General features: G+C 42.3%; 2 protein-coding genes across 2 annotated transcripts; both read left to right on the top strand.

The window, feature by feature from the left end:
- The first annotated feature begins 25,917 nt into the window (after nt 1–25,917).
- Nucleotides 25,918–34,978, top strand: LOC143410091 (uncharacterized). Its single transcript, XM_076870773.2, has 4 exons — nt 25,918–26,044; nt 31,541–31,667; nt 31,873–31,930; nt 32,637–34,978. The coding sequence occupies exons 1-4, from the start codon at nt 26,042–26,044 to the stop codon at nt 34,537–34,539; spliced, it is 2,091 nt and encodes a 696-aa protein (XP_076726888.2). The 5' UTR covers nt 25,918–26,041; the 3' UTR covers nt 34,540–34,978.
- Nucleotides 34,979–54,785: 19,807 nt separating this feature from the next.
- Nucleotides 54,786–63,225, top strand: LOC143399888 (uncharacterized). The gene is given in 8 exon segments (XM_077110227.1): nt 54,786–54,806; nt 58,830–58,956; nt 59,165–59,222; nt 59,920–60,370; nt 60,455–61,097; nt 61,266–61,495; nt 61,570–62,189; nt 62,440–63,225. Coding segments are annotated over 8 exon segments (2,385 nt in total). The 3' UTR covers nt 62,675–63,225.
- Nucleotides 63,226–72,089: the final 8,864 nt, after the last annotated feature.

Genomic DNA, 72,089 nt, shown 5'->3' with positions numbered 1-72,089 from the left:
GGTGGCCAGTTATCTTCACCCCAAGATTGGTGACCTCCTAAATCAAGTTTCTTTCCAATAGACCTCTTTTTCCTTTCCAAACAGTCATCCATCTATAGCATTCCTCTGGTGGGACAGGTCCTAAATATATGTTTTACCACCTCTTGGTTGTAGTGGATTGTCTTGACACATGGTTTACATGATCTCCATGGTTGGAATAGGAGAAGGGTAGAATCCCTTATGGTTATCAAAGGAAACCAAACTAAATAATAGACTAACATTTTGGTTAGCATAGGTTAAACAGCATGAATTAATAAAGCCAACTAATAACACCAAACAAATCCTAGAAAGCTTATATAAGCAAGATAAAAAAAATATAAGTGAAATTTTGTTACCCAGAATCCAGTCAGTAGGAGTTACTGTTATCAAACCAGTAGCACAAACCAAACAGAGAACTGTGTATATATCTAGAAGCAAGGGGTGGCAATGTATTACAGTATAAGGACTATCTCAGAGGTTGAAAGAGTCCATTAGTCCTGGTGGGAAGTTTATCTTTCATCGGACATTGATCAGCCAGTCCCTCTTGTGTGGCTGAAACAGGGCCGTAGTCTCCTCAAGCTTCAGCCATGTGTAGACCAGTCAGCTTCCGGAGTGACTGGAGCAGGGCTGTAGTCCTTCTGATCCTCAAGCTTCTCCGGTGCTCCTTTTTCTTCAGGATGGTCAGCTTCAAGGGTGTAGCAGCATCTGGAGAGCATTCCCAGTCTGCAGCTGCAGGCCTGAGTCTGGGTAGTGAATCCAGGGACTTATCTCTGCAAACTTTACTACAGTTGGAGAGGATAAAATAACATTGAAAGGGCCCCTCCAAAGAAGTTTAGGGGCTGAATATTTTATTCTTTGACTCAGACTCAATCTCCAGGCTTGAAGGAGTGTGCACCTGGGTCAAATTTACTGACAATCTTTCTCTAACTCATTGGTTGAGAACCTGTAAAGTTTTCCCTAAGACCTGAAGCTGTCCTCTCAGGGTTAATTTTCTTATCTCTCTTAAGTCTCCCTGTAGTCCCCTAAAAAGAGGGGGGGGCCTCCCATATATTATCTCAAAAGAAAAGAATCCAGTCCTCCTAGTGGGAGTGGATCTAATCCTCAGCAGTGTAATAGGGAGGAGTTCATCACAATGTAAGTGAGTCTCCTGACACAGCTTACCCAATTGAGCCTTGAAGTCCTGTTCATCCTTTGAACTTTACCAGAACTCTGCAGCCTATAGGCAGTAGATAACTTTCATCTGATATTTAAACCCTTGGTCAGTAATCCTATCACTTCTGCCCCAAAGCTGGCCCACTGTCTGAGCCAATAATTATTGGGACACCAATTCTGGGAATAATTTTACAGAGAAGCATTCTAGTATCTCTCTAGCCTTTTCAGTGTAGGTGGGAAAGGCTTCCACCCAGTCAGAGTGGGAACACACAAAAACCCAAAAGTTATTTATAGCCCCTTAAGCATGGTAGTTCAGTGAAGTTTACTTCCAAGTCTTCAAAAGGTGCTCCTCCTGTAGTTTGGATTCCTGGTGAAAGCTTTGGCCCCTGACAAGGATTGTTGTGAGCACAAACCTCACACTATTTGCAGATCATCCAGGTGTTGCTTGTGAGCTGGGGGTCATAGAAATGTTGACTCAGAACTGTCTCAAGTGCTGTATGTCCAACATATTTTCCTGCAAAACTGTCTGATAAAGGCTGGGGCTAGAATCTCCGGGATGGCTATTCCGGCCATCAGAAAATTTCCACCATTCACCTGGGACAAAATTCCCTTTTTCAGTCTTAAATCACTTACTTTCATGATGGGAGTATGTTGGCTCCCTTTCTGTTAGCTAGTCGGCCAGGCAGAAGGGCAGCATTTAAACCTGGGACTGGATTTTCTTCCCATTTCTTGCAGACAGCTAACCTGGCCTCTCTGTTAGCTCTCCAGTTGCCCTGAGAAACCACAGTGTTTCCCTTTGGATGACCTTGGCAATATATAATCACAACCTTCCTGGGAGCCCACAGTGCATCCAAAAGTTTAAGAATTTCTTGTCTATCCATCATGTCCCCCCCTTTTTTTTCTCCTGAGTTAATTAAGCATAAGGCCCTATGGACATGAAGGGTGGTGAACGCATATTCTGAGTCTATGTAAATATCCACACAGACTCCTGCTGTCAACTGAGGTGCTTGAGTCAAAGCAATAAGTCTTACTTTTTGTGCTGAAGTTCCCTGAGGCAGAGGTTCTGCCTCGACAGTAGAGTCCAGAGTGACCACTGCATATCCAGCAAAACATACCTCATCTTTTATAAAACTGCTTCCATCTGTGAAGTACTCTGCATCAGCGTCCCTGAGGGCTGGTCTGTTAGGTCTGGTCTGCTGGAGAACATTCCATCCATGACCTCAACACATTTGTGATCAGGATTTCCAGGTCCAATGGGCAGCAAAGTTGTTGGGTTTAGAGTTCTGACGAACTCAAGCGGATACGTGGGTTCTCGTATAACATGCTCTGATATTTGACCATTCTTTCATTAGTCAACCAATAGTGTCCTTTATATTTTAACAATGTCAAAATTGAGTGAGGAACTCCGACAACCAGTTCTTGTCCCCTGGCCAGTTTATCAGCTTCCAACACCAGAAGAGCTGTGGCTGCAAGGGCCCGTAAACAAGGTGGCTAGCCCTGGGCTACAGAGTCCAGCTGTTTGGACAAATAGGCCACTGGACAGTGCCATGTCCCCAGCATCTGAGTCAAAACTCCCATAGCCACTCCAGACCGATCGTGGACATACAGAAAGAAAGGCTTTGTGAGGTCAGGGAGCCCTAATCCAGGTGCACTGGTGAGTGCTTGTTTAATGTCCTCAAAGGCTCCCACATCAGAGGATCTCATTTCCCCCCTTTTGTGGCTTCATAGAGGGGTTTTTGTCATAACCGAAAGTTGGGGATCCATATATGGCTGAACCCAGTAGCTCCCAAGAATTCTCTAGTCTGATGGCAGGCCGAAGGGACTGGAATTGAGCAGATCTCCTGTTTCTTTTGAGGCTCAGTGGTTGTTCTGTTCTGTTGCTGAGTCAGATACCAACGTATTTGACCTTTTTCTTGATAGATATGGGCTTTTCAGTCAGAGTCCAGTGCTGTCCCAGGAATGGAGTCCCTGGGAGGAACTGTCATTTAGGGAAGGGAGGCGTCATAGAACCTCTGGTGCTTTAAGATGCAGGAATTTTTTGTTATATCTCCCAGTGCAGGATGTTGGCTGCTGGGATTTTCCAACTCTTAAATCTGACGTAAATCTTAGCAGAGACTGATGACCTGGGACATAATTTGTATAAAAGGCCCCTAGGTCAATCTCGCCGTGGGCTGTCTGCCAAGGTTGGAGGGCAGCAGTGTGGTTCTGTGCAGGTCCCAGTGTGGCAGCCACATGGTGCCCACCTAGGTGTTGCTCTTTGACTGTGTGGCTTTCTCCTCTTGCCAGGTGGGAGCTGCTCTAATTGTATATACGGCTGCCCCGCTTGTGTTTTGTTCAGTAAGCCTGGGTGCGTGGGGCTCTGTGGCCCTTCCTGCTGGTGGCTCACAGCGTGTGGCTTGGAGCCAGGGTGGCATGTCATTTTGGGGTGAGCACCCTATGGCCCACTATCAGCTGTTAACATGAATATATTCCTGGTTCATTTGGGGCTTGCAGCAGCTGAGCCCTCCTGAGGCGCTGGGTCCTGTGCATCAGATGCAGTTGTGTGTGTCTATGGGCCATATTTGTCAATCACAGACTTCCGAGCAAGTGGGAAGAAACTGAAAGGAGGGGCTGAGGCCAAAACATTCACTCCTCCTCTGTTCAAGTCTTAGCTTTTGAGCATGGCAGTGGGTACTTGTCTGCCAGGGCCATTGGTGGCTTCCCCTTTTGTCTGGCCACGCTTTTTTTTTCTTCCTTATAAACATTTGGACCATTGTCTTTGTACTAGTGAGCCCCCCTTTGTTTGAACTCTGGGTTTGTAGGAGATCCATCCTCCTCTTCATCTTTCTGGTCTGCCTGTCTTTGAGTCTCTGGCATACTTCTCAGTAAAGCCCTCTAGGATTGTAGTTTTTGGCAAATGGCTCTCTGAGCCTGTCCCACAAAGGCTGCATTGATCACCTGTTGTTTGAGCCTGTGCATTTCTTCACTGACAAACTTGCACTGCGGCTGCAATGTTTGTATGGTGCCCCTCCTCCCCCGAGCACCTTGGGGCAGGGAGAGGGGCAGCAGAGGCGGTGGCCTGGACATTTAGCTCTGAGTCAGTTGGGCACATCTCTTTTGATTATTGCTGCCAGTTTCATAGGGCAGAGGGGCCTTAGGCAGATGTGGGGCCAAGAGAAATATTCAGGCTATCCAGGGTGGGAGAGGGAGATGCTGGAGCAGCAGGAGGCCTATCTGGGCTCTGTTTGCAATGTGCTTGGCTTAGGCTGGGGCTCAGGGCTGGCTCTGATTCCTTCTAACTCTTGGGCACAGACAGAGTGTTTTGTTCTCTTTTTTCTATTCTTTAGACTTTCTCTGAGGGCTTCTTGACGTCTCTTTATCTTTAGACCTTCTTCTTTTTGGGGCCCCATCCTAGGTCTGGATAATGGGCTGCATCAGATCAGTCCTGGTCCCAGGTTTCTCCGTGTAGGAGGGAGGAGGATTTTTCCAGCTTATGAGCTCAGAGGTGGAGAAAGGCTGGCACACACAACTGCCTTGTCTCCCTCAGACATTTCCCTCTGGTCAACATGGGTATGTCCTTTAGTCCCTTGCAGGGCCATCTGGAGAGTTTGCATCTGTAGGTTGTGGCTCCGGTCTTGGGACAAATCTCCCACCTTCATCTTGGGAGGTGAAAGAGTCTTTGGTCCTAGGAAGCCTTTGGCTCTGAGGCCATCACAGAGGAATAGCCAGCATTGGGGGCCATCATTTGTTGCCTCTGAGGACAAGGGGGCTAGGGGACAGTCTGCTGTCCCAGTGTCTTGGCAAAGTTGGTCCTGGGTCCTCTTCTGGCTCATGGGGGGGAAAACTGTTTCCCTTCCTGTCTTTCCTAGTCAGGTTTTCTGTTTAGCTGCTTTCCGCTGGGTCTTAGAGACCCCTATGCTTCTGGCTAACCTCAGCTTGGACTGTCCATCTAGACAGGCTCTCAACTATCTCTTGCCAGCAATCAAGGTAAGAGAAATGGTTCAGGGGTTCCAACAACAATCAAAGGACCTCAGCAGTGACTCTGTCATGTAAAGATCCTTCTGGTGGCCAGCCCACATCTTGGGTGAGCCACTCTAATTCACAGAGCATGCCACCTTTGTGGAGTGAGTCTCACCCACAGTCACCAGGAAAACCTTCCTAAAGGTTTCTCACACACATTTCAGAAGGCTGGGTTTCCTTAGTGTGCCTCCCGTGTTCCACCCTGCATCGCTGTCGCACACTTAGAACAAAACACATTTAGTATAACACTTGCTTCTCCGGTCCATCTCCGGCCACTTCCCTCGCGGGGACTTAGGGCCCTCTTAGCCTTGAGCGTTGGTATCAACCCCCGACCTGGAGCTTTCACCTGGACGTTGGTTGGTGAAATTCCGCCATAGACTGTATGAGGGGCCACGGAACCGTGGATCAGGACTCTGCACTCGCTTCAGTCCTCGGTTGGGTCGGAACCCTTCCCTTTGTCCATCTCATTCACACACTTTCACACAGACATGGCCAGGACAGAATTTCTATACCGCCCAGATTCCAACAATTCCAAACCAAACCGAAAGGGAGTCACGGTTTGCCCTCTGCTCGTTGACCCCGAACAGAGACTACTCGGGCGACTCTCCGGGTCCGTTTCAGCTCCAACCACTTTGGAGGGTACTCGGGACCCAACAGAGGGTGACCAAGCCTCTCTTCCACCCCTTAGGCCTCAAAGGGGAAGTCAGGTGGCTGCAAAACCAAATGGACCCGGGTCCTACCTGTTCAGCTGGGCAGTGCTCCAAAACCCTAATTCTGGTTCCTGCTGCCTGTGGGTTCCTTTGTGCTCTGGGGTGGCAGCCCCAGAGCGCTGGGTGAGTGGATCCTCCTTCAGGCCAAGAGTGGCCTGGGTGCGCCAAAGGGACCGCTGTCCCTCATCGCCCCAGGGTGTAAGGGTCCAGCGAAACATCGGAGGGAGAGACCACAAGAGACCGGCTCCATGCAATTGGCAGAAGGGGTTTTATTGATTCAGCATGCTGAGGCTCCAGGCTCACTCAGGAAGATAGAGCAGCCCAGAGCCCCGAGCAGAGGTCAGGCAGAGCTTAAGTACACTTTTTGGAGAGGGCGGGGGGGGGGGGGTGGCTTTGCATACATCAGAACAAATCATCATGAGGCGCGGGAAAATTGAACAACAACTCTGAGACCTGGTTAGTACATTTACTGGCGGGAACAGATTGGATGGGGGTGATTGGTTACTTTTAAGCGGGGTGAACATTTAAACTGATTGGTTCTGGTTCCCTAGGTGCCTACGTGCCAGCTTCACAGAACCCCAAGTTATTAGACAACCAGAGGAGTCAGTGAGAATATTTACTGGGCAGCTCGGGTATTGTCGTAACAGCTACCCTTCCGGGGGTAGCAGAGGAATTGTAACAATACTTAATCTTTTACTCTTTAACCCAAGCCTTGCAGTTAGAAACTTCACAATGTCCAGTCTTTTACACTTTAACTCTGGCTCTGCAGCTTAGAATCAGCTTAGAAATTTTACCTTTACAAGGGAAGCCAGACCCTGGAGACAAGAGAGGCAGAATAGCCTTCCTTACCTCCTCTGTCCCATCTGGCTCACCAAAAATGTTGTAGGGACAAACAAGGCAAGGCACGGAAGACAGCGGAAACAGTTTTATTTGGCTGCAGCCAGGTTCAGAGGGCACAGCTTTTGCTGTAATCAATCAATCCCCTGAATCCGGAGTTCAGGGAGTTTCAGAGTTTTATACCCAGCACGTAAGGGGAGGGGCTCAGAAGTTCCCAGTCTGCAGAAGTTCACAGAAAAGCAGCTTTTTCTTTCACTTAACCCTTCAAGGACAACACCTGAGAGGGGAGAGCTTCTTTTCCCCTGTCTCCTCCCCCTGCCAGCTGTTACCATGGAGCCCATTTGTAACTTATCTTAAAAATGTAGACATCTCTGTGAAGCCCAGCTCAAGGCCAGAGGCCTTGTTTGCCCATTTCTACAAAGTACTATACTGGATACGTTTGTGGAAAACTAGTAAGGGGGTGTCCAGCACCTGGAGTGCTGGTATCTTCCCGGCCAGTGGCCAAGTGAAACAGGGCGACAGGAAAATAGGAAGTTTATCTACACTGGACTCTTTCACAGAGACTCTTTTGCTGAAAGTCCTAAAATCAGCCATGGTGAAGATTTCTGGAGAGGCCCAGTTAAGATTTTTCAGTTGAGAAAGGGGGTGCCACTTCAGTCTTGTTCCCGCGGTTTTGGGTGGGAGAGGCAGCCCGGCCGGTGGAATAATAAGCTTGCTTTAATTTGATTTTAATTGGAGTCAGTGGTCTTTTCTTGCGTCCTGGTCTAACAGTGCCACTGTTCCCAGGAGGTGGCTCAGGGGTTTCCCCACGCCCCTCAGCACCCAGGGCTGAAATCCAGCCTTCCTGGAGCTTGCCATTGAGGAAAGGCACATGAGTGGACATCTACACTGTCCGTTGGTGTTGCTGTTACAGTTTAGATGTGAGGTGACCCCAGAGCTCGTGTGTGAGATGATGCAAGGTTTAGAGGCACATGAGGGGTTGTGAGAGCCTCAACCCAACCTCCTGATAGGAATGAACCCAGGTACCTGTGGGCAGGTAGGGTGTGGCTGGAGGAAGTGGATCCTTGGGGACATGCCTTTGTCCTTGTTGAACAGGGCTCTCTCCAGGTACCATATTCCCAGCCGCTTTCTGCAGCCACAAACTTCCGCCACGAGGTTCTGCCTTGCCTTGTGCCCTAGGAGTGTCTCTGGACTGAGCTCTGAAACGTGAGCTGAAGTAAACTTCCCCTCCTCTAATATTGTTCCCGTAAGGTCTCTGGTCACAGGGATGAAAAAGCTGACTGCATCCTCGTCCTTCCTGCTCACTGAACAGAAGGAAGGAAAGGGGACTCCTGACAGGGACAGGGAAACATGGAAACATGGACATGAGCCTGTCTCCCTCCTGGAGCTGCCTGGTTACCTACCAGCCAGCAGCCATGCAGGTCGGGGACCCCAACACGGCGGTGCACCCAGAATGCAGGGGGGGGGCACTGGCAGATCCCAGGGCTTACAAATGGCCTAAGGCCCCTGGCCCCAATCTCAGGTGCTTCCCTCTCGTACTCAGAGATGGAGGAGGGATGGACAAACAGTGGGGACGCAAGCAGCCTAAGGTGACTGGGTGGGGGGGACACTAAAGAGAGGTCATAAAACATGACTGCCTCGGGCTGACCCGTGGGAAATTGCTAAATGAAACCCAGACTCGTGCCACTTAGGGAGGGAGGCCCTGATGACTTGGGTCACTCAGGCCTTTGTGGGGAAAGACTTCTTGCCATTCGGGAGGTCACAGGAGCTTGCCCACACCTGTGAAATATCCTGCAGGGTGGGGGGGTGCCAGCAAACAAACACCGCCCTTTGCCTAACCCTTTGCAGTAGTGGGGTGCATTCCCCAGGGAAGATTGGCAGCTAGACTCCCCCCAGATTTGCTTCCCCTTGGCAAGGATCCCCCTTCTGGGTTCTGCTGACACCTCTTCTGGGTAAACAGCAGCATACCCCACCTGAACCAGAAGGGCCCAACAGGTCACTAGAGCTCTATGAAAGGAAACCATCCCTCAGTTGGGATCCCTGGGTCACTCCAGAGTGATCCTGGGGCCCTGATCTCCAAGGGGACACAGGAGGCCTCATGGGCATGGGGCACCACTTACATCTTTACACCCTCTGGCTCCCTCAAATGTGAGGCAAAGTGGAAAGGGACAACCGACGGATTAAAAGCACCTTGGAAAAACTGTGCCAAGAAACCCCCAAACCCTGGTGACAGCTTTGGCCTACCGGCCTGTGAAGAATCAGAATTGCCCCTAAAACTTCTCTCAAACTGAGCCATTGTGCCATACTGTGTGGGAGGCCACTTGTGACCGCAGACCTCGTCACTGACCCTAAGAGACTAGCGGTGGTCAGATGTATAATGGATTTGGAACAGGTGCAAAAGGCCCTTGGAGTTCAGAAGTGGAGTCCTCCCAGCTCCTGGCTCCAGCCCTGCTGCTCCACAGGCGACCTTATTGTTTGTGCTTTTAATTTATTTTTAGGCACCGGGTTTTGAACCCAGGCGCATTTTAACCCTGAACTGCATCCTCAGTCCCTTTTAGTTCTCTTCAGTCAGGGTCTGGCTAAGTTGCGAGGCTGGCCTCAAACTTGTGATCCTCCTGCTTCTGCCTCCTGATTGGCTGGGATTACAGGTGAGTGCCACCACATCTGGCTGACTTCCTTCTGTAAAGACTTGGAAAAGCGACTCCCACACCAACCTGTTACTCCCTAAATGGGAGGACTCCTGCCAGGTCCTAAGCACCCGAGGGTTGTCAGATTCCAGGGCCAGACACGATGGGCCCACTTTCCAAGGATAAAACCTGCCCCTCCTGGGGTTTTGCAGCCCAGGACCACTTGCCACCAGGAAAAGAGAAAAAGGATGCGTGTTCTTGTGAGCTTCCTGGAGATTATGGGTCCTTTTCAGAAGAAGCAGGGTCCTGTTTAAGCTGCTCCTCTATGTGCCACTTACCAGGAATCTTGCTCCTTTCTGCTCTGGTGGGACTTGCCCTTTTGGCTGTGGGGATTACTCTGTTCCGTTAGGAACCCACCCCTGGCTGAGGGTTGGCTTTCTCTTGGCCTTTCCTGTCCTCCCCGTCCCCTCTGGCGGCCTGCTGGAGCTGCTGTAAAGCCACACATATACCAAGAGGAGCCACTAGAGGGCAGAACATACTCATAAATGCGCTCCTCTGTTCTACTTTCAAACTCCGGGCAGGAGAATTCTCTTCCCAGGTCGACTGGAGGGGTGATCAGAGGGAACAGTCTTACTTCCTAACATTGGGTTTGCCATCATTAGCTCACTCTGGGAGGATACACCAAGCCAAGACTATAGGGTATTAGGGAAAATGAGACTAACCTGAATCTAAAGCTACCTTTAATGGCTAATGACACCTATCCAAACCCAAGAATTAAAGCTCACCTCCTCACCGTACCACCCCCATGGACTTTCTAGCCTTTGGCTTTGACCTGGTGAACTAATAATGTAGCTGGGTGAAGTTTCAACCACTTTGAATACCCAGATGTGAACCTTCAAAATCTGCCTTCAGGGCTGGGGAATATAGCTCAGGTGGTAGGGTGCTTGCCTCCCATGCACAAGGCCCTGGGTTCAATCCCCAGCACCACCCTCTCCCCGCATCCCCCCAAAATCTGCTTTCATTCACATAGTGTTAAATACCATTGGTAGCTTCTTTCCCTGCAGGAAAGTTGTAGATTCCTGTTGTAACAATCAGTGTGCTTGTTCAAACTGAACCAACAGTCCTCTAAGCCATCATTATATAATGCTCGGCTCTGGGTTCTGTTCACCTTGCAATAAGGCAGTTCTTCTTTTGCTACAAGCTGACTTGTCCTTAAATTCTTTTTGGTGACATGGTCACAAACCTGGAAAGTTTTCGGTTGTAGGTCTCCACCGCTCTGCAGACCTCCCCAAACCCCTGAGGGGTGACAATGATGAGACCCCCTGAGGCAGAGGGGAAGGGGAGAGTTCACATGTGATTAATCATTTCCTGGATCAGATTGTTCACAGGAAAACAATAGTTTGCCGGTGGTTTTCCACCCTCAAAGGAATAGTGATTTGTCTATTTAAAAAAAATATTGTAGTTGTAGATGGACAGCAGGCCTTAATTTTATTTAGTTATTTTATGTGGTGCTGGGGATGAACCCAGTGCCTCACACATGCTAGGCAAGTGCTCTGCCACTGAGCCACCGCCCCAGGCCAATCATTTTTCAAATTTTAAATCCATAACAAGCATCTTAGAATTCTGCTTGTCCATACAGAGGGAAAGCAGGGAGTCTCTGGTTTGTTTGTTTCTGAAAACTTGGATTCAGCAAGCTGTCATTTTGGCCCTCAAACTTGGAAATACGTTTACTCTTCTAAGTTTTTCTTATGGCCTCATGTGGAGCAGGCTGGTGTCTGAGTTCAAATGTTTCCTTCTATTCCCTCTTGATTCCTTTGTAGAACGTTGCTTCCATATAAGTCCATTTCCCCCCTGAACTGAATAACTGTACTTCCCTGTAGGTATGTTTTATTTTCTTGGGTGAAAATGGGTAGATAGACAGCAAAGGCGTAAGAAGGCCTTGGCTGTGAAGCCAAATGTCTGACCTCTGACCACACAGGGCACTGCCTCACTCCCTTCTGTCCCATTATGTCCTGGCGATCTGAGTAGATGACCTTTTATTTTTTGGTGCCAGAAATTGAACCCTGGGGCGTTTAACAACTAAGCCACATTCCCAGCCCTTTTATTATATTGTTTTTTGAGACAGGGTCACACTGAGTTGTTGAGGCTGGCTTTGAACTTGCAATTCTCCTGCCTCAGAAGTCGAGCTTCTGGCGAGATGTCCTTTTCTGACGCGGGGCGTCATCTCCGTGAACAATACTTCTGGAACTGCCTGAGACACTGCCTGAGTTACCTCAGTCACTGGGGCAAGAAACAGGAAGAGTCCACTGGCTACAGGGAGAAGACAACACCCGTTCCAAAAGGCCAGGATTGAATTTTGCTTAACCCATTAAATCCAGAAATTTCAGACCCACGCTCTGTCCCCGTGGTGCCAAGTTTCTTGAGGCTTGAAGTGATGTCCACACACACAGGTGTTTCCCCGCAGCGCCACACGGATCGGAGGGAGATCCACAGGTACGTGTGGGTAGGACTGGAGGAGAAGGGGAAAGGTCTTGTCCTCTCTGAAATCATTGTCGTCCTTGGGCTGTTTGCAATAAAACTGGAGTGGGAGAGGCAAGCTGTGTCTCCTCTCTGAGAACATCGGCTCGCCCTTGAGGGTGACCTTCCCCCTTCCTAGCCGTGCTAATGTACTCCTGTCTGTGACTCTGAGCCACCTGTCTGAAATCTGTCTGACTGGATCACAAAAATCGGGGTTTGAGAAGGTGGTGATACAGACTACAACATCAGCTCCTGGATCTAGAACGTTTTACCCTGAGGTGAGCCTGTTCTTGGGGTGACAATAAAGGGAACTGGCGTGAGGGTGGGTGAAAGTACAGGGGCCTGGAGGAAGGAGAGAAATGTAAGGAAAGTTTAATCTCTCGAACTGATCATTTTTGAGATTAAAAAAAAAAAAAAGTGGAATTTAGGCTGGAGATGTTGGCCAGTAGTAGAACACTTGCCTTGGCATGCACAAACCTTGGGTTCTGACCCCAGCACCCCAGGGAGAAAAGAAAAGTAGGAATTTGGAAGTTGTGTGTTGGAAGCGGGCAGGGTGCCATGGCACTCACCTGTGATCCCAGCAGCTGGGGAGTGGAGGCAAGAGGATCACAAGTTCAAAGCCAGCCTCAGCAACTGAGCAAGACCCTGTCTCTAAATAAAATATATTTAAAAAGGGCGGTACGTGGCTCAGTGGTTGAGTGTCTCTGGGTTCAATCCTCAGTACGAAAAAAGTGGGGGAGAGGGGTACATCATCTTAGTAAAATGAGACTGTGTTTCTTTGTCCTGGGATGTATCTCCAGAATGTGTTGTGAGATGGGGATTTTTTTAAATCATCGCCATTTACAGAATTACAGTCTTTGGGTAAAATTCAACATCTTCAGCTATTTGCTTGAGCCTCCAGGAAATTGATCTAGTCAGAATGCAATTTTACCAACTGAAAAATTTTGTGAATGGCAGACTGAAGGAAAAAAACACCTTTGTTTATTTATCTTTATCCCAGATTCTGGCACAGATTTGGGGGGTAAAAGGAGTTTGGGGGATAAAAGGAGTTGTTGACTCTTGATCATGAGCCTATTTCAGATGACCTGTGAATTTATTGTGATGATATATGTAACTCAGAGTGTAGAGAGCCATGACTGAGATTGACGGTCTGTAATGACCTCGTGGCTGTTGTGTGCCTGGTGACTGGGAATGTTTCTGTGTTAAACAAAATTATGAAATGGAGTTAAAGATTTTGGAGGAGAGTAAGCAAGATGGAAGCGGTCACATAACTTCTGAAGTCTGCCATATGGCCCCTACGCGGGTATGAGAAGTAGGAACATCAACAACTGTAGAGGCTCTTGTGAATTAATTCCAGTAAGTTGTGCAGATTTGATGGCAGTTTCAACCTTCAATAATGAAGCCTTTGTTTCTGCAGTAAGCCGCTGAGGAGAGGCCAAGAGAGGGAATCTCCTATCATAGGTCAAATAAAGGGCTCAAGTCTGCAGTAGATAAATGTAAGCTAGGCCTTAACCAGTTAAAATCTCTCAGTAGCTTTTGGAAATCATTGAGAATATGTAAAACTCAGTTGTAATCTGTAAGTTTTGGGGACAAATTAAGTATCCTATAATTAATTTGCCCAAATATACAAAGTAAAGGCCTTTTATACTTCTGCAGGCACTAACAGACAACAGTTACACAATTTACAAGGAAAATATAAAATGAAATTTAATAAGAGTCAAAACATATTTAGAATGGTCAATCGCTATGAGCCAATAAACATGATTTTTTTATAATACCAAATATTTATTTAGCTATGTTTCCTGTTTAAGATTATAGCAATATTTATAACAAAAATTTATTTTTTTAACTTTTTTTTTGGGGGGGGGGCTTTGGGGCACTCAATTATGGAGCCACAACTTCAGCCCTATTTGTATTTTATTTACAGACAGGGTCTCACTGAGTTGCTTAGGGCCTCACCTGTTACTTTGACTCATCATCCTCCTCCCTCCAAGCTGCTAGGATTACAGATGTGTGCCACTGCGCCCAACAGGGTTGAATTTAACTTTAAATAAACTTTAGTGGTTATCTTAATGTGGAAAAAGGTGAGTCTTAACTAAGGTGAGGTAGCCTCTTGTCAAATCTTAGGTAAGATGTTTCCTTCCTTCCTTCCTTTCTTTTTTTCATTTTTAGTTGTAAACGTACACCTTTAATTAATTAATTAATTAATTTTTATGGAGGGCTGAGGATCAAACCCAGTGCCTTACATGTGTCAGGCAAGTGTTCTACCACTGAGCTAGAGCCCCAGACCAGGGTGTTTTATTTCTGAAACTAACTTAATTACTTTCTTAAATATTTTTTTAAAGAGAGAGTGAGAGAGAGAGAGAGAGAGAATTTTTTAATATTTATTTTTTAGTTATCGGCGGGCACAACATCTTTGTTTGTATGTGGTGCTGAGGATCGAACCCAGGCCACACGCATGCCAGGCGAGCGCGCTACCGCTTGAGCCACATCCCCAGCCCCTTTTATAAAGTTTTTCTATTTCATTTTTTGAGTCTGCGAATCAGTTAACACATGATATAATATTACATCTGAAATATGAATCAAACGAGTTAAGAGAGCCTGTGACTCTCCTTTGTGGGAAAGTGGCAAAGTATCTTTATATCCCACATTGTCCACCTTTAAATAAACCAGGCTCTCTTTATTATCTATTAAAAATATATTTATCACTCAGTGTCGAGAGTAACACAAAATTATATAATTTATGACAGTTTTTTTTATCTAATTACAAAATGTTAAATCACATAAATAAAATTTTAACTAAATTTGTTATTTTTATTATAAAAGACAGTTATAGAGAACACCAGCTTTATAAAATGTTCTCCTAAACCTTATATTTTAAAGACTTTATATGAATAGTTTTAGAATAAAAAGAAACCAGTTAACAGTATGACAATTACACTATGTTCTTATATTAACCAAGTTTCAACTTTTGAAAAAAAAATTAGAATCTGGAATGTCACATAATACTCTAAAATAATAGTTATTGTTTATCTAGAGTTGGACAAACAATTTCTTTAAGACTTTTTTTTTTAAACTTCACAGACATAAGAAATTATTTTGATCAGTGAGAGCAAATTAATGTTTTAGTAACTCCTATTCTTTTAACACAGAGAACTAGAATCTGGTTTACATCAATCCATTAATATTTTACTTGTGTCTGGGGAAAGGATCAGTTTTTCTGTTTTTTCTCAGCCTCTTTTTTTGGAAGCTTAATTAATTATGGGTCTCTATCTTTTGAACTGTAAACAACTGTCCTAGGATTTTGAAAGCTTCCTCTTGAAATGTAACAAATGTTTGTGAAAAGAGCAGTTTTTTCTTGTCTGCTTCCATAAGTATGTTTTATGCCGGAGACCCTGTTCAAAGCCTTCAGCCTCCTAGATTAGGAATTTGCTTTTTAAAAAAGGAAAAGGCCTTTAATAACTCTCACTGACTGTGTTAATTATATATAACCTCTTTGGTCACGCACAAACTTTTTGAAATTTGCCCTTAACAAACCTTTGGCAACTTAAAAGAAACTTTTTGTCACGTACTCAGACTTTATACCTCTTTCCCTTCACAACTTTTACTATATCTATTTCCCTTCACAAACCTTGTTATCTGTTTCCCTTCATAAAACTTAAATCTCTGAACTTGTGGACTCCTGCTAACTCTTGTGTCAGACGTGAATTGTAGGACACCCAGAGAATAGTTTGGTGTTCAACAAACACCACACGTTTGGTGTCAGAAAGATTCCATGGGTCCAAATCCACACCTGACTCCAGGTAAGTGAGTGGTCACCAGTTAGAATTGAGCCTATTGATCAATGAGCCTTTCCACATTGGAACAAGGGTAAAGTAGGATGCATGGAGGTCCCAGAATTCAGTATTCTGGCTTCTCACTCTCTCGCTCCTGGGAGTGAGCACCTGTGCTGCATGGGCCCTGGGAGAGTGGTCCCTAAGCTTAGGAGTGGGTTGAACATTCTGAGTGTGGATTCCCTTGTGAACTGTGGTGAAGAAGGCTGCTTCCCCGAGCTGCTTCCTTTTAAATTCCTTCATAGAATCTTGTTTATTTCAAATTCGAGTTTAGTGGAGCATTTAAGAATGTTCTTCCATGAACATAAAATTGGGCTTTTTTGGTTGAAACTCAGGAGATAGAATTATGGTATTAAGAAGAAAAAAGGACTCTTGAAATAAATTATTATTTTAAAATCAGTTTAAATAAGAATAGAAACATCCATGGACCTGGGCTGGGACTGTTGTTTTTTTCCTGGTTCTGAAAGTAGAACCCAGGGGTGCTCTACCAATGAACTACATCCCCAGCCTTTTAAAAATTTTTTTATTTTGAGATAGGGTCTTGCTAAATTGCTCAGGCCAGACTTGAACTTGCGATTCTCTTGCCTCACCCTCCTAAGTTGGGGAGGACAGGTATGTGCCACTGTGCCCAGCTTGTTTTGAATTTTTACTGTATAAGTCATATGTATTATCATATGCATACAGTCACATAGTCATATGTATTATTGTATATCATATATTATCATTTGTTTATGTTTCCTTGTGAACTCTTATATATTGTTTCTTTCTAGGAATTGGTAGAATTTTTTTTCTGAATTATTAAATTTATGGGCATAAAATAGTTTTTATTTTTCTTGGAAGTTCCTTTTAATGTCCATGGGATTAGCAGGGGATGGCATCTCTTTCATTATAGATGTTAGGAATTTGTGTATTCTCTTTTATTTTAGTTAGCTAAATAAGACTTATCAATTTTGATGATCTTATAAAAAAATTACTTGATTTTGCTGATTTTCTGTATTGGATTCCAGTTTGAAATTTCATTGATATCTTCTCTAGTTATTTTGCTCTGCTTTATTTAAGATTACCTTGCTCTTGTTTCTATGGTTATTTGATGTGGAAATTCAGACTGTTGAGTTGAGGTCTTTCTTCTTTTCTAATATGTACATTCATTGTTTTAGATTTCTCCTTATGCACTGCTTTTTCTTTATCCCAAAAGTGATATTAAGATGTTTGTTTGGGCTGGGGATATAGCTCAGTTGATAGAGTGCTTATCTCTCATGCACAGGTCGTGGGTTCAATCCCCAGCATCATAAAAAAAGAATGTTCCAGGCTGGGGATGTGGCTCAAGTGGTAGCGCGTTCGCCTGCCATGCGTGCGACACGGGTTCGATCCTCAGAACCACATACAAACAAAGATGTTGTGTCCACCGAAAACCAAAAATAAATATTAAAAAGAATTCTCTCTCTCTCTCTTTAAAAAAAATGTTCATTTTCACATATTGTGAATTACTTAAATTTCTTTGGAGTTGTTTCTTTTGGTGCATGTGTCATTCAAAAGTGTAGTGTGCAATTCCTTGGAGATTTTCTGGCTACATTTCTGCTATTGATTTCCTGTTTCATCCCAGTATGATCTGAGAGCAAATATGTATGATTTGTTTCTTAAAAAAATCATTTATTTTTTAGTTGAAGGTATTGTGTATATTTTATCTCTATGTGTTGCTGAGGATTGAACCCAGTGCCTCACACTAATAAGCAAGCGCTCTTCCTCTGAGCCACAACCCCAGCCCCCATTTTCCATTTCTTTAGACTTGTTAAAGTATGTCTTGTAGCTCAGAACATGGTCTGTGTTGGTGAATATTGTATGTGATCTTAGAGAAATGTGCACTGAGGCTTGGGCTATAGCTCAGTGGTAGAGAGACTTACCTAGTATTTGAAAAGCCTTGGATTCAATCTCCATCCCTACAAAAAAAAGAAAAGAAAGCAAACAATAGAATGTGTACTGTGTAATTGTTGTTCTACAGTGTCCAATGTCTCCATTTAATATAAGATGCTGTTGATTTCAGCTATATCATTACTAATATTCTTCTTCCTTGAGCTTTCATTTACTGTTGGAGGCATATTGAAATCTCAGTTTATAACTATGGATGTGTGATTTTCCTTTCACTTCTATGTTTCTGCTTAATGTGGTTTGATGCTTTGTCTCTAGGGGAGTGTATATTAAGGATTGCCTTGTCTTTTGAGAATCAACTGCTTCATTATTTAATCTCCTTATTTTATTTTATTTGAGAGAGAGAGAGAGAGAGAGAGAGAGAGAGAGAGAGAGAGAATTTTTTAAATATTTTTTTTTTAGTTTTCGGCGGACACAAAATCTTTGTATGTGGTGCTGAGGATTGAACCTGGGCCGCAGGCATGCCAGGCGAGCGAGCTACCGCTTGAGCCACATCCCCAGCCCTTAATCTCTTTATTGTTTATTATTTTGTTGGAGGTGTAGCTTGTTTATTCTCAGCATAGGATCTACAAGTGTTTTTGGATCAATGCTGGAATGATATCTGTCTCTGAATAACTATATTCATCTTTGTCTTCAAGTTGATCTTATTTTGAAAATATTTATACATTTTTAATTGACAAATTGAATGTATTTATAATTTCAAACATGATGCTTTCAGCATGCCTGTACTCTCATCTACCTGGGAGGCTTAGTCAGGAAGGTATCAAGTTCCTGTCTCAAAATCAAAATTTTAAAATGGCCTAGGGAGGGGCTGGGGATGTGGCTCAAGCGGTAGAGCGCTCGCCTGGCATGCGTGCGGCCCAGGTTGGATCCTCAGCACCACATACAAACAAAGATGTTGTGTCTGCTGAAAACTAAAAAATAAATATTTTTAAAAAATGGCCTAAGGACATGATGGGGTTGTAACTCAGAATGACTCAGACATAGAGCTCCTGGTTTCAATCTTCAGTGCCAACAAAAAAAATAACTGATTAGTTAATTAATTAATATATACATACATATGGCCTTTAAGCATGTGTATATTGTCAGATGGCTAAATTGAGCTAATTATCAGATACATTTCTTCACATACGTCTTTTCTATGGTAGGAACACTTTGAATATGATCCCACGGTTCTTTTCTTTCTTTCTTTTTTTTTTTTTTTTTTTTTGATGAGTTAACATCAGATTATTTATTTTGCTTACACAAAATAAGGACAAGGGAACTTCACTATTTCGCCAGTTGAGAATGGCTGTCTCCCTCCAATCCAGATTTCTCTTGGAGGACCAGATGTGTCAGCTTGGCTTGATTGATTCCATGTTGTTGTTTTTTTCCCCCTGGAATATTGTCTCTTTTGAAAAAGTGGCTTCACAAAGAAGGTGGCAGCAGGAAAATTTCAGAATCCAAAGCTTAAAAATAATTCTTGGGCAGTGTGGGGTTATTTTCTGTCTCTGGGGGGGATCATCCGTTGTCTGAGGCCTGAGGACAGAGGCAAAGTCCCCAGCTGCCCATCTGGGAGATGTCACTCTCAGGAGCCTCTGGTGTCCTGACCTGTGCTCGCCCAGGATGACAGTGGGTAAGGAGCAGCCGATCACAGGGGCCCCCTAACCCTCTGGGAGACAGAGCTCTCCCTGGGCAGACCCTGGGGCTGAGGGTCAGAGGCCAGGTAAGAATCAACGACTGTCCCCACCTGTGGTCCCTGAGGTGCTGGGGCAGGGATGCAGGAGGCAGCCAGTGTCACAAGACATCCTGTCCCCAGCCAGGCCGGGCACCTGGTTAAGCGAGGAGAAAGACGGTGTCCCTCCTCAGGGCCTGGCCCCTGCGCTGGTCTCACTTCCTCCTCGGCACCGCCTGGAAGGGGAAGAAGTGACACCCAGGGGAAGGCCGGGAAGTGAGGCCACCGTCACATTCAAGTTCAGGGTGCGACAGCTCAGTCTGCCCCCAACAGGCCCCATACTCAGCTCCCCTTCATGGGCCACGTCCCTTCTGAGAGTCACGCCCTGCCCTTTAAAGGCACAAGGACCCAGAAGTTCCAGGGACAGGTCCATGTTTAGGCCCTCGGATCCGGAAGTTCCTCAGGCGCACGTCCATGTTTAAGCCCCAGGATCCGGAAGTTCGATGGGTGCACGTCCATGTTTAGGCCCCCAGATCCGGAAGTTCCTCCGGGGCGCGTCCATGTTTAGGCCTTAGCATCCAGAAGTGCCTCAGGTACACGTCCATGTTTAGGCTCTAGGAACCAGAAGTTCCTCAGGCTTCCATATTTAAGCCCATGGATCCGGAGGTTCCTCGGGTGCACGTCCATGTTTAAGCCCCCAGGTCCGGAAGTTCCTCAGGCATCCATGTTTAGGCTCTGGGATCCAGAAATGCCTCAGGCATACATGTTAAGGCCCCGGATCCGGAAGTTCCTCAGGTGCACATCTATCTCTGGGCTCTCGGATCCGGAAGTTCCTCAGTCCTCCATGTTTAGGCCCCCAGATCCGGAAGTTCCTCAGTTGCACGTCCATGTTTAGGCTCTAGGATCCGCAAGTTCCTTTGGTGCACGTCCATATTGAGACTCTAGGATTCAGAAGTTCCTCAGGCGTCCATGTGTAGGCCCCCGGATCCAGAAGTTCATCAGGTACACGTCCATCTTTGGGCTCTCAGATCCGGAAGTGCCTCAGGAGTCCATGTTTAGACCGTAGCATCCGGAAGTTCCTCAGGCGCATGTCCATGTTTAAGCCCCTGGATCTGGAAGTGCTTCAGGCGTCCATGTTTAGGCCCCCGGATCCGGAAGCTCCTCAGGCACACGTCCATGTTTAGGCTCTAGGATCCAGAAGTATCTCAGTCCTCCATGTTTAGGCCATAGCATCCGGAAGTTCCTCAGGCGCACGTCCATGTTTAAGCCCCCCCTGGTTATTTTCTAGGCTATGATACAATGGTCTTAACTATAGTCACCATGTTATATAATGGGTTCCCTGAACTCCTTTCTTCTATCCAGCTGAACTTTTGACTCTCCGTGTCTTTACAGCTAAAATGTTTTGTTTTGTTTTGTTTTTAATACAGAACCGAAGGTTAGGTTGTTTTCTAATCTACTTTGCCAATCTATCCTTTAAGTGATATATACAGATCACTCATTTCAAAGTGGCTATTTGGATTAAAAGTACCATATTTGGGGCTGGGGTTATAGGTCAGTGGTAGAGTGCTTACCGAGCAAGTGTGAGGCACTGTGTTCCATCCTCAGCAACACATAAAAATAAATAAGTACAAGGTATTTCAGACCTTAAACTACTACAGAGCAATAGTATCAAAAATGGCATGGTATTGGTACCAAAATAGACATGAAGACCAAAACAGAAGACAAAAAGACAAACCCACATAATACGGTTATCTCATACGAGACAAAGGTGTCAAAAACATACACTGGAAAAAAGAGAGTCTATTCAACAAATGGTGCTGGGAAAACTGGAGATCCATGGGGCTGGGGATATGGCTCAAGTAGTAGAGCGCTCGCCTGGCATGTGTGAGGCACTGGGTTTGATCCTCAGCACCACATAAAAATAAATAAAGGCTCATCCCCAACTAAATATATATATATTTAGATATTTGGAATGATATCTCCAAGAAGAATGAAGGAACTTTGGTTTGTGTACAGGGAAGGGAGGACAAGGGTGGGGTTGTAGAGATGGGAAGGATGGTAAAATGAAATAGACATTTTATTATTTTATATATATAAAATGAAATTAAACCTCTATCTCTCACCCTGCACAAAAATAAAATCAAAGTGGGTCAAAGACTTAATCACTAGTCCAGAGACTCTGCACCTCACTTAAGAGAAGAAAAAGTAGGCCCAAATCTTTATCATGTTGGCTTAGAAACTGACTCCCTGAACAAGACTCCTAAAGTGCAAGAAGTAAAATCAAGAATCAGTAAATGGGATGGATACAAACTACAAAGCTTCTTCTCATCAAAGGAAGCAATGTGATGAGTGAACCTATAGAATTGTTATCGGGAGCCGCTCCAGAAAACACTGGAAGTCCGAATTTCAAATCAAAAGAGAGCTTTATTTACCTGGCCAGGGACTGTCACCCGCTGTAGAGACTCAAGCTCTGTGGGAAGACAGAAGCTTCCTGGTCCATCCAAAGAGAACATGAGCACAAAAAAACAAACAAACAAACAAAAAAAAACACCCCACAACTCAGTGACTTGCTTATCGTCATGTGAGCTAGCCAGTCATAGAAATTAAAATATTAATAAGTGGGACCTGTGGGCTCTGGGCAGGACTGGAATTTCCCAGTCAGCAAGCAAGGGATAAACAGAAGCTAAAAAAGCATTAGCTAGCTTTGCAGTTCAGTTGACCACAGTCCTGGGTTCAAGCAGGTGCTAGACAGGCACATCCTGAATTTGGGCAGGGGTCAGCAAGGTGAGAATCGACTTCAAAGTCTTTCACACCCAGGATGCAGCTCATCACGACCACTGTTGATCCGGAGTAGGGTATAATTGGTGGGGTACAAAGCACAGAAAGACAATTTTTTTTAAATAAGAAAATAGCTTTCATTTCAGTTTCTTAGAAACAGCTCTTGTGATAGGTTTTAATAGAAAGCAACAAAATGGAGTCTTAGACTTGTCTATCACAGTTCTTGCTTTATAATTGTTTTATCTCACTTATCAAAATCTTATATCTATAATCTGTATTTTTTTTACTAATCTATAACCTATAACTTACACTCTTATTGATTGTGTTAATCAGTTCACACCACAACAGAATGGGAAAAAATATTTACCACATGCACCTCCAGGATATATAAATAACTAAAAAAACTTAACACCAATAAAACAAATAACCCAATCAATAAATGGGCTAAGGAACTGAACAGACAACTTCTCAGAATAAGAAATACAATTGATCAACAAACATATGAAAAAATATTCATCATCCCTAGCAATTAGAGAAATGCAAATCAAAACTAAGATTTCATATCACTCCAGTCAGAATGGCAATTATCAAGAATACAAGCAATAATAAGTGTTGGTGAGGATGTGGGGGAAAAGGTACACTCATACACTGCTGGTAGGACTACAAATTGATGCAGCCAATATGGAAAGCAGTATGGAGATTTCTGAGAAAACTTGGAGTGGATCCACCATTTGATCTAGCCATCCCCACTCCTTGGTTTATACCCAAAGGACTTAAAATCAGCATACTACAGTGACACAGCCACATCAATGTTTATAGCAGCTCAGTTCACAATAGTAAACTGTGGAACTCACCTAGATGCCCTTCAACAGATGAACAATAAAGAAAATATGGTACATATACATAACGGAATATTACTCAGCCTTAAAGAAGAATAAACTTATGGCATTTACAGGTAAATGGATGAAACTAGAGAATATCATGCTAACTGAAATAGCCAATGCCAGAAAAACAAAAGCTGAGTGTTTTCTCTGATAAGCAGATGCTGATCCATTGTGTGGTGGGGGGATAGGGAAGAATGAAGAAACTTTGGTTTGTGTAGAAGGGTGGGAGGGGAAAGGTTGGGTTGTAGTATGAGGCAGATATTATTAACCTATATACATGTATGATTACACTATTGGAGTGACTCTGCACTGTGTACAACCAAAGGAATGAGCAATTGTGCTCCATTTGTGTAAATCATGTCAAAATGTATCCCACTGTTAAATAAATAAGTAAAGTACTTTCTCTCCTATTGTCTCACAACTAACAACAACAAAAAGGTAATGTAGAACTGGAATTGTAGTTCATAACAGAGTGCTTGCCTAGCACGTGTGAGACACTGGGTCTGATGCTCAGCACCACATATAAATAAATAAAAGACATTGGTCCATCAACAACTGAAAAAAATGAAAAAATAAAACAGCTACCCACCCACAACTAAGGAAAAAAAAGTACCATATTTGTAAGCACATTTTATCTTCTACACAAGGATATCCACTAAATTTGATTTATTAATTAAATTAAACAAATGTGTTTCTAAATAATTTAGTACAGTTATCAAAATCTATTTTCAACTAAGCTAGATGCAGTGGTGCCTGTAGTCCCAGCAGCTCGCAAGGCTGAGGCAGGAGGATTGCAAGTTTAAGGCCAGCTTTGGCAACTTAGCAAGACCCTGTCTCAAAAATGATAAAAAAGGGCTGGAGGTGTAGCTCAGTGGTAAAGTGTCCCTGAGTTTAATCTCCAGTACCTCCCCCATATCTGTATATAACTAATCACAGCCTACCTTCAAACAACAGTGTCCTGTTTTACAAACAGCTCACGAGTCTTCGTTTGTTCTCAGGTCTCTTTCCCATGCCATATATAATTGCTGTAATTTGTTTTATCTATCCATTAGGTATAACTACCAGGTAGATTGCTGATTTGATCAATTTGAAGAAACATTTGTTGATGCAGATAGGAATAAAGAAAGTATAAAGTTTTTATTGTACTTCCATGTAATTCTTTACTAGCATTCTTTATGTGAACACTCTCACGTGTTTTCGCTTCTCTCTAGATAACTTTTTCCTAAAAGGCATCATTTTTGTTGATTCTTTCTGCTCCAGTGTGACATGGAACACCTATAGTGATGGTTTTATGTAAGTTGTTCTGTGTTGAACCTGCAGAATATCTATGTGATCCTTTTGATGACTTCTAAGTCTGTACTGATATCACGCTCTTCATACATCAGCTTCCTGGTGACCTTTAGCTCTTTTTCTATGGTTGCCTCTACCACTTTCAGCATAGTTAAGACAGTTGCCTGATAGTCTGTGTCTAAGGTCAAAACCTGAGGTTTCTCAGGAATGGCTTCTCTCAGTTCATTTCTTTTTTTTTTTCATTGATCAGCCCTATTTCCCTCTTTTTATTTATTCTTTTTGTTATTACTGTTATTGATAAGTGGATATTTGAATAGCTATAATGGTAGCTGTGAAAATCAGATTCTCTTGAGTTTGGGCAGAAAGAGTGTTGAAATTGCTTTCAACCCCTGGCTTGTAGGTTTTGGCTAACTTCAAACTCTAGTAAATTTCGGTAGAGTACATCAAGTTATCCTAAATTCAGGTATAACCTTTGATTGTTTGTTACACTCTTAAATACTTAACATTGTATTTGGGTCTTTTTTTTTTTTTAACCCTAACAAGGACATGGGTCTTTTAATTGTAGAGTGTTTTATCTTTAGATAAGTATGATTTGGTGTACTTTTCATGCATTAAACTCAATCATTGTTACTCTGCCTAGGAACCTTTTTGTGTGGGAGATGTAGTGGGAATTGAACCCAGCTGCTTTTTGCAACCACACAATTCTGCCATGATGTTCTGCATCAACTTGCGCCCTAAGGAATGGAGCCTAAGGAGTGTCTGTGGACTGAAAATATAAGTCCCAAATAAACTTTTCCTCTTCTAAAATTGATCAATTTAAAATTGATCTTGTAAAGTCTTTTGGTCACAGCAATGAAAAAGATGACTATATGTGAACAGATGGAAGGAAAGGGGACTCCTGACAGGAGGAAAGAAAAGCAAACATGGAAACATGGACATGAAACTGTCTCCCTCCTGGAAGCAGCATGGTCACCCACATGGGCAGCAGCCATGCAGATTAGGGGACCCCAAAAAGGTGGCTCAACCAGAATGCAGGGAGTGCACCGGCTCCGGACCAGCCAGCTGCAGCCAATGAACCTGCTTCCTGAAAACTCCTCTGAGCGTCCAGCCTCTTCTGTCCTACGTGATTAATAGTAATTAGCAATATCAATATATTGTAGTTACATTTAAAGTTGTATTTTATTGGGGCTACGGTTGTTGCTCAGTGATAGAGCGCTCGCCTAGGCATGGGTTCGCTCTTCAGCACCACATAAAAAAAGGGAAATAAATAAAATAAAGGTGTTTTTAAAAAAGGGCTGGACATGGGGCTCAATGGTTAAGTGGCTCTGGTTTCAATCCTTAGTCCTAAAAGTTATATTTTATAAAATTATCTCACATATTGTTTACTATATTTAGTTTATATAGGTATTCCCACACCTCGGAGGGTGGACCTAAATGGATCCATGCAATTATCCCTCCCGTTAGCTCAGATCCAGGCCCTGGTAAGAAGCTCAGGCAGGGAAGGGCTGTAGCTGGAAACCATCTCTTGGGTTCCATTCAGCCAGATAGAGGTTCTATCCTGCTGTCACTCAGGCTCAGGGGCGGGGCCTGGATCGCTAGCCAATCAGAGATATGGGGTGGGGCCGCAGGAACTGTCCAATCAGGAGCGCAGCTGGAAGACGATGGAAACCTTCCACTTCGGAACAGCTTCGTTCCTGGGCCGCCATAGTGTGTCCATGGAGTCCTGTGAAGAGAACTTCTAAGTTGCTGAGTCTCGTCGCTGTGACCTCCGCCCTCTGCGGCCTGAGGCGACCCCGGGAACCCTAGAAGGAGGGCAATGGTGAGTGTGGAGGGCGCCGTTCCTGGAAGGGGAGCCGGTCGCAGTGAAGGGGACGGGTGAGTCGCTGTGGAGGGACCCGGGCCTCCGGCGGCATCTGCGATGACTGCGGTCGGAGTCCGGCCGGGCCCCGGGTCCTGCGCGGCGCTTTGCCGGCCGGAGCGGTCCGTGGGCAGCGCGGCCCCCCAGCCCCGCGTCTCCCCCTCTGCGGTGGCGGCGGGAGGGTCGCGGGGAGACTCCCGCCGCGGGTGAGGCGGGGCCTGGGAGGGAGTGTGCGCGTCCCAGCCCCCCTGCTCCTCGGGGTCCCCAGGTTACTCCAAGTCTGCAAAACTGGGGAAGCCGGTCCCCAAATCCGCGACTGAGCCTCAGCCCCGGGGCTGGTGGGGGCAGGAGGCGGACAGATCTGTAGACGCTCTGCCAGGGCCCCCTGACTGGAAATCAGCGCCCCTGGACATTGATTCAGAAAATGCGATTGAGGGAGGCACAGCTGCGTTTAAGAGAACCGCAAAGCAGGGGAGCCCAGCTGTGAGGTCTGCAGACCCCTCGGTGGTTGGCAGAAAGGACTTTTCTTTCAGGAGAGGAGCAAAGGGGAGTACAAAGAAGGTGGCTGATGAAGGGAGGATGGAGGGTGGCAGCATCGTCTTAGAACGTTTCACCCTGACGTGAGCCTTGGGTGGGTGGGTGGGTTGGTTTTGTTTGCTACCGTCATGGAACTCAGGGTCCTTAACCGCTGAGGCATATCCCCAAGCACTGCCTATCCCCCACCTCCGTGTTTTTTGTAGTGGGGATTGAACCCAGGGACACTTGACTACTCAACTACATACATCCCCAGCGCTTTTTCTTTTTTATTTTGAGACATGGTATCAGTAAGTTGGTGCAGCTGGCTTTGAACTTGAGATCCCCCTTTCTCTCAGCCTCTGGAGGCCCTAAGGTGTATCTTGCTTTCATTGATTACCTCTGCCCTTGAGCAGTTTTTCTTAAGTGATCCTTCATTTTTCTGAAATTGTTTCTCTGTCTCTTTGTCCAACTTTTTGTTCGGTTTCAGTGGTGTTGTTTTTAATTTGACATTGATTTATTTTATACTTGATATATAGAAAAATGTGGATTTTTGCATATTAAGGTCCTGTGTGTTTTACAACCATGCTACACTCCAGTATTAATTGCAGGAGTTTTTGTTGGTTTTTTGGGATTTTGTAGGTAGTCAATAATGGCACGTGTGAGAAGTCATTTTTTATTTGTTTCATCTCAGTCTCAGTGCCTATCATTATTATTTCTTATGGTTTCTCTGTACCTATTGGTTTGATCTTAGAGTTTTTGTTGTTTATCTTGTTGAGATGATCAATTACATGAGTTGACTTTTTAATGTTTGGTCATTCTTTATAGTAGGGGCTGGGGTTGTGGCTCAGTGGTAGATGCTTTCCTAGCATGTGTGAGGCACTGGTTCAATTTTCAACCCCATGTACAAATATATAAAATAAGGTCTATTGACAACAAAGTATTTTTGAAAAATACTTGTAAGAATTTCTACTTGGATTTTGTTGGATTATTGTGTTTAAATAAGGATAGATGTAATATACCATTATTTGTTGTGGGCTTCTTATTTATTTATATATTTATTTTTGCAGTGCTGGGGATCAAAGTCAGGGCCTCATCTATGCTAGGCAGGTGCTTTACTGCTGAGCTATCCCCAGACCCTGTTGAAGATTTTTTTCATCCTTATTCATAAAATCTTTTGTCTTCTCTCTCTCCTCCCCTGTACTGGGATTGAAACCCAGAGACCTCTCACTAAGATATACCCCCGGTTCTTTCTTTCTTTCTTTCTTTAGAGAACCTCACTCATTCCTTTATCTATCTATATATCTATTTATTTTGTTTCTTATAATGTCTATCTAGTTTAGTATCATGGCCCTATAGGACTCATACATTATTAAGTAGTACTTTAACATCTATTACCTGGAGAAGTTGTGATGATTGGTGTTATTAAATGTTAGAATTAGCCAAAGAGACCAGTGAGCCTGCTTCTCCCTGTTGTTGAGTTGCTATTGTTTCTGTAATACATAGCGCCTTATTTACATTGATTATCTTTCTTCAGTGGAATAGTGTGGGTTGTTTCTTTCCAGAAATTGGTTGATTTCTTCCAAGTTATTTTTCTGTGCTTTGCTCTGGTTTGGCAGTTATCCAATGTAGTACATTAAACTGTTGAGTTAAGGTCTTTCTTCTTTTCTCATACATGTATTCATTGTTTTAAGTTTCTCCCTATGCACTGCTTTTTCTGTATCCCACAAGTGATGTTAACATGTTTGTTCATGTTCATATATTTCAAAATACTTAAATTTCTTTGGTATTGTTTCTTTCAATGCCTGTGCCATTCAACCATGGAGTGTGAAGTTTCTTGGACATTTTCCAGCTATGTTTATGTTATTAATGTCTAGTTTCATTTCAGTATGGTCTTTCAGTATGGAAAGTGAGCAACTGACTATGATTTCTTGCTGCGGCCCATGAAACTTCAACAAAGGCTCTTGAGTACTGGGGACTGGAGATGGAGAAAAACACAGATGCATTTTTAAGCAAAGCTGGGGCCAGGTGGGACACTGCCTTCTGATGGAGGAACAATGACCCAGAACTAGCTCTGCAAGTTTATTATATAGGGACTCCTAATCAGGAAGTTTAACTATTGGGGCATTGTAAAGTGTTCAAATTCAAAGCTTGTGAATTATTAAGAGGCTTCTTTGTGCGCTAAAAAGTTACAGAACTAGAAACTGCTATACCCAGAAAAAGCATTGTACTGGAACATTTGATAACTGAAGTCAGTGAAGTCAGAGCCGAGTGTCAAGACTGTTCACATCCTCGCCTTTGGCAAGGAATGTTTCCCAGTCTTGGCCTTTGCCACAATGCAGGATTAGCTGATGACTATGGGCTCATCTGCTCCCCACAATTTGTGTTCCTTTAGGTTTGTTAAGGTGTGTCTTGTAGCTCAGAACAAGACAGAATTGGTAAAGATTCTGTATTGTGGTAGAGCAAAATGGGAACTTTGGCAGTTTAAGAGCTGTCAGGCTGTGCTTTTTGCCTGTGGACACACAGAAGCTCAGCTTACTGACATTTAAACATAGAGGCTTGTGGTGGCTAACAGGTACCTGTAAAAGATAACTGCAGTGGCAGAAACAATAAACCAAGCAACAGAGACAGAACAATCCTACTTTAGGCTTGGTGTAGTAAAAGTCCCTAAGTTGTAGGAACTAAGAGTCCCTGGGCAGTTGACAAGCTTGCATCCATATAAGAAATGTAGAATGTGGGCTGGCGCTGTAGCTCAGCAGCAGAGAACTTGCCTAGCATGCATGAGTCACTGGGTGTGATCCCAGCACCACATAAAAAGAAATAAATAAAATAAAGGCATTCTGTCCATCTACAATTTCAAAAAAAAATTTTTTAAATGTAGAATGCACCTTCCAATAGAATTGCACCAACTCCTTTGCCTTGATGTACCCCAAACATGCTTATATAAAAGTAATGGCCCTGCTGTGCTCAGTGCTCAGACTTTGGGATTTATCTCTCTGGGCTGTGACATCATGAATAAAGTATTGCTTTCAGATATTGGTGTCCTGACCCTCATTAACAGCTTGTTTTTTGCCAGTCTTTATGCAGAACATTCACATTTAAGGTAATTACTTAAATATGAATCGATGGTAATTACTTAAATGTAATTACTTAAATGTTTCCTTGGGGCTGGGGTTGTGGCTCAATGGTAGAGCTCTTGCCTAGCACATGCGAGGCCCTGGGTTTGATCCTCAGCACCACATAAAAATAAATAAAATAAAGGTATTGTGTCCAACTACAACTAAAAAATAAAAAAGAAAATAGAGTGTTTCCTAATTTAAAAGAGCAATAAAATTATCACTCTCTTATTCCAATGAATTTAAATATCGTTAGAGGTTCATTATGCCCAGAGGCTTTCATAAATTAGTTTTTTGCCTTTGTTTTCTTCCTTTTTTTTCTTTCTTTTTTCTTGTTGGTTTGGGTCGATGCCAAAGGCCCTAAATCACTGAGCCACATCCTAAGCCCTTTTTAAAACTTTTATTTATTTTTTATTTTTTTGTGGTGCTGAGATTGAACCCAGGGCCTTGTGCATGCAAGCCAAGCCCTCTACCAACTGAGCTATATCCCCAGCCCCAAAATTTCTTTCTTTCTTTTTATTTATTTATTTATTTTTTTGGTACCAGGGATTGAACTCAGAGGCACTTGGCCACTGAGTCACATCCCCAGCCCTCTTTTTGTATTTTATTTAGAGACAGGGTCTCACTGAGTTGCTTAGTGCCTTGCCATTGCTGAAGCTGGCTTTGAACTCGTGATCCTCCTGTCTCAGCCTCCTGAGCCACTGGGATTATAGGCATGCTCCACCGCACCAGGCCCAAAATTTATTCCTTTATCTTATTTTTTTTAAATATTTTGAGACAGGGTCTCATTACACACAAGTCACTGGGATTATGGGAGTGTGCCACTGTACCGGGCATGACCTAGTTTTTGTTTTCCTAGGAAAAGGACTTGTTTTTGGCATTTTTGCAATTTTTATAGGTCCTGTGAGAGGTGATACCTTGGTGACACTGAAATCTTTCTAAGAATATGTCCCACTTTTCCCCTTATTTTATTCAGCTTTGACATTCTCTCAAACAAAAACCTTAATGATTACCTATGAGTATACTGAGTTATCCTTCATGAGTCTTATTTACTATTATATTCTTGTGGATGTACAGAAACTAACCCCAAAGGATGTGCTTAATTCCTTAAATAAGGAGTTGTAAAAAAGAGGTTTTGTTTTGTTTTTTGTTTTTTTTTGTGGTGCTGGGGATTGAACCCAGGGCTTGTGTATACAAGGCAAGCATTCTACCGACTGAGCTATATCCCTAGCCAAAAAAAGAGTTTTAAAATCTGATCCAGTTCACTAAAGATTCATCACCCAGGTGTGTTTCAGGGGATAATGAGATAGGGAACATCTAACGAGCATGTCAAAGTCTCACAAACATGTAAAGGAGAGCAACAGGATTTAAACAGGCTGAATTTTGTTGGGATAACCTGCTTGGGAACCCAATTCCCTCTTTACATTTATGCTGGTGAGGGTCATACTAACAGTAGTTCCCAGATATCAACAAAGATCAAAGTTTGTCCTCAAGTATTTCTAAGAATATGCTGTCTTAACAGCTACTGATATTACGTGCAGTACATGTTGGACTTCGTGGTGAGAAGGGCTAGAGATGATTGTACAAAGAGAATTGGAGTGACCCAGAAGCACAGCCAGAGTTCCTGTTCTTTCTGTTACTCTAACAAGTAGATATGATCCAGCATCAGAATTGATGTGAGAGGATGTGAGCCTAGCTGGAGAGTAAGAGTGTGACACCCAAGTGATGGAGTATTGGGAGACACAGTATCATATGAGATTCTCACAAACTGAGTGTAGGTGTGCAGTATGTCTTCATTTTCCTCTTGGAATACCTGTGGGTATTTTAGGAGTTGGTGACTTTTGAGGATGTGGCTGTGAACTTCACCCTGGAGGAGTGGGCTCTGCTAGATCCTTCCCAGAAGAAGCTCTTCAGAGATGTGATGCAGGAAACCTTCTGGAACCTGACCATTATAGGTAAGGGTGATATTTTTTCCCTCACTTTATCAATCAGAGAATGGTTGTTACTTGCCTATCAGTTCTGTTCCATGATCTGGAATATGGAAGGTTCACATTCTGATGACTATACTGGCATGATGACATTATTCAACAGATCTACAAGACACTGATAATTTTTATGTAATGTTGAACTGACAATGATGTTTCTGGGTCTGCATTTTAGGAAAACACTGGAAAAATCAGGCCATCGATGATCACTACATTTCCTGGAGAAATCTAAGGTAATTGAACTCACAAGATAAGGCAATGTACCTCATAAATCTTGGAGTAATGTATAAAAAAGTCATGAAGAGAAGGAAAATATACATGCCATGATTTAATCTTTTTTTTTTTTTTTAAACAATATATACAGTTTGAGTTGAAAAGTTCAAGATCCAAAATGTTCCAATATGGGAACCATTTGATGTCTTAAGTGACACTTTCTGATAATTTATATATATATATATATATATATATATATATATATATATCATATACTGTGTTCCATACACAAATTACTGGATATGTATGAAATTGCTCTCAAGTGAGACCCATTTTGAAGATATCTTACTATGTATATGCAAATATCACAAAATCCAATCTGAATTTTGTCCCATGCATTTCACATAAATAGTACTCTTTTGTAATTTGATAAACATCTTCAGGATTAAAAAAATACATTACTTAGAAGGAGTATTTAGAACCCCAAGCTAAGTGGTAGTGCAAACCTGTAATCCCAGCGATTGGGAGACTGAGGCAGGAGGATCACAAGTCTGAGGCCAGAACCTTTGTGAACCCCTGAGCAACTTACTGAGAGGCTGTTTCAAAATATGAAAAATAACTTTAACAGGACTGGAATGTAGCTCAATAAAACGCAACATAAAATCTGTTGTTCTGGTAAATCATTAATAAGTAAATCCTTAGTAATGTAGTTTCTGTTCTTTGCAGAATTCAAGTGATTGAGAGACTCTGGGAACAGAAAGAAGATAATCAATATGGAGAAATATTCAGCCAGATCTTAGATCCTCTTATAAACAAGAGAAGTTCTTCTGGAGTAAAACCAAGTGAACACCATATGTGTGGAGATGTCCTCGTTGCAGATTCATCCCTAGCCATGCCCCAGACAGCTCATATTAGACACAAAGCACATGAATATCTGGAACATGGACGGAAGCCATATGAATATAAGGAACATGGGAAAGCCTTCCATGGTCCCCAATGTTTTCAGAAGCATGAAAGAACTCTCACAGCAGAGAAACCCCATGTGTGTAAGCACTGTGGAAAAGCATTTAGTTCTTCTAGGTACATTAAAGTTCATGAACGAATTCACAGTGGAGAGAAACCTTATAAATGCAAACAATGTGGCAAAGCCTTTCGTTTTCCCAGTTCCCTTAAAATTCATGAACAGATTCACAGTGGAAAGAAACCCTATGTGTGTAAGCAATGTGGAAAAGCCTTTAGCACTTCCAGATACATGAAAACACATGAAAAAATTCACAGTGGAAAGAAACACTGTGTATGTAAGCACTGTGGAAAAGCCTTTAGTTCTTCCTATTATATTAAAATCCATGAACGAATTCACAGTGGAGAGAAACCCTGTGTATGTAAACAGTGTGGAAAAGCCTTTAGTTCTTCCTATCACCTTAAAATCCATGAACAAGTTCACTATGGAGAGAAACCCTGTGTATGTAAACAATGTGGAAAAGCCTTTAGTTCTTCCTATTACATAAAAATCCATGAACAAATTCACAGTGGAGAGAAACCCTATGTTTGTAAACAATGTGGGAAAGCTTTTCATTTACATAGATCCCTTCAAAGACATGAAATAACACACACTAGAAGGAAACCCTATGTATGTAAGCAATGTGGAAAACAATTTATTTCCTCCAGCTCCATTAGAAAACATGAACGAATTCACAGTGGAGAGAAGCCTTATACATGTAAACAATGTGGGAAAGCCTTTCCTTTTCTCAGTTCTCTTCGAATGCATGAACAAATTCACAGTGGAATAAAACCATATGTATGTAAGCAATGTGGAAAAGGCTTTAATTCTTCTAACCATATGAAAACACATGAACGCATTCATAGTGAAGAGAAACCTTATACATGTAAACAATGTGGGAAAGCTTTTCATTTCCCCAGATCCCTTCAAATACATGAAATAACCCACAGTGGAGAGAAACCCTTTGTATGTAAGCAGTGTGGAAAGGGCTTTAGTTCTTCCAGCTCCATTAGAAAACATGAACAGATTCACAGTGGAGAGAAGCCCTGTGTATGTAGGCAATGTGGAAAAGCCTTTAGTTCTTTCTATTACATTAAAATCCATGAACGAATTCACAGTGGAGAGAAACCTTATAAATGCAATAAATGTGGGAAAGCCTTTCATTTTCCAAATTCCCTTCAAATTCATGAACAAATTCACAGCGGAAAGAAACCCTATGTATGTAAGAAATGTGGAAAAGCCTTTAGTTCTTCCAGCTCCATTAGAAAACATGAACGACTTCACAGTGGAGAGAAACCCTATATATGTAAGCAATGTGGAAAAGGCTTTAGTACTTCTAGATGCATGAAAACACATGAACAGATTCACAGTGGAGAGAAGCCCTGTGTATGTAGGCAATGTGGAAAAGCCTTTAGTTCTTTCTATTACATTAAAATCCATGAACGAATTCACAGTGGAGAGAAACCTTATGAATGCAAGCAATGTGGGAAAGCCTTTTGTTTTCCCAATTCCCTTCAAATTCATGAACAGATTCATAGTGGAAAGAAACCCTACGTATGTAAACAATGTGGAAAAACCTTTAGTTCTTCCAGCTCCATTAGAAAACATGAACGGATTCATAGGGGATAGAAACCCTATACAGGTAAACAATGGGAAACCTTTCAGTCATTCTGATGCTATCAAAAGACGTGAGAAAACACTGGAGATAAACCCTATATGTGTAAGCAATGTGAAATAGGCTTTAGTTCTTCTAGCCCCATCAAAGCACATGAATGAATTCACAGGGAAGAGAAGTCCTGTACATGTAAACGGTGTGGGAAAGCTTTCATTCAGTCCTGTACAATCAGAAGACACGAAATAATGTACACTGGAGAAAAACCCTGTGTATGAAAGCAATGTGGCAAAGCCTACAGTTATCCCTGTCTTCTCAAACAACATTAAAGAATTCACGGTGAAATGAAAACATGCATAAGAGCAGTGTGGGAAATCCTCCAGTGATTCCTCCACACTTAAAATACATGAAAGAATGCACACTGGAGAGAAACCCTGTGTGTGTGAAGAAAGCAGCGAAGCCTTCACTCCCTCCAGTTACCTTCTCAAATATCAAGGATTCACCTTTGAGAGAAACTCCATGAGTGTAAACAAAGTGAGAAAGCCTTCACTACAGTTCTCTTTTATTTATTTATTTATTTATTTTTTGGTGTGTGTGTGTGTGTGTGGTGCTGGGGATTGAACCCAAGGCCTTGTATATGCAAGGCAAGCACTCTGCCAACTGAGCTATATCCCCAGCCCCTCACAGTTCCCTTTGATACCATGAAACAATTCACACGGAGGAGAAACCTTAATGATATCAGCAATGTAAAACCGTCTTTTTCTCAGATTGCTTCAACTACATGGAAGAACACACTGGAGAGTAACTGTGAATACAGAAAAGTGGGAAGTCTTTATTATCACATAAACTTTGTTGCAAACATAAGAATACAGGTGTAATAACTTTTATTATTGCAAAGGATATGGGAATGCTTGTCATCTTGGTTCAGGATACTCCTATAAATGAACACAGTATGCAGTGGAACCTGCAATAGAAGTCATGTTCAATGATCTACATTTGGTTCACATGTAAGAAATCACAGTGGATTAAAACCCTGTGAATGTGAAATATTCTCAGAAGAGAATTCTCCTGTTGTAAGATAGTTTTAGAGGCCTATGAAAATTCCTCATGTAGCAGAATTCTATATGTGCAATTGATATGAAGAACTTGGTGAAAATAATTAGTTTAGAAGTCTCCAGAAACTGTACTACCTAGAGATTTCCCAAAACTTATATTATTTTCACCAGTAATTCATTCTTAAAGTAATCTCTGCACTGTGTGTTTCTAATCTGGATTCTTTGAAATAAAGATTGAGGTGAAACATTTCTGAGTTTTGTTTAGGTAGGCTGTACTATCTGAGTTTAATAGGTACTATATTTTAAATCAAATCTGGTAGTATGTCTTCTAACATTTTGAAGCATGTTGGCTCCAAAGCAATTTGATATGTATTTCTAATATGCCATTAGACTTCATTTATATGTATTTTTTTTGGGGGGGTGGCAAATATAATAGTATCTTTTTTATTAAATTATTTATTCTAATTTATTATACATTATGGCAGAACACAATTCATTTTATATTACAATTTGTAATTTTATATATACAGGTACATGTATACTTGTGTATGTTTCTTCTCAGGGGAAAATGACATTTTTACATAGATTTTATATTTTTCACAGTTTGATGGCATATTTTTTTCCATAGTATTGGCACATCATGATTACACATAATGGTGAAATTCATTTTTACATATTTGTATATGCCCGAGATATTGCGAAAGATGTACATTTTCTTCAAACCAGATTTTTGTGCATGCTTTTTTAGATTTTCTTAAATGTTTGAAACAAAATGCACATTAATATACATTAGCTTTTTCTTTAAGAATTTTTTGGGTAAATATTGATAATACTGTGATAGAGTTCTTCTTTTGTGATACAGATCTGAGAAGAATGAAATTTATTTTCAGTGGAATAGCAATTCTCTTCAATTGTAATTTCAACTTAGACTTCCCTATTGAATTATTTATAGCTATTATCTGTACAATATTTCTTACAGTTCAAGGGCAGGAAAATCAGATTGCCGTGTCAGGCCTTACAGACTAATTTATGACTCAATGAGACTCCCCCCACCCTTTTTTTTTTTTTTTTTTGCAGTTCTGCTTGCAGTTCTGCATGTTGAACCCAAGACCTCACACTTTCTAAGTACATCCTCTACAATTGAGGTATAATCCCCAGCCCCACTTATTTTATTTTGATAAAGGGTCTCAATTGCCCAGGCTAATGTCTAGTTTGCAGTCCTCCTGCCTTAGCTTCCCAGGAAACACTGAGCCAACCCTAGCCCAAAACAGGTTCTTTCTAAAGCTCAGGGACTTATCTGCCACAGCCTTGGAGATTCCTAACTTACATGAGCCATTCACCTGGCGTGTAGCTGAGAGACAAGGTGTGGCATGAGTCTTCACTCAAAAACTGAGGTATATTCCTCAGTCTGTGGCTTACTTTTCTAAACAGTTGGATTCCATGTCCTGTGCATGACCTGGATACCTAGGGGCTTGGTGGCCACAGCCCTTTTGGTGGAGGAGGCCACCAAATTAACCCTAGGACACTTACTAGCCACCAGGCTCAGTGTCCTTGAAATTAAAAGACATCAATATCAGCCAGCAGAAGATGTCTGGTGGATTAAGGAGGGAGATCAATGGCTAACTGGAGGGTGACTGACCAAGCTCCAAGCCTCATACTGGAATCCCCTGAAGTCACTCCTAAAATTTGCCCAACTCTAAACCTGGCAACCATGCTTCCTAAAAGCTCATAGAAGGGAACACGCGCGCACACACACACACACACACACACACACACACACACAAGAATGGATGCAGACCTCATGGACCAGTGACACTCTATTAAGTACTAGAGGGGCACAACTTCATGGGAAATGGTGGTGGGCCACCATGAGGGTCTGGCTTTTATATGGCCTTAGCAGAGCCAGGTATGGGAAGAGTTAGGTACTTTTGGTGGGCATTCTTGGTAGGAGGGGCCACCAGGACAGTGAAGGAGGGCAGGTAGAGGAAGAGAGGTTCCTTGGGGGCCCATTGTCCCGTCCTTTATTCCAGGCTCTTAGGGCATAATGCATTGGGGCTATGTCATATACAGTTCTGGTGGTTGCGGCTTGAGTGGGTGTAGAGAGGGGGAATTTCAACATCATCATGGGTGGGTGATTCCTTCCTTATGGGACTCAGGAGAATGATTTATTATGGGGCTCAGGAAAGTCACATTGTGAGTGAAGTAGAATGGCTTTTGAATGTTCTTTCAAGGTGGGCTAGATAGGTCACCTTGTCAAGAAGTTGCTTCTGTATAAAGTAAACAAAGCAGAGGGGAAAGGTCATTGCCAGAAAGACCAGCATTAGAGAAGTTGAAAGATGGGAGAAGCCAGGAAGTCCTGTGTTTTAAGAACTGATTAGTTCTCTATTGTTCCACTTGGTCCTATAGTTGTTTAAACATATCCCCTATCAGTCCCAAGTGATTGACATAGAAGCTACATTTTTCCCCTAGAAAGGCACAGGAGGTCTAGGCCCTGATGATTTTGCTGGATGACAGATGCCAGTACCAAATTGGTGACCTGTTGGATATCTTCAATAAACTGTACAGACAATTTTTATAGTAGTAAAGAGAGTTCCTAATCCTGCTGCTCCTGTGGCAATCTGGTGGATATCTCTATCCCTATGAGTAAAGGAATAAACAGAATGGCTCTCTCGTAGCCAGTGTGTGCCTTTATCAGGATAGGCAATCTTTGTATGTCAATTTGAGGAGTAAGGAAGACCAAGGCACAGAGGCCAATCCAATTTTTGGCAGGCAAGGGTAAATATGAGCCTTGCAAAGAAAAAATTTCTCAAAATTTGGGGGCATCAGTGTTGTGGAACTGACATAAGTGTATGACTTAATGTTATAGTTAAAGCAACGTTCCCAGGTTTCATAAATTGACTTCCAGACCACTCATGTATAATCTAATCAAGCCCTTATTGAAGCACACCGGTGGTGACTGACCAGAACATATAGCTATTCCCCTGATCAGCCCCAAACAATTGCAAGGATGCCCCTTATAAGCCTGAAAGCCACAAAAAGGAATGTTTGGGGTCCAGCCAATGCAAGCCAGCCAAGTAACAGAAGCGGGAGAGTGCAGTCAGGAGGAGGGACGCTTAGCCAATCACAATTAGCCCAGTCACCCCAGTTCCAGAAACACAGCTCCATTACCCTAGTTACAGAAACAATGCCCCATTAGGTAGTTCCCTGTTCTTAAGGGTTTCTATAGCAAAAGGAAAAGAACATCTTGCCCCAGTCATGACCTTTCTATTTGGCATGGCTGTTTTACAGAATGGAGTCACTTTGGCTTGACTATCACATTAGTTCTATTAAAAGAACTATTGTCTTTTCTTTTAAATGCCCAGGTATGGCTGTTGTGGTTATAACTGTTTTGCTAGGTGTTGAAGACCAAGCTGGTCAAATTGACCTTGTGCCTCTCTATTGTTAAGGGTCAGCTGAGTTCCACAGGGGTCACTCTTGGGGAACTTGAAAGCAGCCTCTTAGCTTGTTTAGTGCCATCTGCTAGGATGGATTAGGGTCTCCTTGATGATGTGGCTTCCTTGGAAGCATTAGGGATGTATGCCTTTTCTAATGACCCAGTTCTTTTGCAGCATGTGCGCTGGTTGCACTGGGTTTTTTGTTCTCCAGGATTTCAATGATCCTCCTGATCCAGAGGTCATGTGATCCAGAATTAGGAAGCTCTTAGAAAAGTCATCTTATCCCTTGGGTTCAACCTGAGTCAGAGGGCAAGAGCTAAATATTGGCTATTTTTCTTGGCCCTTTTATTCTTAACCTTAATCTTTAAACCTTGTTAGTAAACATCCAGCAAGCCAGTCTCATCGGTATTAAAGTAAGAGTACTGGCCTTTACCTTTAATGACTATAACTTTACAGTCATTTTACCCCTTCTTTTTAGTTGGGGTCTGTATTAGGACTGGAAGTTAGTCTTATAGTCTGTCTATAGATGATGACTTAATATCTCAAATTAACTTAGATTGTTATATTGAAAGTTGTACTTCTCTAAGACACTAACATATAACAGGTAAAGTTTACAAGGAAAATACAAAATGAAATTACAAGAGTAAAAACATTGTATAATAATTATGAACTAAGAAAAATAATTTATATAATCTTACACCTTACTTGGCTAAATATTTCTTGTTTATTACAGTAATCTTTTTTTAATTCTTTTTTTTTTTAGTTGTAGTTGGGCACCATACCTTTATTTTATTTATTTTTATGTGGTGCTGAGGATCTAACCCAGCGCCTCCCACGTGCCAGGCAAACACTCTACCTTTGAGCCACAATCCCCAGCCCTATTACAGTAATCTTTACAACAAAAATTTATCCTTTCAACATAACTTTAAACAAGCTTAATTCTAGCCTGTTTTGAAATTATCTTAACATGGAATAAGGCAAGAGTCAAAGTCTTAATTCAGGTGAAGTGGAGTCCAGGCAAATCTTAGGTAAAGTGTTTTATTTCTAAAGCTGATCTTTGCCACTTTCTTAAATATCATTTTATGGAGTTTATATATATGTTTCCTGAGTCTGTATGAATGTTGTAATACATTTGAAACAGGAATCAAAAACTGAGAGGGCTTTTAACCCCCTTTTGTGGGAAAATGGCAAAATGTTTTCATGTTTCACAATATTAACCTTTAAACAGATAAGGCTCTCCTTATCTTTTAGAAAGACATTTAAATTTCTATCCTAGTGGCAAAAGTAACATAAAATTTTACATGTATCTTATTGAAAACAGGTCCAGTTTATTTAATATTAAATGACACAAATAAATCCCCAATAAAATTTACTATTTTTGTAAGTCTAAAATTACCATTACAGTCAACTTTGGAGAACACCAGCTTAATAAATTCTCTTTTAAACCTCTTATTTTAAAGACTAGTATACCTGGAAGATACGAACACACAACACATTTAGTATACGAAGTAAACAGTAATACCACCACAATTACATTGATGTTTTTATACTAACAAATTTTAGCTTTTAAAGAAACATCTCGACTCTGTAAAGTAGTATAATACGCTAAAATAACAATTGTTTGTACAAACCCTAATTCCTTTAAGACTAGTTTGTTGCAGTAATTCATTTGCAGGTCAGCATGGGAAAAGAAAGAAGAAGCAGAGCAAGCGAAGCAGCAGCAGAAAAAAAGTCCTTTATTGTGTACAAGCAATCTTTTTATAGTATTGTGAACAAAGAAGGCAGCCTTCCAACCTCAGAGAATCAGGTCTTTCAGCTAATTAAACATAGCACACAGAAGTTTTACTTTCTAATCAGAAGTGACCTGCTTCTCATGGCTAATCTACTTTCGGCCTGGAGTATGCTGAGCTCTGCTCTTTGTTTAGAACAGATAATAAAATTTTTCTCAGCGCCCTCTTAGCCCACTTGGCAGAACAGCCCGTTTGCAGGTAAGTCCTCCCAAGACAGCAGACACCTTGTTTTCAAGCATGTCCGCTGTTACCTTATCTAAACCTTAAAGGAGCCTCTCCTTTGCGAGTAGGCCTTCCCAAGGACAGTAGACACCTCGTTTTCAAGCATGTCCGCTGTTGCCTATCTATACCTCGACAGAATATCCCATTTGCAGGCAAACTCCATCAAGGACAGTAATAGTAACACAGTCACATCTGATTCTCTACACTAGTTGCTTTAAAGAATAAAACTTAGCAGAACAGGGTTAAGAGTTAATTAATGTTTTAAGAAATCCTTATCATTTCAACACATAGATTAAACTTGGGTTTACACCAGTACATTAATATTTGACCTTAGGGAAGACCCCTGAATAGCCTTAACTGATTGAGCTACTTATATATAACCAACTTAATTACATACAACTTTTTGAAATTTACCTTTCACTTACTCAGATTGTCTTTTTGCTTACTTAGATGCATTACAATGTGACCACCCAAAGACTTTCTTACCAGAAACATTTCCTTTTCCTTCTATTTTCTGTACTGATATTTCCATACCTAAAACCTTCTTACATCTCTTTCCTAGCTATTGATCCTTTTTTCTTAATTTACACTCTGATATAACCCTTAAGAAATTTCAAAATTTCAACAAATTACTCGATTTTAAAAAGATGAAATACTTTATGCTATTTACAGTACTTTAATTGAAACACAGTTGAAAATTTTGGAACCTATGCACATAGAATTATACCTGATAGAACTTAACTCTTAGTAACCTTGTTTTCAGTGAAGATACAGATAAAAAAAATCTTAAAACTGTTTTCCATTTACCAATTTATGAAAACATACATGATGTTTAAGTATATTACCCTATGGAATAAAAGAAATCAAGAGTACTTGATTTTTTATTTATCAGTTTGCACTTTAACTCTGTAAATTAATCTGATGCCTCTAACAAACACATTTATGAAGATTAATCCCATTGATGTTAAATCTAATTAACTTACTTTTAACTGTAAAAACCAAGACATCAGACAAGTGTAGTTAACAGTACTAGCCATCTTTTTGCTGTTAAAGAAAAAATCCTAGGAGTAATGGATATTACATTCTAGACATTTTACAGAAATTAACATTCTACCAATTGTCTGACCACCTAGAAAAACTTGTCAATTAGTCATTTTAAAGACATTTTTACTGTCACTTGTTTACCTGATTTAAATCTGACTTTTTTTTTTTTTAATTACATGAACTAAAGGTATTTGGGTCCGTTTTTTCTTTTATAACTTAATTTATGTGTGCCCATTTATCTCTGTCAGTTTTAATACCATGTACATGACATATGGACACAAGGACATATGTAGACAAAACACAGTATACAGTGTGCACACATACACAAGCCAGGCAAGAAATAGACCATGGAGCTGCTTAAAGCCTATTAGACTGAGAGCTCAACCTTGCAAACTGGCCTCTGAACAAAGCAGAGTGGGGAAAAAAAAAAAAAAACTCTTGGATAAAAGAGGACCGATAAGAAAATCATTAATCTAGGTGCACAGGATCAAACACCGAGAGCTCAAAAAATATAGAATTTGTTAAAAAAAAAAAGTCCTATAAAAATATAATATGGCCATAATTAAAATAACCTATTATTACTTATGAGGGTGAGGCTCCCTCTTAATAAACAAAAAGAAAACAGAAATATAGGCACATGTGCTGAGAAAACTGTTTTTTTTGGCTGGGGGCAACTCCCAATCCCAGAGCCTCTAGGAATCAATGTTTCCGCCTTTCCTTCCATGACCTCTGGCGGGGGCCTCACTCAGAATGGAGGATACTAACTAACCTTTTGAAAATTATTTTGAGGGAGGACATCTACCAGCTAGTTGTGCCCTTAAATTTTCTTCCATGTTCCTCATAGAACCATGATTTCATATTAAGCTCCTCAATTTTAAGTGCAAGGAAAGTCTCTTAGTATTCTGGGTGATGTCTCCACTAGAGAATATAAATAATTCGGGTTCCTGGACTTAGACAGATGAAGGGAAGTTTTATTCTAATTAACTGAGACAGATTTTTTTTTTTTTGTTTTTTTCCTGCCAGATGAGGGGAGTAAAAGAGAAAATGTGTCTCAGGAGAGTCTAGAGAAGGAAGTTAAAAACGAGGGGAGCTCTATCTTGAGAATCTCTCAAGAGTTTCATAATCTGGTCATAAAAGTCTCCTCCTGCAGGGAAACTTGGTTTCTCTTGTCAACCTTATTTTGGGCGGGGATTCCTCCTGCAGTGAACAGGTAGTTTGCTAAGGAATGTGACATATCCTGTCCTCAGAGGTCAGTCAGGGGCGCAGGCAAACTGCCTCCTGGAAAAGAAATCATGTAGGGGTCAGTGTTTAGCATGCTCTCCGCTCCCCACGTCCTTACCTGACTAGGGACAAAAGGTGGGTAAAGGTGGAGTGATCCAAGGGTGGGAATGATGCTGCCCAGGGGTACTTCAACTCCTCTAACTCCCTCCCGAGCCACATTGCCTTAGCAGCGGGGAGGGGTGAGACAGTCCTGAAGGTACAAACATTTTATCTTCTCCTGATTAGCCCCTATCTTTCTTGACCCAATCTTTTGTTATTTAACCCTCTGGACGATGAAGCTCTGGCTCCGTAGAGCTGAGAGTGAGTGACTGGGAAAAGCAGTTAGGAATGTCTTGGGTCATTTGAGGGGCCCATGGGCACTGCTTTGAGAGAAACAGAAAGACATGTGAACTAGAGTGAGATTAGTACAAGATAAATGTGGCAACATCTGGAACCTGTCAATGAAAATCATAAAGAAGAAAGAAACCATCTTTTAATCTTTTATCAGGTGATGCAAGAGCTAAGTTGTTCCTTTCACAAGGCCAGTGAGGACGAGGCCTTTATTTGGATGTGATTACAGTGTCAGAGATGCTGTGGCCTCTCACAGGTCGCTGCCAGGGTTGTGTCTCCTCCCTTGGTTTGAGCCTAATCCCGGTGGGGTGGGTGTGGGTGGTGGTGACTTGTCTGGGCAGCCTGGGTCATGTGGCAGAGCCTTGGGATTTGGGGAGGGGCAGCAGGGAAGCTGGACATGCCCAAAGTGGTGTGCCCCTGCCTGGGTTAAACTAGGACCCAAACATGGGCCAGCACACTCCCCGACACATACAGCTCACTGCAGGTGGCACTGATGGGTGCTAGTGACCTACAGGCAAAAGCTGGGCTGGCGCATTGCTATTCTGGGGACAGTAAATGAAGAAAAGGGCTGGGGGTCAGGACTTGATCTAGGGGGCTTATGGAGGGGGGTGTTGACTAGAATTAATTGTAGAGCGGAGTAAGGTGGTCATAATGAGGGCTTTGAGTGGAGGTTACAAGAAGCTTGGAGGTAGGAAGCCCCAGGCCATTTGCCATTTCATTGGAGGAGATTGTTAAAATCTTGGAGGATTTGGGGTTCAAAGGTCATGAATTCTGAATGGAGGCATTGACTTAGGTTGCCTGATTTAAATCGTAGACAGATTGGTGGAGAAACCTTGGGTTCCAGATGAGCACTCAGGCAATCTAAGGGAAAGTCCCATGGGAGCCCCCATTTTGAAGGTGTGACAGGGTGGCAGTTGAGACCAAGGCATTCCTTGAAGTCTCTCTCCCATCACCAGACAGAGTTCTACCAGAGAATGAGGAGGTCTTCTCTCCACCCTCAATGGTGGGGGACCCCTGGGGTCCGAAAGGGCAAAAGGCGAGGGTCTCAGGCAGTGTGCCCGCACTAGAGACTGGAAGGGATCTGACCTCTCCAAGAAATGAGGAGGCCAGTGCTGCACTCAGGAACAAAAGGGCAGAAGGTGGCCTCTGATTCAGAGGTCTCACGGGGGTAAGAAAATCGTAGTTGGAATGGGGAGGGATAAAAAGAAACCCCAAACATCCCATTCCAGCTCAGGAAACCAAGAAAGCACATGGAAGGAAATGCAAAAAGAAAAAACGGAGGAAGAACTCATGGACCAGAGAGGCTTTATTCAGCACTGGAGGGATACGTCTTCAGGGGAAATGGTGGTGGGCCACATGAGGGTCTGGCTTTTATATGGCCTTAGCAGAGCCAGGTCATGAGAGGAGTTAGTTGCTTTTGGTGGGCCCTCTTGGTGGGGAGGGCCAGGTCATGGGGGGGGAGGCGTCCAGGCAGGGAAGAAGGGCAGGTAGGGGAAGAGTAAGGAGGGTTCCTGGGGGGGGTCTGTTGTTCGTGTTCTTCCCTTCCCATCCCAGAGGAAGAAGGTGACCCCCTTCATCCCTGTGTGCAGACCCCAGAGCAGGTTGACCCTAGTTGGCCTGGGCTCCGGGATTGAGCCACCTTTGACCAACCCTGTGATTGGTCAGCTTCTGCGATGAATGAACCTGGAGGGTGGGCTGTGCCACTGTCACCCCCAGGAGGGGGCTCAGGCAAGACCTTTTCGTCCAAACCCCTCAGGACACAAGGCTGAAGTAACCAGCCTTCCTGGACTCTGCCACTGGGGAAAGACAAATGGGTCGACATCTACACTGACTGTCAGTATTGTCGTTATGGTTCAGATGCGAGGTGGCCCCCAAAAGCTCCCGTGTGAGACGATGCAAGATTTAGAGGTGAAGTGATTGGGTTGTGAGAGCTTTAACCCAATCAGTGAATTAATCCCCTGGTAGGGACTCACTGAGTGGTACCTGTAGGCAGGTGGGTGTGGCTGGAGGAAATGGATCCTTGGGGGTGAGGCTCAGGGTTTACATTTTGTCCCTGTTGAGCTGAGCTCTCTCCCGGGTGCGGTGTTCCCAGCTGTTTTCCACAGCCACACAATTCCACTGTGATGTTCTAAGGCACCTTGTGCCCTAAGGAATGGAGCCTAAGGAACGTCTGTGGACTGAGACCTCTGAAAATGTGATCCTGAAATAAACTTTTCCTCTAAAATTGGAAAGTTTTTTGGTCATGTAGTGGCACCCCCTCCTCCACAGAATATCTTAATTAAGTTCTCCAGAGACCCTCACCATAACTGTTCTTAGACTATCAGCAAGAATTTCTGCAGAAGAGTTTTCAGGCTAGAGGGACTAGCTCCAGGCCTCTAACCTGGCCTGGAGACTTCACAGGGGTATTTACATTTGAAAGAAAAGCAGTTAGATCCTTGAGAAAGTCCCTTACAATCCAAAAGATGAGAGTGAATGGTGCAAATTAGGTTCTTTGAAAACCTGCTCTGGTGGGGGGGGCAGGGGGAAGGGGAACTCTCCCTTTCCCAGGCTCTGATTTTCACAGAGTCCTTGGTTTATTTTTTTTTTGTATTCGGGCCTGGGTCTGGTGCCCAATACAGTAGGAAAAAAACTACTTTTATGTGGACTTCTACAGATTGTGAACCTCTGAGTCCCCTATTCCCTACATACTGGGCATAAAGCTTTAAGAATTTCTGGACTCAGGGTTCAGAGGGACAAATTGGTTGAGGAAATGGGTAAACAATGGGGACAGAAGGAGCAGAAGACAGCTAGTGGAGTAAAAGGGAGATCATAAAACATGACTGCCTCAGGCTGGCCAGTGGGAAAGTAATAAAGGAAACCAGGACTGTGCCACTTAGGGAGGGAGGCACTGATGACTTTGGTCACTCATGCCTTTGCAGGGAAAGACTTCATGTCTGCTATTCCAGAGGTCACAGAGCTTGCCCCACACCTGTGAAAGGGCCTCCATGTGGGGGTGTGGGCAGCCAAACATCACCCTTTACCTAACCTTCTGTAGTAATGGGGTGCATTCCCCAGGGATTATTGGGTCGACTTCTTCCAGATTCTTCTCCCCATGGCAAGGATATAAGCACCTTCTGGGTTTTGGTGACACCTTTTCTAGGTGGATAGCAGCATACCCCACCCAACAGGTCATTAAAGCTCTATGAAAGAAAACCATCCCTCAGTTTGGATCCCTAGGTCACTCCAAAGTGATTCTGGGGTCTCAGTCTCCAAAGTAACACGAGGCCTCATGGGTATTGGGCACACCGCTTATATCTTTACACCTCATGGCTCACTCAATTGTCAGACAAAGTGAAAAGGGACAATCAATGGATTAAAAGCACCTGGGTAAAATTGTGCAAAAAAAATCCCCAAACCCTAGTGACAGCCTTGGCCTATAGGCAGGCCTGTGAAGAATCAGAGTCACCCCAAAACTTCAAACTGAGCCACTGTGAAATACTGTAGGGGAGACCAATTGTGATCTCAGAACTTGTCACTGATCCTAAGATACAAGAGGTGATCATATATGTAATCAATTTGGAACAGGTGCAAAAGGCCCGGAGTTCAGAAATCAAGTTCTCCCAGCTCTGACTCCAGCCCAACTGCTCCACAAATTCACCCAGGTGACCTTGTTCATCTATATGGCTCAGGGGATCGAATCCAGGAGCATTTTACCACTGAACTACAACCTCGGCCCTTTTGTTTCTTTACAGTCAGGGTCTCGATAAATTGCTACCCTGGTCACGACCTTGTGGTCCTCCTGCTTCTGCCCCTGATTGGCTGGGATTATAGGTGTGTGCACCACACCTGGCTGACTCTGTTCTTCTAAAAACTTGGAAAGGGAACTCACACACCAACTGTTACTCCCTAGATGGGAGGACTCCTTCTAGGTCCTAAACACCGTGAGGGTGTTCAGATTCCAGGGCCAGACATGATGGGCCCACTTTCCAAGGACAAAATCTGTCCCTCCTGAGGTTTACAGGACTGCTTGCCACCAGGAAAAGAGAAAAAGGATGCCTGTTCATGTGAGCCTCTGGGAGACTATGGTCCTTTTCAGAAGAAGCAGGGTCCTGTGTAAGCTATGTACTACTACTAGGAATCTTGCTCCTCTCTGCTCTAGTGGGACTTGTCCTTTGGCTGTTGGGATTACTCCCTTCCATGAGGAACACACCCCTGGCTGGGGGTCGGTTTTCTCTTGGCATTTCAGTTCTCTTATTCCTCCCCTGTGGCTGCCTGCCCCAGCTGCGGTAAAGCAATGCATATACCAGAACAAGCCACCAGATGGCAGCACGTACACATAACTGTGCTTCTCTTGTTCCTCCCCCTCCCCGCCCCTCCCCGCCCCTCCCCGCCCCTCCCCGCCCCTCCCCCGCCCCTCCCCCGCCGCGCACTTTCTCGTTCCTGGCAGGGTAACCCTCTTCACGGGTGCACTGGAAAAACAGCAAGAGACAACATCTTTCTTCCTAACATTAGATTTGCCATCATCAGCTCATTCTGTGGGGGGACACCTCCAATATTAGAAGGTATTTGGGCAAGACTAACATCATTCTAAATCTACATTTGGTGGCTAATGCCACCTTTCCAAACCCAAGAATTAAAGCTCACCACTCCATGGGCTTTTTAGCCTTTGGCCATGACCTGGTGAACTATTGTAGCTGAGTACAATTCCAACAATTTCGGTTACCCAGACGTGAACCTTCAAAATCTGCCTTCATCACATGGTGTTAAATGCCTCTTGTACCTTCTTTCCCTGTGGTAAAGTTGTAGATTCTTCCTGAATCTTGGTCAAACTGCCCCAACACCCCGCTAAGTCGTCATTATATAACACAATTGGCTTTTCTGTACCTGTTTCCCACTCCCTCAGCTATAAAAGCGCAGGGGAGATTTGCCAAAGAGTACTGAGGTCCTTCTTACAAAGAGGACTTTTTCCTGATCAAGCAAATGCACTAGGGACACCTCATAAGCTCCTAAAGATAAAATAGATGTTAGTCTCAGGGTTTTTTTCTTTACTTTTCTTTTCTTCCTTTCTTTCTTTTCTTTTTTTCCCCTTACTGGCAGCTTAGCCCAGGGGCACTTTTCCACTGAGCTGCATACACAATTTTTCATTTCCATCCCATGACTCACTAATTGCTGAGCTTAGCCCTAAACTCCTACTCAGCCTCCCAAGTTGCTAGGAGTTAATGGCATGAGTCACCGCACTCAGCAGAGATGCTGGTCATGAACCCTGAATTCTGTGCATATTAGGGGAATGCCTTTTTGTGTGTGTGTGACACAAAGAGAAAAACATCTAGGGTTCTAAGAAGCAGACTTACAGCACATCATTGGAAAGAGGTGACTCAAACATGGGGAATAGGATGTATTGTCACTTCAGCAGAAAAATACAAGCTTTTACTAATGACCCTGGATACACCATCTCTATGTAACCCCGGGCATCAGAGAAGAGAGGTCCAGGTCTAACTGTAGCTGGGGGAATCGCCTGAATTGGATCACTTTCTGGATTGGTGAGAGGAATGACCAGCAATGCAGTGACTGACCCATCAGAAACCACGGGAGACACTGCCATCAAAACTGGGCAAGACTTTAAATTGCTACCAAATCCTTGGACCCATTAGCCCAACTGGAGACAGAAAATAGATTAGATGATTTGCTGGCTCAGGAAGGTGGATTGGGTCTCTGGCAGACATCACCAGCTGTTCTGGACACACAGAGACTAGTGCTGATAAGATTTTACAAAGTGATACTTGGCTTACAACTGCGTCCCCAGGCAGTGCTGGGCTCTAGGGGAGCAGCTTCCCTGCCCAACTTCACCTGCCTCTTACCATGATTAGGACTTTGGTTGCTGTATTCCTCCTATTATTGGCCCTATCTTCTTCTTCTCCTGGTAAAATGGGTCTCTTCTGGGGGACAGAGATTCCAGATCAAGATGATACTGGATCAAGGTCATTGGGCTTTCCTACACCAGAGACTCTTGTTTCACTGTGCCTGCTTTTGAGACAGTGATTCGGGATGTGTAGCTTGCAGGAGTTGTTCTGTAACTTGTGTCTGTGAAGAAAATGTATGAAGAATAGGATTAGAGACAAAATTTAAAGATCTCCTGGAGAAAGGGTTTATGACAGTTTGGTTAGGTCAGAACATGAAAGTGACTCAAGGTGACAGTGTCTATGGTGACTAATAAAATTATTTTGAAGGATGGAGAGTTTTCATACTATAAGGAAGGGACATCTGAGAATGGTGACTTCCAGAGTGAAATCCTTAGCTGTCCTGCCTCAGCACACAGGAGCGTTGCACTCTGAAAACTTGGATTCAGCAAGATGTCATTCTGGCCCTCAAGCTTGGGAATATGTTTAATCTTCCGAATCTAAGTTTTTCTTACAGCCTTCTTTGGAGCAGGCTGGTTTCTGAGTTCAAGTGTTTCCATTTTTTCCTTCTTGATTCCTTTGTAAAACGCTGCTTCCATATAACTCCACTGCTTCCCTGAATTAAATAACTGTACTCCCTTATAGGTATGTTTTCATTTTCTTAGATGAAAATGGGTAAATAACAAAGGCATAAGAAAGCATTGGCTATGAAGCTAGTTGTCTCATCCAAAATGCCCGACCTCTGACAATATGAGGTGTTGCCTCACTCTCCCTTCCGTTTATGTCCTGGCAGTTCAGAATGGGTAGATGTTTTTTTTTTTTTTCTTTTTCTTTTTTTCCTTCTTTTTGATACTGGGGATTGAACATAGGGGTTTTCCACCACTGAGACATCTGTCCAGCCCTTTTTTTCTATTTTTATTTTAAAATTGCTTATTGCTAAGCTACTGAGACTGGCATTGAACTTGTGATCCTCCTGCCTCAGCCCCCTGAGCTTCGGGGATTAAAACCCTATGCCACTGCACCTGGTGAGGTGTCCTTTTCTGACACGAGGTGTTGTCTCCATGGATGTTGCTTCTGGCACTGCCTGAGTACACTTGTTACCTCAATTACAGGGGCAAGAAACAGAAAATGCCCACTGGATATAGTGAGAAGACAACACCAGTTCTGAAAGGCCAGGATTGAATTTTGCTTATCTGATTAAATCCCAAATTTTCAATTCTACAGTGAATTGAAAGGAAATTAATAATCTCTTATAACAATTAATATTAACAATGTTAATATCATAATTATATTTAAAAAGGTCTTTTATAAAATTATATTACATATTGTATACTATATTTATCTTTTATAGGTGTTTCCAGACCTGGGAGGGTGGACCTAAATAGATCCATGCAATTATCCCTTCCGTTAGCTCAGGTGCAGGCCCTGGGAAGAAGCTCAGGCTGGGAAGGGCTGGAGCTGGAAACCATCTCTTGGGTTCCATTCAGCCAGGAGGGAGGTTTTCTTCTGCGGTCAGTCAGGGTTCGGGGGCGGGTCCTGGAACACTAGCCAATCAGAGACGGGAGATGGGGTGGGGCTGCACGAACTGTCCAATCGGGAGCGCAGCTGGAAGAGGGCGGAAACCTTCCACTTTTGAACAGCTTCCTTCCTGGAGCCACCATAGTAGGTGTGTCGCATGTGTTGCGAAGAGAACTTCTAAGTGACTGAGCCTAGTCGCTGTGACCTCCGCCCTCTGCGGGCTGAGGCGACCCCCTGGACCCCAGAAGGCGGGGAATGGTGAGTGTGGAGGACGCCGTTCCCTGAAGGGGAGCGGGTCGCGGTGAAGGGGACGGATGAGTCGCTGTGGAGGGACCCGGGCCTCCGGCGGCAGCTGAGGCGACTGCGGTCGGAGTCCGGCGGGGCCCTGGGTCCTGCGCGGCGCTTTGCCGGCCGGAGCGGTCTGTGGGCAGCGCGGCCCCCCAGCCCCGCGTCTCCCCCTCTGTGGTGGCGGCGGGAGGCTCCTCGGGGTCCCCTGGTTACTCCAAGTCTGCAAAACTGGGGAAGCCGGTCCCCAAATCCGCGACTGACCCTCAGCCCCGGGGCTGGTGGGGGCAGGAGGCGGACAGATCTGTAGACCCTCTGCCAGGGCCCCCTGACTGGAAATCAGCGCCCCTGGACACTGATTCAGAAAATGCGATTGAGGGAGGCACAGTTGCATTTAAGAGAACCGCAAAGCAGGGGAGCCCAGCTGTGAGGTCTGCAGACCCCTCGGTGGTTGGCAGAAAGGACTTTTCTTTCAGGAGAGGAGCAAAGGGGAGTACAAAGAAGGTGGCGGATGAAGGGAGGATGGAGGGTGGCAGCATCCTCTTAGATCTAGGACGTTTCACCCTGACGGGAGCCTTGGGTGGGTTTTGTTTTTGTTATCCTCCTTGAACCCGGGGGTCCTTAACCACTCTGCCATATCCCCAGTCCCGCACCCCCACCCCCGCGCGCTTTTTTTTTTACTGAGGATTGATCCCCGGATACTTTCTACTGAGCCACATCCCAGCCCTTTTTATTTTTATTTTGAGACACAATCTCACTAAGTTGCCAAGGCTGGCTTTGAACTTGAGATCCTTCTGCCTCAGCCTCTCGAACCACTAAGAGGTATCTTGTTTTGATTGATTACCTCCGATCTTGAGTGTTTTTCTTAAGTGATCCTTCATTTTCTTTATCAATTTAAAAAATTTTTAAAAATGTGTTCTTATTAGATGATCTTTCATTTTTGTGAAATTGTTCCTCTCTTTTCCATGTTTTTGTTCTGTATCAATAGTGTTGTTTTTATTTGAAATTGATTTTTTGTATTTGATATATAGAGAAATTATAGATTTTTGCATGTTGAAGTCGTGTGTTTTTTACAACCTTGCAAACCCCGGTATTAATTCCAGGAGTTTTTGTTGGTTCTTTGGGATTTGTAGATAGGCGATAATGTCACATGTGAAGATTTATTTTTTATTTGTTTCTTCTCAGTCTCAATCCCTGTTGTTATTATTTCTTATGCTTTCTGTGTACCTATTGATTTGATCCTACTCTTTTGTTGTTTATTTTTATTTTTTTAATTTTTTTTTAGTTGTCAGTGAACCTTTATTTATTTATTTATATATAGTGCTGAGAATTGAACCCAGGGCCTCACACACACTAGGCAAGTGCTCTACCTCTGAGCCATGACTCCAGCCCCTCTTTTGTTGTTTAGCTTGTTGAGGTGATTAATTACATGGGTTGACTTTTTTTTTTTAATCCACATTAACCATTTATTTTATATATTTATATGTGATGCTGATGATCGAACCCAGGGCCTCACACATGCTAGGCGAGCTCTTTTATTGTTGAGCCACAACCTCAGCCCCATGAGTTGATTTTTAAATGTGTGGTCATTCTTAAATAGTTATAGTAGGGGCTGGGGTTGTGGCTCAGTGGGAGATGCTTGCCTAGCATGTGTGAGGCCCTTGGTTTGATTCTTAGCACCATGTTCATATAAATGAAGTAAAGGCTCACTAAGAACTATGTGTTTTTTAAAAATATTTTTAACAATTCCTACTTGGCTTTTGGATCATTTTGTTTATATTATATTTATATAATAGCAAATATAAATTTGCTATTATTTGTTGAGGATTTTTTATTTTATCTTTTTTATTTATTTTTGCAGTGCTGGGGATCAAAGACAGGGCCTTACAAGTGCTAGGCAGGTGCTCTACCACTGAGCTATCCTCAGGCTCTATTGAAGACTTTTTCATCTTTATTTATAAAAACTGTGTTTTCTCTCTCCCTTCCCATGTGCTTGGACTGAAAACCAGGACATTCTGACTGAGCTACACCACAAGTTCTTTCTTTATTTGTTTATTTTGTTGTTTTTTAAAAATACTTTTTTATTTTTTATTTTTGGGGACCAGGGATTGAACTCAGGGGCACTGGACCACTGAGCCACATCCTCAGCCCTATTTTGTATTTTATTTAGAGACAGGGTCTGATTGAGTTGCTCTTTGCCTCACTTTTGCTGAGGCTGGCTTTTAACTTCTGATTCTCCTGCCTCAGCCCCCTAATCCCGCTGGGATTATAGAGGGGTGCCACCACCCCCAGCTTAGTTGTTTCTTATAATGATCAATATTAGCAGCACCCAATGTAAACAATATGCATCCTTAAACCAAAAGCTCCTATTAAGACGTTTACAGTTTTGTCAGTTTTGTCGCAGTAAAAGAAATGGTGTATTTGATTATCATCTACAACATAAACAGTAGGTTTGTGAAAGAGTGGACAGTTTCTAATGGTGCACAAACAGAACTGGGAGCGGGTGGGATGAGATGTTAATGAGGTAGGAGGTGAGAATATGGAGGGGTTAAATCATAGGAAGTGTGAAAGAGGAATCAAAAGAAGCTGGCTGTTAGGAGAAAAGAGAAAATAAAGGTAAAAATAAAAGTACTTGGTGGGCTGGGGATGTGGCTCAAGTGGTAGCATTCTCGCCTGGCATGCGCGGGGCACTGGTTCCATCCTCAGCACCACATAAAAATAAAATAAAGATGTTGTGTCCACTGAAAACTAAAAAATAAATATAAAAAATCTCTCTCTCTCTAAAAAAAAAAAGTACTTGGTTTTACAAATGTTGGGGATGAGAGGGCAGGAAAAGAAAGAAAAAATTTTTTCAAAGGAAAATTGATTGTTTCTGTTGGAGTTCAATATCTTCCCTGCTTCCCTTCTCATCCAATAGGTGGGGTTGTCTGGAGTTGCTAGTATCTCCACCCTCAGGATATTGAAGGTTACTAGGGAGGAAGGGTTAGTCTTAGAGGTGGAACTCCTGGATGAGGGGTATAGCAATTGTCAGGTTCTGTTGGAAGACTGCACCTCAGGAATCTCCTTTGGGGTCCACCCATGGTATGTGGGAGCCTGGTCTTAGGCCCTTATATTGCTTGTGGACCCTACAATTCTTGGTCTCTAATTTAGTCTCTTAACTGTGTCTCCCTCACTCCCTCCCTTTCTACTTCCCAATCAAGAACTTCTCTCTCTAGAGGTGCTGAGGGCTGAGCACTGGGACCTGTGTGCCTGTTTGGAGAGCAGGCAGATCAGGACCAGGCATTGAGAGAGAAGAGCCCACCACATAGCTGCAAGCACTGGGCCTGGATCGTGGCTTGGGGGTTTGGGATTGGGAGACTATAGGTACCTTGATGTTGGGCTTCCAGGCTCAGATTGGTGTCCCAAGGTGGAAGCTGCCTCAATTAAAGATGGTGGTGGTGATAGCAGAGGTAACCCAAGATGATTGAGTTAATTACCAAATACATTGCTTCACATACATATCTTTTGTGGAAAGAGAGCACTTTAAACATAATTCTCTAATGATTTCTCAGAGTACAATCCAATGATCTTACCTCTAGTCATTATAACATATTTCTTAAATTTATTTCTCCTATGTAACTGAAGTTTTGACTCGACCTGATTTCTTGATAGTTAAAAACTGTTTTGGTTTTTTTCCCTCATAAAGTACACAAGGTTGGGTGTTGTTTTCTGCCAGCCTGCAGAACATTTACATTTAAAGTGATTATTGATGTAGTTGGATTAAAACATGGCATATTTGTAAGTACTTTCTGTTTGTTTCACTTTATGTGATCACTGTTCCTATATCTTCTTGCTTCTCTCTAGAGGACTTCTTTTTATAAGGCACACCGAGGAGATACACTGGTGAAAAGTCTCTGAATTTTATTTTTTGTTCTTTTCCTCCTCCAGACTGCATAATTTCAATCATCTAACTTCATCTTAGTTGATTCTTTGTTCTCCTTGCTCCAGGATGCTCTGGAACACCTACAGTGGTGGTTTCATATATGTTGTTACAATGGGAACCTGCAAATTATTATATGTTGTTTTTTTGTTTAGTTGGTTGCTTTTTTGTTTGGTAGTAGAGAGGATTAAAACTTTATCACATAGCTATATCTCCAGCCCTTTTTTACTTTTTGTTTAGCGTTAGGGTCGTGCTGAGTTGCCTACTGATTCAGTGGGATTACAGGAGTGTACCACCTTGCCTAGTGAATGTCTTTGTTGACTAAGTTCAAATTCTGAGGTTTCTCAGAAATGGCTTTTCTCTATTTTTTTTTCCTATTAATAAGCCCTATTTCCCTCTTCTTTATTACTATTATTATACTGGGGACTGAACCCAGGGGAATTTAACCACTGGGCAACATCCCTAGTCTTTTTTTTCTTTCTTGATACCAGGGATTGAATTCAAGGGCACTCAACCACTGAGCCACATCCCCAGCCCTATTTTGTATTTTATTTAGAGACAGAGTCTCACTGAGTTGCTTCGCTGAAGCTGGTTTTGAACTTGCGATCTTCCTGTCTCAGGTTTTCAAGCCACTAGGCTTATAGGTGTGTTCTACTGCACCTGGCCTTTTTTTTTTTTTTTTTTTTAATGTTTTATTTAGAGATAGGAACTTGCTTAGTTGCTTAGATCCTCCCAAGTTGCTGAGGCTGGCTTTCAACTTGCAATTAAAAATAATAATAATTTAAAAAATATTATCCTGCCTCAGATTCCCAAGTGCTTATAATTACAAGCATGTTCCCCTCACCTGCCTCTTCATTATTCTTAGATTTTTGTTGTTGTTATAGATATATGAACATTTGAAGAGTCTAATGGGTATCTGTATTGAATCACAGTCTCTTCTTTCAGTGTTTGAGCAGAAATATTTGATGGGGTTAAATTTGATTTCAGCTCCTGGTTTGAAATTGATGGTAAAATTGAAACTATAGTGTTAGTGGAGTGCATCATTTTATCCTCTATTCAGGTATAAACCTTTGTTGTTTCACTAGGATCTTCAGTAATTATATTTATTTGGCTTTTTCCTCACACATGGACATAGATCTCTTTATGATGTTTTACATTGAGTTAAAATGTTTAGTGTATCTTGTATCATGTATTCATTAATTTTTGTTCTGCATATTAATCATGTGTGTGTTTGTGGCGGTGGGTAGTGGGGATTGAACCCAAGGCCTTGCACATTGCTAGGCAACTGCTCTAAAACTGGCCTACGTCTCCAGCCCTTTTTCCTTTTTCATCAGGGTCTCCCTAAGTTACCCAGGCTTCCCTGGAACTTGGATCCTCTTGCCTCAGCCTCCCAAGTAGCTGTGATTACAGGTGTATGCCATGATGCCTTAGAGCACACCAGTACTTTTTCATGCCATGTATTGCAAAAATTTTTGAACTTTGTTGTTTGCTTTTGCTTTCCTCTACTTTCATAGATTTAAATCACTCCACTTATTTTTTAGAAGTTATTATTATTATTTTTAATTAGGAAACACTATTTTCTATGTTTAAAAGGTATTTGTATTTGTTCAACTATTTTTTTTTTTTGTGATGCTAGAAATTTGAACCCAGGGCCTAGTGTATGCGAGGCAAGCACTCTACCAACTAAGCTATATCCTCAGCCCTTAAAAGCTATTTGTATGGGTTGGAGTTGTAGCTTGGTGATAGAGCAGCACTTGCCCGACATGTGTGAAGCACTGGGTTTGATTCTCAGCACTGCATATAAATGAAAAGCAAAATAAAGATCCATTGACAACTAAATAAAGTTTAAAAAAAAAGGTATTTATGGCTTCTCAAATTATTCCAGTATTGTATTATGGTTTCTTTTTTTTTTTTTTTTAAGAGAGAGTGAGAGAGGAGAGAGAGAGAGAATTTTTTAATATTTATTTTTTAGTTATTGGCAGATACAACATCTTTGTTTTGTATGTGGTGCTGAGGATCGAACCCGGGCTGCACGCATGCCAGGTGAGTGCGCTACTGCTTGAGCCACATCCCCAGCCCCTGTATTATGGATTCAATGTGTGGTTTGAATTTCATGCTTGGAATAGAGAGGAATACATGACATGTCCAGGTAAATAGATACCTTTTGGTCCCTGTCTTGGTTATTAGAAAGATTGGAGTGTTTCCCACAATTGTTCAATGCTGCTGTGTCATGAATCAGTCTTCTGTTCACATATGGGCACATGAGTGCTCTTTTCTTTTTTATCATTTGTTAATCTTTTTGTTAATAGTGTACTTTTCCAAATAGTGTGACTTAAAAATGTTTTGTGTTTATTAGTCAATTGATCACTTTATTATTCCAATGAGTTTAAATATTGTTAGATATTTATTATGCCTAGAAGATTTATAAACTATTTTTTTCCTTTTGTTTCCTCCCTTCATTCATTCCTTTCTTCTTTTTTTTTTTTTTTTTTCGTCCTTTTATTTTGTGGAATGATGATGGAGGCCCTACCCTAATGCACTGAGCTATATCACTATCCCTTTTTAAAAATCTATTTTACTTATTTTTTTACAATTTTGAGACAGGGTCTCACTAAGTCCAAGTCACTGGGATTATAGGCATGTGTCACTACTCCTGGCGTACATTACTTTTTGCTTTCTTAGGAAAAGGTTTTGTTATTGGTATTTTGCAATTTTATAGGTCCATGTGAGAGGTGACATCTTGATGACTCTGAATCTTTCTAAGGACATGTACCTCTTTTTGCCTTATTGTATTAGGTTTTGACATTCTACAAGAAAATTGTTAATGATTACCTACTCATGAATTATCCTTCATGAATCGTATTTATTTTTATTCTGGTTGACATACAGGAACTAACAAACAGGCTTCCAGTGCTGGTCCCTTAGTGCAATCCCAAAGGATGTACTGAATTCCCTAAATAAGGAGTTGTAAAAAAGGTTTTAGATCTGATCTAACAGACCAGTTTACTAGAGATTCATCACCCAGAGTGTATTTGAGAGGCTGATGAGATAGGCATCCTGTGACGAGCAAGTCAGAAAATTGTAAACACATAGAGGACCAACAGGACTTTAATAGTCCACATTTTGTTGGGATAACCTGCTTGAGAATCCCAGTTTCCTCCTTGCAGTTAAGCTACTTAGGTCCATTCCAACAGTAGTTCCCAGATACCAACAAAGTTTTTTCTCAAGCATTTCTAAGAATATGCTGTCTCAGAACAGCTGCTATTAAGTACAGTACATAGTTGGACTTTGTTGTGAGAAGTGCTAGAGACCCACATACAAAGAGAATGGGAGAGACCCAGCAGCACAGCCAGTGTTCCTGTTCTCCCTTTCTCTCTACCAGTAGATGCGATCCAGCATCAGAATTTCAGTGTGAGAGGATGTGAGCCTTGCTGGAGAGTAAGATGGAGTATTGGGAGGACATACTATCATGTGAAATTCTCACACAGTGAGTGCAGGTCTCCAGTGCTGTGTGTCTCACCTTCCTCCTGGGAATACCTGTGGGATATTTCAGGAGCCAGTGACCTTTGAGGATGTGGCTGTGAACTTCACCCTGGAGGAGTGGGCTCTGCTGGATCCTTCCCAGAAGAAGCTCTTCAGAGATGTGATGCAGGAAACCTTCTGGAACCTGACCACTATAGGTAAGGGTGACATAGTTTCCTCACTAAGTCAATCAGAGAACAGATATCACTTGCTTATCAGTTCTGTTCCATGATCTAGAAAGTGGAAAGCCCATATTTTGGTGAATATATTGGCATAGTGACAGTATACATCAGATCAGCAAGACTCTAATAGCTTTTATGCAATGTTGAAATGAGTCATAATGATGTTTCTGGGTCTGCATTTTAGGAAAACAATGGAAAAATCAGGCCATCGATGATCACTACAATTCCAAGGGAAATCTAAGGTAATTGAACTCACTAGAGAAGGCAGTATCCCTCACAAATCTTGGAATAACTTATAAAAAATCATGAAAGGAAGGAAATGATATATGCCAAGGTTCAAGTTGATTTTATCTCTGTCTTAAACAGTGCATATAGGTTGAGCATCCATAATTAGAAAACTCAAAATCCATTATGTTCCAGAATAGGCACCATCTAGAACACTGACTTGATATCATAAGTGACACTTTCTAATAGTGTATTATAAACAAAGTCTGTTCCATACACACATTATTAGAAATGTATGAAATTGGCCTCAAATGGGACCCATTTTGAAGATATCTTTCTATGTATATGCAAATATCACAATATCCAATCTGAATTTTGTTCTATGCTTTTCATATAAGTAGTGCTTAATTGTAACTACTTTCGATAAACATCTTCAAGGTTAACAAAATACTTGGAAAAGAGGTATTAAGAAAACTGAGCTGGGTGGTAGTGCACACCCATAATCCTAGCAACTTGGAAAGATGTGGCAGGAGATCACAAGAGGGAGGCCAGCCTCAACACTTTAGTGAGGCATGAGCAACTTCCTGAGAACTTATCTGAAAAAAAAAAAATTCTTAAAAAGAACTGTAATAAAGCTTACACAGAATAAAACCAATTCTTCTGGTAAATCATTAATAAACAAATCATTCGTATTGTGCTTTTCATTCTTTGCAGAAGTCAAGTGTTAGAGAGACTCTGTGGACAGAAAGAAGATAGTCAATGTGGAAAAATCATCAGCCAGATCATAGATCCTCACATAAACAAGAGAAGTTCTTCTGGAGTAAAACCTAGTGAAGACCATGTGTGTGGAGATGTCCTCATTGCTGATCCATCCCTAGCTGTGCCCCTAACAGTTCACCCTGGACACAAAGCACAAGAGTATCTGGAACATGGAAAGAAGCCATATAAATATAAGGAACATGGGAAAGCCTTCCATGATCCCCAACATTTTCAGAAGCATGAAAGAAGTCACACAGGAGAGAAACCCCATGTGTGTAAGCACTGTGGAAAAGCCTTTAGTTCTACCAGCTACATTAAAATCCATGAACGAATTCACAGTGGAGAGAAACCTTATATATGTAAACAATGTGGAAAATACTTTACTTTTATTGGTTCTCTTCGTAAGCACAAACAAATTCACAGTGAAAAAAAACCTTATGTATGTAAGCAATGTGGAAAAGGCTTTAGAACTTTCTTTTTCTTTAAAATCCATGAACGAATTCACAGTGGAGAAAAACCTTATGTGTGTAAGCAATGTGGAAAAAGCTTTGGTTCTTCTAGTGACATGAAAAGACATGAACAAATTCACAGTAGCAAGAAACCCCATGTGTGTAAGCACTGTGGAAAAGCCTTTAGTTCTTCAAGCTACATTAAAATCCATGAACGAATTCACAGTGGAGAGAAACCTTATATATGTAAGCAGTGTGGAAAATCCTTTACTTTTATCGGTTCTCTTCGTACGCACAAACAAATTCACAGTGAAAAGAAACCTTATGTTTGTAAGCAATGTGGAAAAGGCTTTAGAACTTTCTTTTTCTTTAAAATCCATGAACGAATTCACAGTGGAGAGAAACCTTATATGTGTAAGCAATGTGGAAAAAGTTTTGGTTCTTCTAGTGACATGAAAAGACATGAACAAATTCACAGTGGCAAGAAACCCCATGTGTGTAAGCACTGTGGAAAAGCCTTTAGTTCTTCAAGTTACATTAAAATCCATGAACGAATTCACAGTGGAGAGAAACCTTATATATGTAAACAATGTGGAAAATCCTTTACTTTTCTCAGTTCTCTTCAAATTCACGAACAAATTCACAGTGGAAAGAAATCCTATGTATGTAAGCAATGTGGGAAAGGCTTTAGTACTTCCTTTTTCTTTAAAATCCATGAACGAATTCACAGTGGAGAGAAACCCTATGCTTGTAAGCAGTGTGGAAAAGCCTTTATTTCTTCCAGGTACCTCAAAAGACATGAACAAATTCATAGTGCAGTGAAGCCCTATACATGTAAACAATGTGGGAAAGCTTTCAGTCGTTCAGATTCACTCAGAATACATGAAAAAAAACATACTGGAGAAAAGCTGTATGTATGTAAACAATGTGGAAAAGGCTTTAGTACTTCCAGCCGCCTGAAAACACATGAACAAATTCACAATGAAGAGAAACCCTATACATGTAATGAATGTGGGAAAGCTTTCAGTCATTCTTATTTAGTCAAAAGACATGAAATAATGCACACTGGAGAGAAACCCTAGGTGTGTAAGCAATATGGAAAAGGCTTTGGTTCTTCTAGCCACATGAAAACAATGAACAAATTCATGGTGGACAGAAACCTTATAAATGTAAACAATGTGGGAAAGCCTTTCCTTTTCTCAGTTCCCTTAATATTCATGAACGAATTCACAGTGGAGAGAAACCGTATGTATGTAAGCAATGTGGAAGAGGCTTTAATACTTCTAGCCACATGAAAACACATGAACGAATTCATAGTGGAGAGAAACCTTATAAATGTAAACAGTGTGGGAAATCCTTTCCTTTTCTCAGTTCCCTTCAAATTCATGAGCAAATTCACAGTGGAAAGAAACCCTATATATGTAGGCAATGTGGAAAAGGCTTTAATTCTTCCAGCCACATGAAAAAACATGAACGAATTCACAGTGGTGAGAAACCTTATGTGTGTAAGCAATGTGGAAAAGGCTTTAGTTCTTCTAGTTATATAAAGACCCATGAGTGAATCCACAGTGGAGAGAAACCCTATATATGTAAACAATGTGGGAAATCCTTTACTTTTGTCAGTGCCCTTTGAATGCATGAACAAATTCATAGTGGAAAGAAACCCTACATATGTAAGCAATGTGGAAAAGGCTTTAGTTATTCTTATTACATTACAATCCATGAACAAATTCACAGCGGAGAGAAACCATATACATGTAAACAATGTGGGAAAGTGTTTCATTTCCCCAAATCCTTTTAAATGCATGAAATAACACACAATGGGGAGAAACCCTATGTATGTAAGCAATGTGGAAAAGGCTTTAGTTCTTCTGGCTCTTTTAGAAAACATGAACAAATTCACAGTGAAGAGAAACCCTATACATGTAAACAATGTGGGAAAACACTTCATCTCCCCAGATCCCTTCAAATACATGAAATAACACACAATGGAGAGAAACCTTATGTATGTACGCAATGTGGAAAGCTTTAGTTCTTCCAGCTCCTGTAGAAAACATGAACGAATTCATAGTGGAGAGAAGCCCTATACATGTGAACAATGTGGGAAAGCTTTTCTTCATTCCTGTTTACTCAGAATACATGAAATAAGGCACACTGGAGAAAAACCCTATGTATGCAAGCAATGTGGCAAAGCCTATGGGGAGCCCAGTTCCCTCAGCAAACATAAAAGAAAAGCCTTCAGAAATTCCTGTACCCCCTAAAATACATGAAAGAATGCACACTGGAGAGAAACTGTGTAAAGAAAGCCATGAAGCCTTTACCCCATCCAGTTACCTTCTCAAACACCAAGGGACTCATATTTGAGAGAAACTCCATGAGTGCAAGCAATATGAGAAAGCTTTTACTGTTTACAGTTCCCTTTGATAATATGAAAAACTTCACAGTGAGGAGGAACCTTAATGATGTCAACAACGTGGGAAAGCCTTTATTCTCTGATTCTTTCAAGTACATGAAAGAACACACTGGAAAGTAACCCAGAATACAAAAAAAAAAAATTTAAAAAAATTTTTTTAAATTTAAAAAAAAAATTTTTTTTTTTTTTTAATTTTTTTTAGTTGTAGATAGACCTTTATTTTATTTATTTATATGCAATGCTGAAAATAGAAACCACATGCCAGGCAAGTACATTACCGCTGAGCCCCAACCCCAGCCCAGGAAGTCTTATCATGTGAACTTGTTAGCAGACACGAGAATGCAGTTGCAATGTCTTGTATTATTGCAAAGGATCTGGGGAACTCGTCAAATTGGTTCAGTGTACCTATATAAATGAACACGGTATGCGGTGGAATCTACAATAGAAGAGATTTGCAATGATCTCCATTTGGTTCACATGTAAGAAATCACAGTAAATAAAAACCCTGTGATTGTGAAAAATTCTTAGAAGGGAGTTGTCAGTTGTAACATAGTTTCAGAGGCCTATGAAAATTCCTCCTGTAGCAGAATCCTAAAATGTAATGAGTATGAAGAGCTTGATGCAAAATAATTTCTTTAGAAGTCTCCAGAAAATGTACTACCTGGAGGTTTCCCACAAGTTTTATATTGTGTTCACTAGTAATTTATTCTTCAAGTAGATCTCTGCACTGTGTGTGTGTGCGCTCGCGCACGTGTGTTTTTTGGGTGGTGAGGGATACCACGGATTGAACTCAGGGGCACTTGACCACTGATCCACATTTCCAGCCCTGTTTTGTATTTTATTTAGAGACAGGGTCTTACTGAGTTGCTTTTCCACCTCACTGTTGCTGAGCCTGGCTTTGAACTCAGGGTCCTCCTAACTGAGCCTCCAGAGCCACTGGGATTACAGGCCTGTGCCACCATGCCTGGATGCACTGTGTGATTCTGATTTCGATTCTTGTAAACAAAAGATTCAGGTGAGATACTTCTCTGAGTTTTGTTTAGGCTATACTATCTGAGTTTAATAGGTAGTGTATTTTTGATCAAATCAGGTAGTGAGCCTTCTAACATATTGACCCCAGTCCCATCAATGTGTATTTTCTAAGGTTCAATTAGGCTTCATTTGTATGTAGTTTTTAAATACTTATGGTTAATGGGCCAGGGAAGAATGAGGTTTTGTTCATTGTTGTAAATTTCTGACTGGCCTCACATAATGGGTTATGCATACCCTTTTATTTATATATACAATCAGAGATATGCATATGTATGCGTATGTTTCTTTTCAGGGGAAAAATGACAATTGTACATGGATTTTATATTTTTCACATTTGGATGGTATATCATTCCTATATTACTGGTGCATTATAATTACACATAATGGTGAAATTCACTCACATATTTGTCCATGCCCATGATATAGCAATGAATGTATATTTTTTTCAAACCAGATTTCTGTGCATTACTTTTTTACAGTTTCTTAAATATTTTCTAACAAATTACAGATTAACATATATTAGCTTTTTCTTTCAAAAATTTTTATTGAAAACTTTGTGATAGAGTACTTTGTAATACCGATTTACTGCTGAGAAGAATGAAATTCTTCAGTGGGACAGCAATTTTGTTAGACTTCTGTATTGAATTAATTACAGCTATCATCTTCACAACATTTTTTTTGAGAGAGAGAGAGAGAATTTTAATATTTATTTTTTAGTTTTTAGCAGACACAACATCTTTGTTTGTATGTGGTGCTGAGGATCGAACCTGGGCCGCACGCATGCCAGGCGAGCGCGCTACTGCTTGAGCCACATCCCCAGCCCTTCACGACATTTCTTACAGTCAAGGCCAAGCAGAATCGGGTTGCTGTGTCAGCCCTCCAGACTAGTTCATGACTCAGAGACTTTTTCCCTTTTTTTTTTTTTTTGCAGTTCCTGGCTTGCACTCAGGGCCCCACACTTTCTGAGTACTACTCAGCTCTATCCTTGATTTTATTTTGATAAAGGGTCTAAGTTGCCCGGCCTAATGTCTTATTTGCCATCCTCCTGCCTTAGCCTCCCAGGAAACTGGAATTTTAGACTTGTGCCACTCAGCCCAGCTTATTAAGAGACATTTTACTAGGGGCAGGGAAGAGTTCAAAAACAAAAGAAAACAAATACATTTATACTCTGCTTTATATCACATCCCAATGTGCCTGATCTTGTTAGGCCAAAGGCAATCTATTTGCTTCAAGATGAATTAGAAATATTTTACAAAAGTCTGGGAGAGAAGGAATCTGTGACTTGACTTCCAAAATAAATTTTTAAAAATTTCCCAGTTATAAGATAGTATTTAAGTCTATCAGATTAAGATCCTAGCTATTTTGGGGGTAGGGGAGTACTGGGGATTTAACCCAGGAGTACTTAATCATGTAGCCATATCCCCAGCACCCCCCCCCCATTTTTTTGAGACAGGGTTTCTAAATTACATAAGGCCTCACAAAGTTGTAGAAGTTGACTTTGAACTCAAGATCTTCCTGCCTCAAAATCCTGACCTGCTGGGATTACAGACATGCACCCCAGCACCCATCTTTGTAAGATCATTTTAAAAAGGTCATTTACTTTGAGGCAGTGAGAGCCTCAGGAACATTACACTTGGGGTCAGCTTGACTTTTTTGATAGAGATATATTTATTATGCTTCGGATTTTTATCAGAAAAATATTTGGCTGGATCAGTCAGTGGTGGGGCGGTTGAGTGAAGAGAGTTTCCCATGAAAGCAGAGGGAAAGGGAAGAATTCACATCTGGTTAGTTGTTCCTTTTATCAGTTTGTTCATATGAAAATAATAGTTTGATGATATCTTTCTACTTTCAGAGGAATAATTGTCAGTTTTTAAAATCCATATAATGTATCTTGGATTTTGTTTCATATTAAAAAATGTACTGTATTCACTATCTGTGTCATTGAACTCATCAGTGTTGGTGTGAAGCAAGTGAGTGACCTGCAGGCTCATTTCAGTGGTCAGCTGACACTGGAGTTTGGGAATATGTTTGGCCTTCTGAATGGGGGGTCTTTGTGGCCTTGGGTGAGGCTGGGGGCCTGTCTGAGCCATGTCAAGTATTTACATTTTTTCCTTTTTATTCTTTTTTTTTTTTTAAGTTTTCCTTTTTTCTTAAAAGAGAGAGAGCGAGAGAGAGAATTTTAATTTTTATTTTTTAGTTATCGGCGGACACAACATCTTTGTTTGTATGTGGTGCTGAGGACCGAACCCGGGCCGCACGCATGCCAGGCAAGCATGCTACCGCTTGAGCCACATCCCCAGCCCTCCTTTTTATTCTTTACAGAACATTGCTGCCATAAAATTTCAGTTTTTGTTGCTGGTGTGGTACTAGGGATTCAACCCAGTGGCACTCTACCCTGGAACTGCATCCCTAACCCTTTTTTGTTTGAGACAGATGTTTGCAATGTTGCCTAGGCTGTCCTTGGACTTGCTGTACTCCAACTTGTCCTCCTGCCTCAGCCTCCCAAATTGCTGGGACTACAGGTGTGTGGCATTGCAGCCAGGTGACTCCAGTTTCTCCATGAATTGAACAATAGTTATATAACAACAAAGGATGGGCAGATATAGATAGGTGATCGGGTCAAATAGGGAAGATGAGGCTGGTTTGAAAGGAAAGAAACAAAATGCTACTACCTTCAGGACACTTCCTCTCCCCTTTCAACCTGTTGCCAAGTTTACCTGCCTCCAGTGAAATGTTCCTCCCCAAAATTAGTGTGTTTGTTGGTACAGGGGATTGAACTCAGGGGCACTGAGCCACACCTCCAGCCCTATTTTGTACTTTATTTTAAGACAGGATCTCACTGAGTTGCTTAGTGCCTTGCTTTTGCTGAGGCTGGCTTCTCCTGTTTCAGCCTCTGGAGCCCCTGGGATTACAGGCATGGACCACCACCCTGTGCCCCCAAATGAGTTGTTATTGAAGTACCTCCTGGATGGCTCCTTTCCTGACCCTTTCAGTAGACAGAAAGAGGCACCCCTGGACGATTTCTTTCCCAACTTCGGGCCACATAAACAATACAAGGGAGGTTGGGAAATGAGAAGAAAGGATAAAAGGAGTAGGACACCCTCCTCTCATGGGTTCTAGCTCTGGATCCTTTTCTCCGCCCCTAGGAGTAGTCTGTCTCTCTATTCCTTTAAATAAAACCTCTTCTGTGCTTTAGTTGGCATTTCTCAGGGGTTCATTCTTCCACACCAGGGGAATTGAGCCCTGATGGTTAGATCTGGACAAATGCAAACTTCACAGATCCGCTCAGTGGTTTATTCAGGAATGAAGTTTCACACAAGAGCAGGGAATGCGGGATGAAATGACACCTTGGTGGGACTCATTTTCCTGGTGGAAAATGAGCCCCTGAACAAAGAAAGGGCCTGGGCTTATATAGATTATCCTGAAAGGTGGTCTTGTAGATATTTCAGTTTTCTTGGGCACCGAGGAATTTGGGATTCTATCAATCAGTGAAGGGGTCAGTTTGAGCAATTAAGAACTTGAGCTTTTGGGTGAGGGGGTCTGTGCTGAGCACCTGGAGAGGATTTACTCTGAGAAAGGTCAGTGCCCCTCAGTGGCTATCACTTTAGGTGTAATGAGACACCTCCTTCCTGCCTGCAATTAGCATCAGGAAAACATTTGTCTTGGGGGATAAAGCTATCACTGCATGGCTTTTTTTTTTTTTTTTCCTCCGTTTTTCTCAGGCCACATTATTTTGGGGATTGTAAATTTTCCATATCTATTACTGATTGGATTCACAATACCGGCATCATCTCTGGGAACTCCTCCAGGATGATCAAGGAGGTAAGGTCCTTCACACCCACCCCACACCTTTCTGAGCTTTCTGTCTCTTTCTGGAGGACAATAATGGGTACCCCTCAACTAAATAAGTTCGTGCAAGCCTCCATTCTACAAGACTCAGGTGATAGGATTCAGGGCCTAGGGGGTCCCTAATCACCTTTCCTGTGTGTCAGGCATGTCGGGTTTTGCCAAAGCCATTTCTCACTATCCTATCCAGGCTCGGAGGGCTTCTGGCATGAGTACACAATGTCTCTAATCCCAGTCTGCCTTTGGATGCATGGTGATGGACAAAGGGGAAAAACCTTAGAGGGTCACTCCCTGGTGACCCTCTAAGTTTCCTTCTCTAGTGCATTAAAATAGGTTGGTTTTCATAATCTAGAGCTTATATATTATCACATTAACTAATATTAATTAATATAGTTATATTTCTTATACAATTATTTATTATAAAATTATATTTGTACTATGTTTTTATAGATATTCCACACCTAGGATGATGGAACAAAATGGATTAAGTGCAATAATCGTGGATGAAGTGCAATAATCCTTGGGTTAGGTCAGGTCCAGGCCCTGAGAAGAAGCTCATCCAGGAAGGGCTGTAGCTGGAAACAATTCACTTGGGTTCCATTCAGCCAGGTAGAGGTTCTATCCTGCTGTCACTCAGGGTTCAGGGGCGGGGCCTGGATCACTAGCCAATCAGAGACACGGAGTAGGGCTGCAGGAACTGTCCAATCAGCACCGCAGCTGGAAGAGGGCGGGAACCTTCCACATTTGTGGAGCTTCCTTCTAGGCCCCGCCATAGAGTGTCCATCGGGTCCTGTGAAGAGAAATTCTAAGTGGTTGAGTCTCGCTGTGACCTCCGCCCTCTGCGGGCTGAGGCGACCCCGGGAACCCCAGAAGGAGGGCAATGGTGAGTGTGGAGGGCGCCCTTCCCTGAAGGGGAGCGGGTCGCGGTGAAGGGGACGGGTGAGTCGCTATGGAGGAACCCGGGCCTCCGGCGGCAGCTTCGGCGACTGCGGTCGGAGTCCGGCCGGGCCCCGGGTCCTGCGCGGCGCTTTGCCGGCCGGAGCGGTCTGTGGGCAGCGCGGCCCCCCAGCCCCGAGTCTCCCCCTCTGCGGTGGCGACGGGAGGGTCGCGGGGAGACTCCCGCCGCGGGTGAGGCGGGGCCTGGGAGGGAGTGTGCGCGTCCCAGCCCCCCTGCTCCTCGGGGTCCCCAGGTTACTCCAAGTCTGCAAAACTGGGGAAGCCGGTCCCCAAACCCACGCTCTGTCCCCGTGGTGCCAAGTTTCTTGAGGCTTGAAGTGATGTCCACACACACAGGTGTTTCCCCGCAGCGCCACGCAGATGGGAGGGGAGATCCACAGGTACGTGTGGGTGGGGCTGGAGGAGAGGGGAAAGGTCTTGCCCTCTCTGAAATCACTGTCGTCCTTGGGCTGTTTGTAGGTGAAAGAATTCCCCACGCAAAGACACTTCGCCGGGAGAATTCCAATTTTATTGCAAAAAGCTGTGTGCTTATATAGAACTAAGGGGTAGGTGATAGGGCTTAGATAAGTAGCAGACAACCCGTTTATTGGCAAGTTCTTCCAGATATCAGCTTTGAAGCTCAGGAATTAGTTCTCATTGGAGCTAAGGTTCCCCGCCAGCGAGGTTTGAAATTGGCGCCGGCGGGAGAGTTCACACGGGTGGGAACTTTTCGCGCCACTGCAGAGAAGAAGAAGGTAAGAAGAAGAGGTCCTTAGGTGCCATGTTGGGGTTTTTTCCTCTGGGGTATGGCTGCCGTTTATACTTTTCCCAAGAGTAGGTATTGTTCTAAAGCCAAATGCTGATTGAGGTGGGACATGACTTGATTTAAAAGGAGTAGAGCAGGAGGAGGAAATCCTCAACTGTAAGGTCTGCACGCATTCAAGAGATAGAAAAGTGAGTTTTCCTTGTAGAGAGGAACAAACAGGATTACAAATATCAGGGGACAGAGAGATGTGAGCGGTGGGACCATGAGATAAGGGAATCATTTTATAAAATGGGCCCACTGTGCAGACCCCCCACATGCTTTCACTCTTAGAAAGCAATTTACCTGCAGCCAAGTCTGGCTTAAGTTGACAGGATGTGTTACTTTCCTCCAGGAAGTACCTGTTATCTTCAGGGGAAATGCTCATAAGAGGAACACAAGTTACCCTGAAGAGGGTGACTTTTGTGACCCTTACACCAATCAGGTCCTGCAACTCTGAGAAAATTCGGATAATTTTCTCTAGCCATAAAATCTGTAAGAACCTGTTCCAATTAGAACCAGTCAGCGTGGGCCAAAGTGACTTAGAGTTGTCATGGAAGTGGGGACTTGAAAGTCTTATGTCATCCTGCTGTCAGTCAAAACTCAAGAGGTGTGGCTGGAATTGTGGCTCAGTGGCAGAGCACTTGCCTCATTTGTATGAGGCACTGAGTTCAATCCTCAGAACCACATGAAAATAAATAAATAAAGGTATTGTGTCCATTTACAAATTATATGAATATAAGGAGATGGGAAAGCCTTGCATGATCCCCAGCATTTCCAGAAGCATGAAAGAACTCACACAGCAGAGAAACCCCATGTGTGTAAGCACTGTGGAAAAGCCTTCAGTTCTTCCAGCTACATTAAAATCCATGAACAAATTCACAGTGGAGAGAGACCTTATAAATGCAAACAATGTGGGAAAGCCTTTACATTTCTCAGTTCTCTTCAAATGCATGAACAAATTCACAGTGAAGAGAAAAATTATATATGTAAACAAACAAGGTGGGAAAGCTTTTAATTTCTCCAGATCCCTTCAAATACATGAAATAACACACAATGGAGAGAAACCCTTTGTATGTAAGCAATGTGGGAAAGGCTTTAGTTCTTCCTATTACATTAAAAAACATGAATGAATTCACAGTGGAGAGAAACCTTATAAATGTAAACAATGTGGGAAAGCCTTTTGTTTTCCCGATTCCCTTCAAATTCATGAACAGATTCACAGTAGAAAGAAACCCTATGCATGTAAGAAATGTGGAAAAGCCTTTAGTTCTTCTAGCCACACCAAAACACATGAATGTATTCACAGTAAAGAGAAACCCCATACATGTAAGCAATCTGGGAAAGCTTTCATTCATTCCTATTTGGTTAGAAAAAATGAAATAATGAACACTGGAGAAAAACCCTGTAAATGAAAGCAATGTGGCAAAGCCTGTGGTGACCCCAATTTTCTCAGACAACAGAAAAATTCACAGTGAACAGTGTGGGAAGCCTCCAGTGATTCCTCCACCCTTAAAATACCTGAAAGAATTCATAGTGAAGAAAAATCCTGAGTGTGTGTGTGTGTGTGTGTGTGTAGCGAACCCTTCACTCCATCCAGTTACCTTCTCAAACATCAAGGAACTCACACTTGAGAGAAACTCCATGAGTGTAAGCCATTTGAGAAAGCCTTTATGTGCTTACAGTTCCCTTTGATACCATGAAACAATTCACAGTGAGGGGGAACCTTAATGATGTCAGCAATGTGGGAAAGCCTTTATTCTCATATTCTTTCAAGTACATGGAAGAGCGCACTGGAGAGTAACCCTGAATACAGAAAATTGGGAATTCTTTATTAGCACATGAAGTTGTTCACAAACATGAGAATGCAATAGTAATAACTTATATTATTACAAAGGATGTGGGGACACTTGTCATCTTGGTTCAGCGAACCCATATAAATGAGCACAGTATGCAGTAGAACTTGCAATAGAAGACCTGTGAAATGATCTCCATTTGGTTCACACGTAAGAAATCACAGTGGATCAAGAACCTGTAATGTGAAAAATTCTTAGATGAGAGGTGTCAAATATAACAGTTTCAGAGGCCTATGAAAATTCCTCATGTACCAGAATTTTATACATGCAATTAATATGAAGAGTTTGGTACAAAATAATTTGATTAGAAGTTTCCAGAAAACGTACTACCTAAAAGAAATGTTCCAAAACTTATATTGTTCACCAGTAATTTGTTCTTTTTTTTTTTTTTTAGAGAGAGTGAGAGAGGAGAGAGAGAGAGAGAGAGAGAGAGAGAGAGAGAAATTTTTAATATTTATTTTTTAGTTATCGGCGGACACAACATCTTTGTTTGTACGTGGTGCTGAGAATCGAACCCGGGCCGCACGCATGCCAGGCGAGCGCGCTACCACTTGAGCCACATCCCCAGCCCAAGTAATTTGTTCTTAAAGTATATCTCTGCACTGTGTTTCTAATGTGAATTATTGAAAATAAAGATAGAGGCGAGACAGTTCTGGGAGTTTTCTTTAGGCTGTACTATGTGAGTTTAATAGGTTTTGTGTGTGTGTGTGTGTGTGTGTATCCTTTATTTTATTTATTTATTTTTATGTGGTGCTGAGGATCGAACTCACTGCCTTGCATGTGTTAGGTGA

This window comes from Callospermophilus lateralis, chromosome 1, assembly GCF_048772815.1.
Source record: "Callospermophilus lateralis isolate mCalLat2 chromosome 1, mCalLat2.hap1, whole genome shotgun sequence".
NCBI classification, from domain to species: Eukaryota; Metazoa; Chordata; class Mammalia; order Rodentia; family Sciuridae; genus Callospermophilus; species Callospermophilus lateralis.
The sequence above is the reverse complement of the archived record's forward strand: the minus strand, read 5'-3'. Positions and strand labels throughout refer to the sequence as shown.

Bases quoted from the DNA above. Each gene is read 5' to 3' on its own strand.
- LOC143410091 (XM_076870773.2), top strand. The intron at 31,668-31,872 runs GTAAGGGTGATA...TCTGCATTTTAG, and splicing joins CTGGAACCTGACCATTATAG to GAAAACACTGGAAAAATCAG. The intron at 31,931-32,636 runs GTAATTGAACTC...TGTTCTTTGCAG, and splicing joins ATTTCCTGGAGAAATCTAAG to AATTCAAGTGATTGAGAGAC.